This window comes from Eschrichtius robustus, chromosome 20 (assembly GCF_028021215.1).
Source record: "Eschrichtius robustus isolate mEscRob2 chromosome 20, mEscRob2.pri, whole genome shotgun sequence".
Classification (NCBI taxonomy): Eukaryota; Metazoa; Chordata; class Mammalia; order Artiodactyla; family Eschrichtiidae; genus Eschrichtius; species Eschrichtius robustus.
The window spans coordinates 26,587,051-26,647,998 of NC_090843.1; the positions used below are offsets into that span (position 1 = coordinate 26,587,051).

General features: G+C 51.7%; 3 protein-coding genes across 6 annotated transcripts; 1 reads left to right on the forward strand and 2 right to left on the reverse strand.

Annotated features, from left to right (window-relative positions):
- Positions 1 to 26,028: 26,028 nt before the first annotated feature.
- CDK5RAP3 (CDK5 regulatory subunit associated protein 3) lies at positions 26,029 to 35,725 on the reverse strand. 3 transcript variants are annotated; one of them, XM_068530851.1, is made up of 14 exons: positions 35,643 to 35,725; positions 35,356 to 35,401; positions 33,111 to 33,242; positions 32,729 to 32,829; positions 32,317 to 32,365; positions 31,470 to 31,648; positions 31,108 to 31,244; positions 30,800 to 30,944; positions 30,305 to 30,415; positions 29,531 to 29,609; positions 28,866 to 28,954; positions 27,342 to 27,547; positions 26,443 to 26,614; positions 26,029 to 26,352 (listed from the first exon to the last, which is right to left on the reverse strand). In XM_068530851.1, the coding sequence occupies exons 1-14, from the start codon at positions 35,646 to 35,648 to the stop codon at positions 26,287 to 26,289; spliced, it is 1,518 nt and encodes a 505-aa protein (XP_068386952.1). In that variant the 5' UTR covers positions 35,649 to 35,725; the 3' UTR covers positions 26,029 to 26,286. The 3 variants fall into 3 exon arrangements, with proteins under 3 accessions (XP_068386952.1, XP_068386953.1, XP_068386954.1); XM_068530852.1 differs by lacking the exon at positions 35,643 to 35,725 and adding an exon at positions 35,619 to 35,631; XM_068530853.1 differs by lacking the exon at positions 35,356 to 35,401 and having other exon boundaries at positions 35,643 to 35,693.
- Positions 35,726 to 46,222: 10,497 nt separating this feature from the next.
- PRR15L (proline rich 15 like) lies at positions 46,223 to 51,233 on the forward strand. Its single transcript, XM_068530686.1, has 2 exons — positions 46,223 to 46,427; positions 50,081 to 51,233. The coding sequence occupies exon 2, from the start codon at positions 50,110 to 50,112 to the stop codon at positions 50,410 to 50,412; it is 303 nt and encodes a 100-aa protein (XP_068386787.1). The 5' UTR covers positions 46,223 to 46,427; positions 50,081 to 50,109; the 3' UTR covers positions 50,413 to 51,233.
- A 2,090-nt stretch (positions 51,234 to 53,323) lies between these two features.
- Positions 53,324 to 60,197, reverse strand: PNPO (pyridoxamine 5'-phosphate oxidase). Of its 2 annotated transcripts, none has more exons than XM_068530866.1 (7): positions 59,932 to 60,197; positions 58,915 to 59,039; positions 57,723 to 57,822; positions 56,481 to 56,495; positions 56,100 to 56,228; positions 55,706 to 55,776; positions 53,324 to 55,484 (listed from the first exon to the last, which is right to left on the reverse strand). In XM_068530866.1, the coding sequence occupies exons 1-7, from the start codon at positions 60,067 to 60,069 to the stop codon at positions 55,316 to 55,318; spliced, it is 747 nt and encodes a 248-aa protein (XP_068386967.1). In that variant the 5' UTR covers positions 60,070 to 60,197; the 3' UTR covers positions 53,324 to 55,315. The 2 variants fall into 2 exon arrangements, with proteins under 2 accessions (XP_068386967.1, XP_068386966.1); XM_068530865.1 differs by having other exon boundaries at positions 56,481 to 56,534.
- Positions 60,198 to 60,948: the final 751 nt, after the last annotated feature.

Sequence of the window (60,948 nt, forward strand, 5' to 3'; positions counted from 1 at the left end):
AGTTGACTCAGGAGAGACAGCCCAGAGTAGCATTTCTTCTCATTCACTGATACTGCTCAGGACTTCACAGGCAAACACACTGCGGGGAGGCTGGCATTTTGGATGTTGTGGGAGTGTCTAAGCAAGCTTTCCCTGGCTGGGATGGGGACTTCAACACTTCTTATCACTCTGAGGGGTCCCCTCCCTTAAAGCAAAATTATGTTTTCCTCCAACCACCCTGGATTTCCTGGCTTGTGATTTAGCCTGGAATGTGGAATCTGCACCCTGTCCCACATGCTTTGCCCTGCTTCCATGCTGGCCTCACGCCAGCCCCTGTGTCCTCTTTTGCCTGCGGCCTCTGTTATTACCCTGTTTGTCCTGAAGCCAGGGATGTTTGGGAAGGGGGCTATGTTTGGGATCTTGTCATGCAGCCTCAAAGTCTCAGGGAGAGGACCCTCCTCCCCCAACAGAGAGACCTCGAAGTACCCCAAGGCCCTGTGGCCTCACAACCACCCCTCGCTCACTGCCAAGCCTGGAGAAGGCACATGTGCACCACTTGCAAGGCTGCCTGCTGGCAGTGTAGCTGAGAACACCTATAGACCTCTAGATCACCAGGCCTGGAAGCGTGGGGAGCACGCTGTGTATGTGATGCGGAGGGGATTGAAGTAACATGGGCCTAACTCAAGCCAGGCCTGTCTCATTTGAGTAGCAGCCTCTCCATTCCTCCTCGTAGTCTGAGAAACCAGTAGGCTTAACACAGGGACACATGCTCTGATTTCTCCAGAAACCCTCCTCACCTCCAGTCTGTGCAGAAGAAATGATTCCTAGTGCTTGCAGAATCAGAATGGAAGAGCTCTGCCCAGGTGGAGGGGGCCTAGGGTTGCTTGCTTCACCTCTCTCTCGGGGGTCTTCGGTGACCTGCCTCAACATAACCAAGAAGGGGGAGGAGGAGGAGTCCCTAGGGAATAGTACCGGGAGTTGGACCCTGGGAGTCCAGTGCCGCCAAAGATGGCCTCAGGTGCACAGAACCTCTTCCCAAGGGCAGCCAGTCGTTCCTAAACACGGGAGCGCACCGCCTCTCTCCCACTCCGCTCTCCTCCGCACTATTAGGGATGCACCGGCAGTTTTTAATGAGCCTCGAGGATGTGGGAGTTGGAGGGGTAGTGGGCTGGGCAGAGGAGGGTGGGCTCCGCCAGGAGGCAGGGAGGAGGGGGAGGGGATCTGATTAGAATCCGGGCCGTATGGCGAACTCTGCGGAGATGGAGGTAATCACTGAACGGGCGAGACAGCGTGCTCGGCGACAGCAGGCGGCCCGGCCGTCGCCATGGCAACCGCGGCCTCCGGGGCGCGCGGCTCGGCGGTGCTCGGCGTCCGCGGCGGAACATCTGCTTTGCACTGGGCTGCTGGGAGCCCGGGGGCGCGGGCGCGGCTGCTCCCCCCACCCCGCAAAAAAGAAACAAATTAGGCCAACTGTCCAATGAGGGGCCGCAAATGTATTTATTAATGCGAGGGAAAGGTTGTTCCGGAGCGCAGTTTGATTAATGTTTGAGTCTTCAGCTTGTCAGTCTGGTTTTGTCTCCCGCAAAAGGGGAAAGGGAGGGGTGGGGGGAGGGGGGTGGCGGGGCTGGAAGGAGAATGGGAGGAGAGAGACAACAAAGCAGGAGGGAATGTTAATAGCCAAATAGGCTCTTTTTCATGTTTCCCTCAGCCTGCCACCCTTGATGGATGGCTCAGACAGAGACCGGAGCGCATCAGGGAGACGCGAGCCCCTTTGGAGAGCTGGGGGAATGGAGGAGGTGGGGGGCTGCTGGAGCCTGGCTGGGGTCTGTGGGGAGGGAACTCCCGGAGGGCTGCAAGGAAAAGAATGGCCCCAGGAAACGGGCAACTCCTGGAGAAACCGGAGGAAATTTTCACAAACTGTTTACACGTCTCCCCTGTTTGCAACCTCGGGGCCCCGAGACAGCACCGGAGGGTGGAGGGTATATGTCCCCGCTGGATTACAGGGAGGGCAGAGGAGCTTTCACCCGTGGGTTAGGGCTGGGAGAAGGGAATATGGCTCCAAATCCTTCTTTCTCTCCTCCACTGTTCTCTTTGCTCTCACCTCCTCTGCCATATTTGCCATCTTCCCTTTTTGCTCCATCTTCCCTCCCTTTCTCTTTGTCTCTTCCCCTATTGTTTCTTTCCGCCATCTTCCCCTCCTATCTCGGTGACATCAACTGGCTGTGACAGGGTCTGCCTTGCTGAGATGTCTTCTGTGAACACAGTCTGAACACATACAATGCATCCTATTTTGTGTCTTCTTTTCTGGAGAAGGAACCGAGTGCCCCATTGGAACCCCAAACTTGACCTGAATTATGAGAAAACACACCCCTACTCCTTTTCCATCCTCCCCACCAAACCCTCCACAGCCCCAGCCCACTAGGAATGCCGGGTGGAAGCTGAAAATTACAGATTTCTGGCCAGGCCTGGGAGTCAGAAACACAGGAATGGGTCTGTAAATGTAGATCATTCTGAGGTTTGAGGCTTCCTCTTTACTATCCTTTGCCAAAAAACAAAATAAAAAGAAGAAAGTAGACCTTTAAAGCCCAGGCCAAATTTAAATATGACTTTGCAACTCATTTTATCTTCTTTTACAAAAAAGGATTAAATTTATACACCCAAAGAGCTTTGCAAGAGTGAAGTTATTAAACATTAAAAAGCTGTTTGAGGGGCTTCCCTGGTGGCGCAGTGGTTGAGAATCTGCCTGCCAATGCAGGGCACATGGGTTCGAGCCCTGGTCTGGGAAGATCCCACATGCCGCGGAGCAACTGGGCCCGTGAGCCACAATTACTGAGCCTGCGCGTCTGGAGCCTGTGCTCCGCAACAAAGAGAGGCCGCGATGGTGAGAGGCCCGCGCACCGTGATGAAGAGTGGCCCCCGCTTGCCACAACTGGAGAAAGCCCTCGCGTAGAGGCGAAGACCCAACACAGCCATAAAATAAAAAATAAATTAATTAATTAATTTAAAAAAAAATTTAAAAAAAAAAAAAGCTGTTTGAGCAGATCAGAGCCCCACTTTCCTTGGAAAATTTTTATTTATTATCATCAGTGTCACAATTATTATTATCTAAAGTCTTGGGGTGGGAGGATTACCTTTTTCATGGCCATAGCCTGGTGGTTAAGAGCCAGGGCTCTGGAATTAGACCATCTGGATTGAATCCTGGTTTTTCTGTTCACTATCTGGATGACCATGGGCAAATTATTTAGTTTCTCAGAGCCCCAGCTTCCTCATCAGTAAAATGGGGATTATAACTGTCCATAGATCACTGGGTTGTGGAAGGGATAAATTAGATAATCTGCCTGAAGTGTATAACACTGTGTTTGATGGTTATTTTGTGCTCAATACATGTTGGCTGTTATATTATTATTTGGTTATAGACCTTTTTCAAACAAATTTCATGATCACTAACCTAAACATGCACTGTGTTCCAATTATATAAATGGCATTACATCAAATATAAGATGAGAAGAGAGCTAAACATGATGTCTGCTCTTGAAGGGCTTACAGTCTTTCTTAGGAGAAAGAATAGATACATTAAAATTACAAATCATCTAAGGAGTCATGTGCCAAGTGCCAAAAAAGTAGTATAGATGCCAAATGTTTTCAACACTCAGCTCTGAGACAAGGGTTGCAGGGTGTGGAGCTTGGGCCCCCCACCATGGAGCCATGGAGCCTAGGTCTCTAAGGAAGTGACAGATAGAGTGGAGTGGTATGGAGAGGGGAATGAATGGCAAGAGCAAAGGCCACGAAGAAGGCTTGCTCATGGATGAGTGGTTTTGGCTGGATCTAAAATGGAAACTTGAGGAAAGTATTAAACAGAGACACATGGGGAGATGTATATATATGTATATATATATATATTTTTTTTTAAGGGAAGATTAATCTAGTGATAGTACATAGAATATATCAATAGGAGAGAGACTGGAGACCAGGGAGCCAGTAAAGTGGGACCTGGACCAGAATGGAGAGGAAAGAGTAAATGTGAGAAATGTGAAAAAGTTTGATGACCAGATGTTAGGCAGACAGACAAGGAGAAGGAGAACAATTAGGCACTAAGCTCTAAGGCTTTGAACGTGGGTGCAGGGGAGGAAATCTACAGAAGCATTGTTTGGTCATCATTAACTTGAGTTCTGGTTGGAGCCCAATATGCCTTAGTTTAGCAGGTCACTGTACAGCCTGCTGCCACAGGCTTGTTAATGTGCTTTCATATTTATTGGGTGTCCATTATGGATTGAGTAGGTGGGAAGTCAATGTTATCCATCCTCCATCAGTGTGACACGTGTTTTGAGTTGTTGGGAATTGATTACCCTGTACATCTTCGTTTGCCCACCTACCTCCTTCATGCCTGAACTTAGAGGTTAAGGGTTCATCCTATGTGGCAAGTATAAATAGCCCTTTTGGGGAGCAAAACCTGGGGCTCAGCTTGAGCAGCCCAGTACTTTTAACAAATGGGCCCCAGAGAATGTGTCTATAACATAGGCGCTATTCTCCAGGAGCTGAAACTCTAAGATGGTGTGCAGTTTGACTATCAAGTCATGAGGCAAATTTATAAGCAAATGCTCTAGGAGTCATTCCTCTCTTTGAGGAAATTTCCTCCAAATTCATCTCACCAGGTGGCTGCACTTGTTACAAATGCTTCCATTGCTTGAAACATTTGTGAAGGTTTCATGGGAATTAGCTTCAGAGTCTGTAGCACATTTGTTTTGCTCTCCTCAGGGGTAGCAGATTTTCATCCTTGAAAGGTGGGATGCTTTGACTGCTTTTCTTAGGTTGGCATTTTTCCAAAAAGTTTCCAAACTGCTTTTAGCAAAGTGTTGAAGTAAAACCACAGCCTCCTATAAAGAGCTTGACTACTGAATGATCCCAGACTGGCTCCTGGACTGCGGGTGAAGGGAGGTGGGGATGGAAATAGCTGTAAAGGACATTGCTGAGAAAGTTGATGAAATTTGAATGTGGACTGTGAATTACATAATAGTCTTGTGTAATGTTAAAGTTCTGAATTTTGGTAACTATACTGAGGTTGTTTGTATAAGAGAATGACTTTGTTCTTAGGAAATACATACTCACGTATTTAGAGAAAGAGGGACACGAGGTCTCCAACTTACTCTCCAAAAGCTCAGGAAAAATATGCATATGTAAACATGTGAATAGAGAGGAATAAAACAAATGGAGGTAAATGTAAACAGTGGGTGAATCTGGGTAGAGAGCAAATGGGAGTTCATTGTACTGTTTTTGATATTCTCTACTTGAATTTTATCAAAATTAACAGTTATCAAAAAACCAGCTATATCCTCCATTTGAAGGAGAGACTCATTTAGACGTGGATTCTTTCAAAATAGTCCTCTCAGGAGACACGGTATTCGTCAGTGCTTTATAAGGGGTTGGATGAAGATGCAGAAGACGAGCTCATCAGATCTGAGGCTGATACAGAGCTGGTTAATATTTTGGGTGACAGGTTCAGGATCTAAGACATCAGTAGGATGCGAACACTGGCCCAAATCGAACACAGTGAAACACAATAACGCTCTATCGGTGTTAGTTATATTGAATTGAGGTACAATTTTAAAGGGTTAAATTATAAGTTTTATATTTATTTCTAAAAGTATTAACTCAATAGACATGAGGATGACATGGCCTAAGGGTGGCATATACCAAAACAGATCAGTTTAGTTGACTGCAACCTCAGTATGCTGATACGATATAGAGGCTACTATGATCTGTAGTGGCCATAGAAAATTATACAGTCTGAGCTGCATTAATAAAAATACAGTATCCAGAACAAGGGAGGTAATAGTCTTTCTCTGTCTTGTGCCCATTGGACTTTATCTAGAGCTTCAGTTTAGGCCTGTGGCAGTGTTTATAAAGAAAGGCGTTGCTAACGAAAAGGGGCACAGAGAAAGAGAACAGTGAGTTTTTTAAAAAAAATTATTTATTTATGGCTGTGTTGGGTCTTCGTTTCTGTGCGAGGGCTTTCTCCAGTTGCGGCAAGTGGGGGCCACTCTTCATTGCGGTGCGCGGGCCTCTCACTATCGCGGCCTCTCTTGTTGCGGAGCACAGGCTCCAGACACGCAGGCTCAATAGTTGTGGCTCACGGGCCTAGTTGCTCCGCAGCATGTGGGATTTTCCCAGACCAGGGCTCGAACCCGCGTCCCCTGCACTGGCAGGCAGATTCTCAACCACTGCGCCACCAGGGAAGCCCAACAGTGAGATTTTGAAATGAGAGCAGTTGAGGAAGAGCTGAAGGAACTAGGGATGTTTAAATTCTCAAGGGTTCCTATTGATTGCCTTCTAGACATTGGATTGGCATTTGAACTGAGGAGGAAAAGTTTACACATTCTCCATTGCTTCACAAGGTAAAAATAGGACAGAATGATGGGAATTACAGGGAAACTTAATACGAGAAAGAATCTTCTAAACGTTAAAATAGTCTGAAAATGGAAAAGTGTTACCTTGTGAGGTAGTGAGTTCTCTGTCATTGGAAATATTCAAAGAAAGATATTATCAGGGCTACTGTAATAAGAATTCTTGCAGCAGGAAGGACTCTGGGTTAGATAGACCTCTCTAGTCCCTTGACATCTGAAATTCTAGGCAGTCAAGTGTCTGTTTAGAAAAAAACAACCCACCAACCTCATTACTCTGTGGTCTTCATTATATCATGTTTACAAAAACTGCCCACGAGCCCTTTGCTCGTCTAAGGCTTGGGAAGCCTGGACAAGGAGCCTCCACGTTTTGAGTTCTGCTTCTCTGTCCCTGCCTCTGTTCCAGCCCCCCATCTGCGCCTTGGCTGCCTCTGCCCAGACTTTTCATATCTGTCTGCAGAACAGGATCTCCTTTGAGAGATTTGTAATGATGACAGTTTTAGGCGAAGTACCAGTCCCCTACCTAGGCTGACTCTAACCCATGTTTCCAGTTGCTTTCAGAGCACAGTTCCTGCATTTGAGGAATTTAGTTGAGATCCCAGCTCTCCTGCTTCAGGTGGCAGAAAGCGAGGTAGAGGTGTGTGAGTTCTGAACCCAAAGTGGATCTAACCCCTTTGGACAGACTGCAAATCTTAAAACCAAAGGAAGGTAGAAAACAGAGATAAGAAATAGGCTCCCCTTCTCTGCTGTAGTCTCCCCTCAATTCTTTTCTGTTTTAATCACAGGAAGAATGATTAGTCAGCCAAGGAAGGACGGGGTAAGAAAGCAGATGAGTTTTATCTGGCTGGGGTCTGCCTGAACCGCAGCCATGTGACTACCTGGCTGACCTGGGGTCTCCATCATGTCCCTGCCTGTCCACAAGACGGATCAGTCTGCCCTTCTCCCGCCCTCCCCCCTCTTCTCCCCGCCTCATTCCAGGAGAGGGTTGCTAGGATAATTATAGCCTACTTGTTTCTCTCTCTCCTCTCCTACTCCTTGGGGTCCTAGAAATATTTTACTTTCTTAGGGGACTGAAAAACTTCTTCAACACTGTGGCAAATGAGAATCTGGAAGGTTCCCTTCAGCAGAAACAGTGAGGTCAGATTCTCAGAAATCATCACTAATTTTCCCCCAGTGTTAACTGGGAACCTCTTGCTTTGCCCTTCATTTGAGCAACACAGAGCCTTTTCCCCAGTATTCAGGCCTTCTCTGCTATCCACGAAGTTGCTCCCCTCACAGGGGCCATCTCTCTTATCCAGCATTGGAGTAAACAGACCTGGGTTTGAACCCTCGTTCTAACCATTGCGAGCTCTGTGACCTTGGGCAAGATGTAAAATCTCTCAGAGCCTCAATTATTCCACTTGTAAATGGGAATACGTATACCTACTTCACAGAATTTTTGTAAAGATACAACCAAATAGTATACGTAAAGCCCTGAGCCGGTGACTGGCCAAATCCTCTGGCACACATTTGTCTGTGCTAAGTGGACAAAACAAAAGGAGATGGTAATGGTTAGGGAAACAAACCAGGAAGGAGACTCGAAGAAGAGACGTTGAAAGGGATGGATTTGCTTAAATGTGGGAGGGATGGCAGAGAAGGAGGAAGAAGCCCAGAGAAGGAAAGGAAAAGGAGGGCTCCCTGGAGACTGGCCTGCAGAGAAGGAAGGAAAGTTGGAATGGACGGAACAAGACAGAGCCGGGGAAGGAGATGGACAGACAGCAGATAGGGGTAGACAGACAGATGGGAAAGGAAGATGTAATGACAAAGATCAGAGGAAAAACCCAGCTGGCATGAGGCAGACAAGAGATGTTGGAGAAGAGCGACAGAAGGAAAAGAGAAAACAGAGGGGGGTGATCAAAATGAGATGGGGAAGCAGGGGCAGGACAGACAGACTGAAAGCGAATGGGGAAAGCATAAGACGGACAGACAGATGGCAGGGAAGAGAGGGTGCCCTGGGTTGCCTACATTCTGCTGTGTTTACCAGCTAATTGAGTTAAATTGTTGTCAGAGATGTAATTAAAGTGTAGAGAGAGCTCTCTGGCAGGCCCCAAACAGATGGAGGGGGCTTTAATTGGTAATTAAATTCTTCCCTGGCAGCTGAGGAAGGAGCCTTCGCTTCAGCCTCACAAGGCCACGGGTGGCCTTCCCCCCTTTCCTGGCCCCTCTCAGGGGCTCTTTGGGGAGGGGGCTGAGCTTTGCACACCAGCAGCCTGGCGGGCAGGGAGGCCTGGTAACTGCAGGAGAATGCCAAAGCAACCCTGCCTGCCCAGGCTGGCTCAGCTCCCACGGGCTAATCCCAGCAAACCCACCCCCGGGCCTGCCCCTCCTGACCTCTCCACTCCTACCCACCAAACTAACACTGACGGATGAATTCCTTCGTGGCCCCTATCGCTTCACTTGGGATCTCACGGAAGAATAATGGGCTCTGGCCCCGCATGCGGATCGGCTTGGGAAGGGTTAGTTGGTTTAGACAGGGACCCACGCGGACCCATCTGTTGGCATGGCTCCCATGAGCCTCTCAGCATCTGCCCCCTCCCCACTGCCCTCCCTTCCAGGAGGCACTGTGCAAAGATGCTATTCTGCCTGGCACATCGCTGTCTGGTGCTGACTCTGCTCCCATCCATGCCTCCCCCCTCCCCTAGCCAGCAGCAAATAAGACAGGATGGGATCAGCAGCCTTGATGGGCAGATTGGTTAGACTTTCTAAGATGTGAGCATTTAGACTAATCAGCTTTCAACTCCAAATCTCAGTCTGACCTGCATTTCATTGGAGAAGGACCCTTGGGATGGCAGATTTCCCTGAAACCCACATGTTCTCCACGTGTTCCACTTCAAAGAAAGAGATAAGTAAAAAGGGAGCAAAGAGACAAGGCTTTTAAAAAGAAAGCTGAAAGGGAAATTAGGCAGAAATAAAATCCAAGGCAGACAATGTGGAATGATTGTAAAATGCATGGCTGACTGAGTCAGTAATACAGTGCTGCTGTTACGAAAACAAGCTCAGTGCTGGATGCATAAATAAAGAACCTGGGGGTCATTCTCTCATTATAGCTCAGCTGATCAGACAAAAGTTCTTTGTCTTGCTCTGGACTCCATGGAGCCCAGAGAGTCAGGGAGGAGCTTGGAGGGGTTTCTGGGAAGGGCCAAGGAAATGATAGAAAGTTTCAACTGTATGGACTTTCACTGGGTTCCCTGAGGCCTGCTCTACTGTCCTACCTTCAGCCCTACACATGCTGTTCTCTGCCGGGAACTATGATCCCCACACTTGTATCCTCCTTCCAGGACTATCCAAGGCCGTAGCCCCTCTCTCATTTCTTCAGGACGCTATCCCTCACCCCCTCTCCCCAATCCCAATATCTCTCCTATGCCACACCCCAACACTGGTAGTTTAATTCTGACTCCCTCACAAGGCTGTAAGCTCAAAGGCCAAGGATCAAGTCCATTTCACTTATCGCTGTCTCCCCAGCACCAAGCATAGAACCTGGTAGTTAGTAGGTGCTGAATTAATTTTTGTGGAATGAAGAAGTAAACCCAGAACATTCAGCATGCTGGCAAACTCCAAAAGTCATCAGTAAAGTTATTATACAGATGAGAGGGCTAGAAGTGCAGCAGAGATTTAGGTTAGCTGTGGGTAAGAACTTTAAAAAAAATCTTTATTTATTAAGGGAGAATGAGGAAATCTCCTTTAGAAATAGAAAGAGGACAAAGTCTAATTGATGGTCAGCACTGATCGTAGCCTTCCGTCTCCACTGCGGGCAGCCGAGAGAGTAAACCTCTTGAGAGTGGACCAAACACTAGAACCTCTCCCCCAGTTGGAGATTTTTAAATCAGTAAGTCTAGCGGCAGGGGCAAGAAATTGTATTTTTAAAATCTTCCCGGGTAATTCTGATGATTGGCAGATTTAGAAACCACTAGATTAAATACCAGGTTTCTTTCAGCTAGGAACATTTGTTTTTCTTTTCTTTTGCTTGCCCCTGCCTCTCCACCCCCGCAAGAATGAATCAGCTGATTCTAATAGGCCTGAAGAAAGCAAGCTTTGGGGATATTGACTTCTGTATTCTTCACGGAACCTAGGCAAATACAGAAGTGACGCTTGCTTGTCAAGTGGGCCCTTTCACCACAAGCTGAATGAGGTTCTGGTCCCTGCTGACCACCCTCTACTTTCTCCATTGAAAGGACTAAATTTGAAATGAATATGGTTTTAACCCTGGTTGAGCAGCCCCATTCCACAAAATGGTACTGAAATGCGAAAGTCGTCAAGATCAGGGACTGCGGGAGCTTAGGGTTGAGCCCTGCATTTGAATTCTGGTCACTGCCTCTCCTGGTCGGAGGTGTCCCCACCCCATGTCGGTGAAGCCCATTGTGTTCCCCCCAGATGCTCCAGCTCTCTGTGTAACTGAATGCACCCAAGTGGCACATCACTTCCTTTCCTCCAGCAGGTCAGGAGGACTGGGGTGGGGAGGTGAGGCAGGGAGAGGAGATGGGTGACACACCCTCCCCTAAGGCAATCTCATCCTCCAGCCTCCCTTTGAGAAACCTCCTGATGCAAGACTGCTCCAGAGGCCTCCAGAGGCCTGGGACCTGCAGCATTAAGCAATTACCGGAGTTACTTCCTGACTCATCAAAGCCGATTTGCCCACCCAGCCAAGTCTTGATTAGCCAAGTCCAGCTGTAAACCCCAAACCTCTTTATTGTTTTTCCTTCTCCCTCCCGCGTCGCCTCTGTGGCCTGTTACTTAGACTTGGAGAATTTAGAGCTGGAACGAATCTCAGTCTTCTGGTGTGACAGTTTTCAAGTCCTGGCTTGGGGCAAAGTTTGGTGGGGAGGGGCACTTCTGCTTTAACCAAAGCAATTCTGCTTTTCTCTGTTTTAGCACTTAACACATTAACGTTCTGGTCAGTGGTGTGCTGGTAAAAGCTTAACAGCTTGTTCTCTCTGGGGTGGTGATGGAGAAGCTCTGATCTGTAGCATTTGCCAATTTCTGTGGTGTAAATACTCCCACCAAAGCCCATTTCAAGCGACAGACTGGAAGTCACCCAGGGCAAAGTTGGGAAACGCACATAACAGGCTCTTGAGTGTTAGTGCAAGTCAGCAAGTCACAGCACTAGCTCTGGGCCTTCTATTTAAAAAGAAAAAAAAGAAGTGTGAAGACCATTGTATAGCACTACCTTTTAAAGATGAGGCAACTGAGGCCCAGAAAAAGAGTTGCTGAGGGTCGTACAGCTAACCAGGACCAGCATCCAAGCCTCTGATTCTGCACCACAAATCTGCTCAGCTTGAACTAGACAGCGGGGAGGGAAACCAGAAATAACCACAGGCAGTGGCTCTGGGGATGGACAATGTCAAAATAGTGGCTAAAGGGTCTTGCAGCCAACCTTTGCTGGGTACCCAGCAAAGACTAAGCTTCTCCTTAGTCTTCATGGGGGTGAAAAAAAAAAACCCAAATCAAAAGCCCTCAAACTCAAAGAGCCCTATTTTCAACCAATGTCATTCACGTCCTCAGGGAGTGAATTACTCCCCACTCCCAGCCAGGATGACACAGGAAGCACCCTCACCCCCTTTCCCCAAGTCAGCCTAACTCCCAAACCTACTGGAAACCCTTGGGCAATGTGTTGTGTGAATTGAGGGGGGCGGGGGAAGAACTGGGGGAGAACAAGCCCTTTCAGACAAGTCCAGAAATGATTATTTTAGCAGCTGTTTTATGTTCTTACTGGGTAAGAATCAAGGAGAGAGTGTGGTGCGATGCCGAGCAAAGGGGCTTGGGCTTCTAGAACGCTGGATTTTAGCTCTGGCTCCGCTACTCATTTGAGTGGGTCTCTTCCCCTCTCTAGGTGTCAGTTTCCCATCTATACAATGAAAGGCTAGAACTTAATGCTTTCCAGGATCTCTTGCTTTTAAAATTCCATGAATCACTAAGGGAAATGTGTAGGAGGCCACCCAATAATGTTTCTTCTCCCCTCCCCCACCTGTTGTCCCACTCTTTTTCTTGCTTCAAAAGGGCCTTTCCTTGCAACTCTGCAGATGCTCCCCACTCTACAGACAACACCCCACAAAGGCTCCCTCCCTCCGATTTCTCTGTACTTGGATAGGAGACATGAAGTCTCCCAGGACTGCCTTGGGGCTGCCCCAGCCAGGCAGCTGGTCTCCTGTTTCCTAGAGATTCTTTGTGTCTGTGTTTCTTCCCGAGGTGCTGGGGTCATGGTGCCAAGGAGAAGGAATGAGAGGTGAGGGAATCATCCTTTTTTCCCAGCCTCTGCCCATCTCTCCCCCCTCCAGTCTGGTTGCCAGTAGAGGGGAGGGAGGGTGGGGGAAAGTGGCAACAGAATCCCAAGCCTGTCCTGCATCTTCTCACTCCACTGTTCCCTCCACAGAAGGAACACGGGTCACACCCAACAAGGGCCGTTATCGCCAACCTGGCCCTGCTGCTGCCTGATAGAGCCCAGCCCTCCCCCGCCAGATCTCATTAAGGGGTCACTGCTTATGCTTCCCAGCCGCCCCCCATCCATCTTTGGCCACGGTTGACAGACTGGGCCCGGGGGCTGATGTCCGGCAGGTGACAGGGTTAATGGCAGAAGGGGGCGGAGGGCAGAGGCCAGCCAGCTCACAGGGGCGAGAGGGCAGCCTGGGAGGCCCTGGGTCCATTCCAGCTGGGCAGCCCCTCAAATTATGGCACTTGGGTGAGGGATGAGTCCTGGACCCATCCATCCCCAGGGAAGCAAGGTGGGCAGTGTTGGCCATCTTGGGAGCAGATGGTGGGAGGAGAGACTGTTAGCCTGGGAGCAGGAGGAGTAAGAAGCGTAGAAGGGGGAGAGGGGCTGGAAGAAGAGGGAAGAGAATCCCTGTCTATGTGGGCTCGGTGAAAAAATTGCTTCCTGGATCCCTGGATGCTCTTTGGCAAGAAACACTATCTTGCTGATGTGAATGAAGTCAGGTGAGTGTTTTGGAGTGTGTGCCCAGGACCCATCCTGTTTCCCCTCAAAGCTGACGGTTACAGTGGCCCAGCACTGTGGTTAGGAGCAGGGCTCCAGAGTCAAACAGTGTGAGTCCAAGTCTTGTTTACATCCTCCCTGTGTGAGCCAGGGTTAGATACAACCTCTCTGAGCCTGATTTTCTCCCTCTATGCAATGTAGATCTAATAGTACCCAGCTCCTATGAGGATGAAATGCCATGGTGGATGGAAAACACAGCACCTGGCCCACCATGAGTGTTCACTGAGTTTTAGCTGCTCTTGGTAGTAAGAGTATTGTTACAGTATTGGTATCACCTCTGTGGCCTCTCCTCCATCCCTGGGCTTTTCCCAGGCGTTTCTGCCTCGGGACCTCCCCTCATTTGAGCTCCTACATGCCCAGGATCGCCTGTCTGCTCACCCAGGGAGCTGGTGAATGCTGCTTTGGGGGCAGCTGCCCCCCTCACAGCTCCCAGAGGAGAGGCCCCACAGGGGCAAGGGTTCGTCCCTCGGGGCCTTTGAAGCCCAGGGAGGGGAGGGGCTGCCCTGTGCTCCCGACCTGGGGGGGCCCGGCTCAGCCCCCCACCTCCCACCGTGGGAGGAGAGCCGAGAAACAATGGGCAGAGGAGCGCTGGCTTGGAGGACGCCGGCCAGCTGGCAGTCAGGCGAGGGGTGTGGCGGTGGGGGGAGCACGCCCTCCCCACAGCCAGCAGAAAGTCCTCCAGGAGAGCTGGTGGTGGCTGGGGTCTCCCCACAGGGGCCCCAGATGGCAAGGGTATCCTAGGGAGAGGAGGAGAGGGGTTGTTGCAGTGCCATCTCTTGGACTGAAGTCCAGAGTCCTCCCGGAGGAGGTGCCAGGATCCCCTCCCCAGTCCCAGGGGCCCCCTCAAGTGCACGCGGATCCCAGGGTGGGCAGAGGCACCGACTAGCACGTCTCTGCCCTCCTTCCCGAGCCTGGATGGAGTGGCTCCATTAGGCCCTCAATCTTGCGAGGATAATGCATGGCCCAGGCTGGGCTGGGGGAGGAGGCCCTCCGGCAGGGGAGCCAGGAGGCCGGACGCAGGTGCCTGAGTGGAATACCAAGCAGCCAGCCTCAGCCTGAGGCTGCCCCTCCTGGCCAGCAAACCTGGGCCAGGGCAGGAAAGGCATGGAGTTGGGGGATGGGGGGTCCGTCCCCACCTTCCACAGCCCCTGGCCACCTCTGTACCCTCATGCCAGCTCTACCAACTCCCCACTGCGCCTGAACTCCCAGGGCCTAAGGGGGGCTTGTCCTTGGGGACCTCACCTTCTCCAGGCTTGTCAACCCTTTCTGGTACCAGAGTCCTGGGTAGCAGGAAACAGCAGCATCTGCCCCCTCAACTGGACCAGAGCCCTGCTCAGCTCAGAGCCTCTGAGGATGACCAGGCAAGACCAGAATCAAAAACACCTTGAATAAGGGTGGGAAGACTCAGAACATGAGAATAGTCTTCCCTTTCATTGACAAATTAAATCAACTATCACGTGTTCTTCCAAAGGCAGTATTGCTATGGTGTGGCCTGCTCATTGCTAAATTCAGTCCCCTGGGGATGTTGCCAGCTTCCTCTGGTTGTCCATGCCTCTAATCTCAGTTCATCCCACCGCAACCTCTTCTTTTGCCTTCCGTTGGAAAAGCCTTTTATATCACCATGTGTGTGACCACTGTGCACTTGACAGCACCCTTCCACTGCCATGGGCGTGTCTGAGTCTCCCCACCCTGCCAGGTGGGAGGACAGGTGTTACTGTCCCCAGAAGGCAGCGTAGCCTAACAGTGAGGGGCTTGGGCCCTGGAGTCAGACAAATCGAGGTTGCACACCAGCATCCCTGCTTACCAGCTGTGTGACCTCGGGCAAACTTTTGAATTTCTGGGAGCCTGAGTTTCTTTATCTACTAAATGGGGATTAAACCAGCATTATCATACACATTGGTTATGAGAATTTGTTAAATAAGATAATACTGGGAATTCGCTGGTAGTCCAGTGGTTAGGCCTCAGTGCTTTCACTGCTGAGGGCCTGGGTTCAATTCCTGGTTGGAGAATTAAGATCCCACAAGCTGCGTGGCGTGGCCAGAAAGAAAAAACACAATAATAATACTATTAACATAAGGCATTTAGCACAGTGGCTGGCACATTATAAATGCTTAAAAATGGCAAAAAGAAAAAATAATTTTTAATAATCCTTATGTTATAGGTGAAGAAATGAGGCCCTGGAAAGTGAGAGGTTGGGCTGAATCATAGAACTAAAGACGACGCTGAAGTGAGGTCTCCGGACTCTCAGTCAAGTGCTCTCTCCACAACCAAACCTGACAGGTGCCTTCCTGCCCCACCTTGGCTGGTTCTTTCTCACCCTCCTGCCCCACCCCTCACCCAAGTTCTCCTGCTCCCAACTCTGGGACAGCAGGCCCTGCGCCAGCCTCTGAGTTCTCCTTGTGCGTGAAAGGCTGACTCTTCCTTCCTGTCAGGACAGAGTGGATCTGTTTGCAGTAATGGGAGCTGCAATCAGAATTCAAGGCCCATAATTCACCAGTGATCAGATGTAGGAGAGGTGCCAGGACAGTTATATTAATAACTGTGTCATTAAAAACTAGCAAGTGAAGTTCTCCTAAAGCAGGTGCTGGTTGCGATGGTTGGGTTTGTTTATTTATTTATTTTTCCCTGCAGGAGCAAACAGGGCCACCGAGGGAGAACATTTAATTATCTCTTGAAATGATTCTATTAATAAGTTGGGCGGGTTAGGAGAGCTGTCAGCAGCTCCCACCAGACCTCCTTCGACCTTTCTGAACTCCTATCTTTTACTTGGCCTTGTTTTATAAGGGGCCAGTGACTCCCTTCTGGCTTAGCTGTGTCCCTTGTTTAGAGCTGCTGTCTGAAGAGGCAAAATGTGCCTTTTTTTCATCAGCCAAGCAAGTGAGAGTGACTGTATATTATTCCTTGCCAGAAATCAGAATGTGCTGTGTGACATGGAAAAGAGAGGGGACTTCTAGGGACAAAGCCTTTGAATATTTGAAATAAGCATTGTTCTGGAAAATCAGGTCCACAGAGATCCAATAATAATAACATAAATAACCCTCATAACGAACATTTATGAAGCATGGACGACGAGCTAGTTTCCCTCTGGGCACTTTGCATGCGTTAAACCATTTGATTTTCATAATGACCCTGGGCAGTGGGTACTATTATTATCCCATTCTATGAGTGAGCAAAGTGAGGTCTTATAGCTGGTAGGTGGTGGATCTGGGATTGAGTCCCAGCCATTCTGATTTCCCAGTCTGTGTTTTCACCAGCTACACTGCCTTGAATATTCCTCTCCGGGTATGGGAATTCCTGGCCTGAGCTGAGTAGATCATTCCTGAAGTCGGAGAACTCCTTCCTGCCTAATACAGTCACACCTCTGGTACCCTGAGTACCTCCTCTGAGCCAGGCACTAAGCTAAGAAACATGTTATGTGCATGATCTCACTTAGTATGTTACCCACGAGGTTGGTGCTATTAACGTTCCCACTCTGCAACTAAGTATATCAAGGCCCAGAGGGGTCTAAAGGCAGACTGTAACTAGCAAGTACCACAGTCAAAACCAGGGCTGACTCTGCACGCCCAGCTGCCCCATACAGGCAGCTTCTCCCACTTCCCATGCCAAGATTTTTATGATTCTGATACTCCGGGATCAGGTTTGACCAAGCCCCATTGCCAGGAGTTTAACTCATTTCTAAGATGCCCAGATTCCCAAGGGTGGGGTCCTAGGCCAGGCGACCCAGCCAGAGACAGGCACAGACAGGAAGGCACAGGGAGTCTTTTAATTTTACATTAAAAGAGAAGGTTCCCTCCCCCATGCTCCTCCCCCTCCCCCTGCCTCAGCTCCCTTCCAATCACGTTAGAGACCCCAGAGGGGGCTTGACCTCTGTCCTCGGGGGAGGGCAGCCGGGGTGACCCTGCCTGTGTGCAGGATCCCGTGAGAGAGGCCCAGCTGCAGGCCCCGGAGGGCTGGAAGCGCACCCGGAAACGAGCTCGGGGTCACTGGGGGCGGCCGGGCTGAGGGAGGGGCTTCCCTGGCCCTTTGTGAGCTGATGGGCAGGGGGAGATTAGTTCCACAGGCAGCCCCTGTGTCTCCAGAGAAAGGAGCTATTATGGAGCGACTCAAAATACAGGCCACAGCTCGCCCCACCTCCCCTTTTATCGCCATGGAGATGAGGGAGGCGGTGGGGGGAGGGGAGGGGGTTAGGCGAGCAAAGAAGGGAGGGAGAAGGCAAGGCAGGTGAAAACGGGAGGAGGTGGCAGGAGGTGGGAGTAGAAGCCAGCACGAGGAAGAGGGGAGCCGGCCAGAGGGAAGACCGCTGAGCCTTTCTCTACCCAAGTGGCTGGAGGGATCTCTCTCTCATGGCAGCCTCTCCACATCCTGCCCACTGGGTCACAGACACTGCCTGGGGGCTACCAGGGCAAAGAAAGCCTTGCCCACTACCCTGCAGCTGGCCCTGTGACCTCTGAGGGTGAGGGGTCCGACCATCTGGGATTACCTTTCAACATGGCCACGTGGAAGGCAGCTGGTGAACAGCTGCTAAGCCTTGTCCAGCTTCTGGCCATACCAAGTGCCCCCAGTCATTGACTCTCAGAGTCATCTTACCCAATCTCCCATCCTCTGTAGTGTCCCCACCAGATATTGACCCCATGTCAGCCTAAGGTCCTCAGTGATGGTGACTGTCTCACCTGTGTGCGCTCTGAGGCGCACCTTTGGTTGTCATAAGGGGCTTCCTTATATTAGGTAGAAACCTGCCTTCCTCTTACCTCCACACACAGGCCTAGTTCTGCCCTCTGGGGCTGCACAACCGAATAAGGTAGGCATGTAATACATCTTGTAGAAAGAAAGGATAAAAGTCTGACACTCCTTGACATGAACTATTTGGAAAAAGCTGCTGAGAAGGTAATTTTGTTGGGGAAAAAAAAAAACAAAAACCAGTCCATAGTTTACAAAAATATCCAAAGCTAAGTGGAAGTACTGGGATGGGAAGTGATTGCAGCCATCGAACACAACACTGGATGGGCAGAAGATGGGACGTTTCAAGATGCCAGTGTCCTGGGTGCTGCCCTGATGTCAACGCAGGGCCTTTGTATGTTTCCGTAAACTAGGCATTTGGTGAATACCTAGCCCAACGGACAGAGATAGAGCCCAGAGTCGGAATTTGCCAGGGGATTGTGGCTGGTCTTTGGCTCTATGCCTTGGTATCCCTGCAGCAACCTGGAGAAATGTCCTCCATTGCAGATAGGATGTTCTTGAAAAGAGGGGCTAGCTCCTAGCAAGAAGCCAGAGGCCATGTGTTCTTATCAGAGATGTAGAAAGGAAAGGAATGCCCTCTTTGAGAGCCAGAAGTTTCCAGGCAGAAAGATTTGTGATTCCATAGTTTGGAGAGACTCAAGGATTCTGGGCTAGGGAATTCCCTGGCGGTCCAGTGGCTAGGACCACTTGGCAATCTCAACCACTGCTGAGATTGATCCCTGGTCGGGGAACTAAGATTCCACCCCCCACCCCAAAAAAAAGGGTTCAGAGCTGACTGGGGTCCTCCAATTGGGCAAAATTACAAGTTCCAGCCTGTACTCTGGGGAGCCCACCTGGGAAGCCTCTGGCCTAAGGCTCTCCTTCCAAGGTTGGTCAGTCATGAGGCTGCATGGGGCAGGAAGGATAGAAGAGGGACAGAAGGCAAATCCCATCATGGAAGAAGAAGAACTTGGGGCTCTCTCGTTACCTTTTGATTCCTCCCTGCACTGCCCCGTGTCGGGAGGCCTTGGAAGCAGCTGCACAGGCAAACATTTAGAACAGGTGCAGTTTGGGTGCGCTGGGCAGCAGAGATAAGCTGAGGCTTGTGGTCATGCTAACAAAGGCAACATCCTATGCTCGATAACAGTTGTTTCAAAATGCCAGGCTTCAGCAGATGTTGGAGACGGACCTGATTCTTGCATTTGAGAGAAAAAGGAGTGGATTCCAGGGCTCCTTGTTTGAGCCTTGGCTGTCAAGAAAGGCAGACGTCGCTGCTGTTGTCTCTTCCCATTCAGCACTGGGGCTCCTGCCCAAATGCTCGTGTCCAGATTGTATTTATGACTGTTTTAAGAAGGAGTGACAGAGCCTTTTAATATCCCTGACAGCCCGGGATGTTTTAATAGATGGTGGAGCCGGGATGCGGGAGTTAAGAGAAGAGAGCTGAGTTGCTGAGAGAGCTGTCAGGCCTGGTTTCTATGACAGACCTACTGATCCACTCAACGACGACAAAATAAATACGGGGCCATGTCTCTCCTCGGCCCCGTCAAGTTGACAGACAGTCCGTCACCATTGTATGTCATCTTTCACCTCCTAATCACTCGGGCTTAGGGGACCTGCCTTTAACGGGGAGTCCCTACAGGATTTCCACCCAGTCTGCCTCCTGAGCATGAGGCCTCCCTTTCAACCACCGGTGCTCCAGCTGGCGTTCCCCAGTTTTCTCCATTTCAAACAGAACTCTTCTGCCTACAGAGTTCTGCCTCACTTGTTGCTTTTTGTTAGAGGTGATTATAGGTCTGATGGGACAGCTAGATAATCTGCAAAATCAGATGGAATGAGTGGTGGGGATGGTTGCACAATGATGTGAATGCACTTAATGCCACTGAATGGTACCTGCACAAAGGGGTTTTTTTGTGGTTTTTTTTGGCCGCTCCACGTGGCATGTGGGATCCTAGTTCCTGACCAGGGATTGAACCCGTGCTGCCTGCAGTGGAAGCGCAGAGTCTTAACCACTGGACCGCCAGGGAAGTCCCTGCACAAAGGGTTAAAATGGTAAATTTTATGTTCTGAGCTGGGTCAGGTATTTTAACACACACACACACAAACACACACTTGGATGGAGTAAGAGAGAGAGATGCCTTGGACCTTTGATCCCTTCTAACATGGGTGTTCGACCGTGTAAACTTATGACCTGTATAACCTGTAGCAAGACTATTCCCAGGGTCTCTACTCCCATAAAAACAGTCCGCCGCCCTCCTCCTGCTTCTTTGCCTCTTCCTGCCTCCCTGGGCCCAAGGTCATTTTTGGAGTTGAATTTCTGGAGGTTCCTTAGACACATGTTTCCAACCCCAGGTTTGGGGCTAAAGCCACATTGGTCACACCATCAGCAGGTCCTGGCAGGTGAGGCCTAAGGGGCTCTCTCACTTTTTTTTTTTTTTTTTGGTCAGGGAAAAGAAGTGCAGCAAATCCAGGGCCACGACCTTGTTCTTTCTTGAGTGGCTGAAAGAAACCCAAAAGATGGCACGGAGTCCCCCCTTCCCCACGTGTGAAGTTGTGCTGGATCTGCTCCCCGCCACTTGGGGCTCCCCTCTCTCCTACTCCACAACGACGACGATGGTTAAGGGGCAGCCCTTGTGCTGCTCGATCCTGGTCCCCGGGGCTGCAGCTACAGACAAGCGCCTCCCTCCACCCACACCGGCCCAGGGCTCTGCGTTCGAGTCCTCTGCCAGGAGAGAGTTAAGGGCTTGGGTTTAATTTGCCCGTTAATCACAGTTAAAAGAAGTAATGAGCGTCTCCCCAAAGCCTGGGTGTTTCTCTGCAGATTAAGCAGCAATTTGCATAGCCCCTTTATTCATCCCCCGCCTCCCCCTGTGGGGCGCTTGTCCTTTCAGACACAGCCAAGCGCAGCCTGCGGCGAGGGCTTTGACAAATGGCTTTGCTGCGCAAGGTTTGGGCGGGAGGGAGGGAGGGGAAGGCTGGAAGGGAGAGGGCAGCTCCCGACAGTTATGGATAGCTGGGGCGTTAAACAGTGCAGAACTTTTTATTAGACACGCAGGAGAAGTTTAAATATTCAAACTGGTTTTCTTTGGAGCCTGAGGAATGAGAGGAGGGTGGCAGGCAGGATAGGTAAGAGTTTACTCAGGGCCCGATGTACCCAGAGGGGCCCTGCCCACCACCTGAGAGGAAGGGCATCTGGAGGACATGGAGATCTGTGGTCAACTGGCACCCTGGGCTTCTTAGCCCTGGAGCAGGCTTGACACCCTCCTCCTGGGCCCTGGGATCTGCCAGGCAGCCTGGGAGCAGCTCCTGGGGCCTGATTACTCGGGGTGCAGAACAGCTTGTTCAGAGCCCAGCATGTGGGCAGCACTCAGTAAGGGGGGGGGGTGACCCCAGCTTCGGCAGCAGACCTGGGTCTGTGAAGCAATGAGATCTGCAAGAGGATGGGACAGCAGCTCTCCTCTCTAGAAGAGCCCTCAACCAAACAGGGAGAGAAGAGAGGCAGGCCCAGGAGATCCTCAGGGCAGGCACACTCACGAGACAGCTGTGGATCAGATTTTAGTCTGACCATTGGTTCATTTTAAAAGCCTGCTTAAACCCAATTTTCTTCCCAAACTTCTTTATGGGACTTTTCTTTTTTTGCTTAGTTGTGAGCCACGTGAGCATAACATCTTAGAAGGCAAAGTCAATTGAGAGATCATTAAGTCAACTGAAGTTAGGAGAAGCTAAGTTTGAGATTCCAAAGGGGACACAAAAATGAGCAAGACCCAGTCCCTGCTCTTAAGCAGTTCAGTTTTCGGCGCACACCATACGAAGGCACTGTCATATAGTTGATAGGTGCTCCCCGAAGGGCATCTACACACAGCTTCACGGATGCTGCCAAGGAGGGAGGGACTCATTCTGCCTGGGAACTGGCAATGTCCACAGAGATGCGTTTGGGCCTCAACTGAGCTGGGTCAGAAAGGCTAGGAGGGGCCAAGAAGAGGTTTGGGGACACATGTGGGTTTGCTGTTTTGGGTGGATACCCAGGCCGGAAAGTTAGGGGGAGGTCCGAATATCAAGGGTTGGCCTGCTACACTAGGAATTTGGGGAGCTGAGGGGGCATCAGAGTTTGTAAGTAGGGAAATGATTAGGGTGACAAAGCACATGGAAAAGGTGGATTAGAGGTGAGGCGCCAGAGACTGGGAGCCTGTTGATAGAATAGAAATAGCAGATATCAGGGAGGGATGCAGGGTGGGATGGGGATGATAATGGGGTTGGCTTGGGACATGTCAGGATATCTGGGACATACGGAACCAGGACCCGAACACAAGTTTCTAACCTCAGTCCAGGCTATTTGCAGTCCACCACCCCTCACAAGCTGACAGGTGAATCTTCCTGTGCCAGGCACCATCTGGGTGCTGCACATGTTCACCATAGCTACCCACCCTGAGGTTGGTAGTATTGTGTGTCCTCATTTCACTGGTGAAGGAAACGAGGTGCAGAGAGGTCCAGGGACTCACCCAAGATCACACTGGTAGCAAGAGCAGAGCCAGGATTTGACCCAGGCAGTCTAGAACTAGAGAAGATGCTAATCACTACCGCGTTGCTTTGCCTGCTGTCTTCCTGTTACTGTTATTAGATTGTGTGTGTGTGTGTGTGTACGGGAATGGGGAGGAGAGGAAAATAAACAAGTGGCAATTAAAAGATGAAATAGGGGATGGGAATTCCCTAGTGGTCCGGTGGTTAGGACTCGGCGCTCTCACTGCCGAGGGCCCGGCTTCAATCCCTGGTCAGAGAACTAAAATCCCACAAGCTGCACGGCACAGCCAAAAAAAATTTTTTAATTAAAAAAAAAAAAAAAAAAAAGATGAAATAGGGGAATTCCCTGGCGGTCCAGTGGTTAGGACTCTGTGCTTTCACTGCTGAGGGCCCGGGCCCTGGTTGGGGAACCAAGATCCCGCAAGCTGCGCGGTGCAGCTGAAAAAAAAAAAAAAAAAAGATGAAATAGAATTGTAGTAACAGGACAGGCAGGTGTGGATGAAAAGGCAGGAAGAGCCGCAGGATCTGTTTCTAGGGGAGAAACTGTGTAAGCAACACCTGGAGAATTAACGAGGGAGACAGAGAAACACGAGCAAGCAGGATTAGCTCCTGTTCCCCAAGGCCTGGGATCTGCTTTTTTTTTGTTGGTCCTCAGCTCCAGGTGTTCTCTGGAACAGAGCATATGAGTGAGATTTTTGGACTGAACGATGCAGATAATCCCCTGCCCCGCACTGGCATTGGGAAACTAGTTCTAGATGTGTAGGACCCCACATCTCCCTGGCAAGCCCTTAGTGGGCAGCCAGAACCCAGATGAGTAATCATTAGCACTCTACTTAGCCCACATTCATGGTCAACCATCGTGGGCTGCAGTGCAAATGGACCCCACGCTTTGAGAACCAGACTTCGAAAGGACACAGTAGAGTCTATGTAGGAAGAAAGGCTTCATTTGAGCAGAGAGATGGTGAGTAGGCTTGGGCAGTGGCTGGATTTGACTAGGTGAGAGGATTTTGGAAAGGTGGCTCTTTCCTTATCTGAAGCAGGTAATGACTGGACTTAGCTTAAGTAATGAGAGCCTTAAATCTTCTCTGGGAAGAGGCAGCACCAAAGTAATCATAAAAGTAGAATGTGTTCTTGGCAATACAATTCGCATCAAACTAAGGATTCCAAGGGTGTAATCTGGGCCCCTCTCCTCTTTCTCTCTCCCTGAATGTTTTCTGTTTTTTTTTTTTTTTTTTTGGTGTTTTTAAATTTTTATTTATTAATTATTGTGGCCATGCCATGTGGCTTGCGGGATCTTAGTTCCCCGACCAGGGATGGAACCCGGGCCCCTGGTAGTGGAAGCGTGGAGTCCTAACCACTGGACTGCCAGGGAATTCCGTTGTTTGTTTGTTTTGGCAATTCCAGAAACCTGACTGCTCAGAACTTGGTCTTCAAGCTCTACAAGGAGCCTCTCGCCTCCCCCTTCCAAGAAGGAAACAGAATGAAGAGTCCTTAGCATTGTTTCACAAACCCAAAATAAGAGCTCACATTTGTCCAGTGAGCACTTACTCTGTGCCAGGCACTGTTCTAAGAGCTCTGCGCACATTAACTCATTTAATTCTCACAACTTCTGAGGCAACTCTGAGACGAACAAGCAGGAACCTAAATGCAATCAGAGTGATGCTCAGGGAAATCTGGGAGCAGATCGGAAGGACACAGAGCTGCCCTCCTGTGGGGTCAAACAGCCAGGTGGGATCTTCAGTGCCATAGGGTGGTCGGGAAAGTGGGACCCAGGAAGCAAAGCACAGGGTCAAAGCCAAATGGGGCTAAAGATTCTGGAGAATAAACCCAATGTTATGGAGTCAAAGGCTTTTAAGAAACCAGTTACATGAACCTAGGGGTTGAGTGGGCCTTCGTTTCACCAGATAAGCAGTGAAATGAGCCCAATTGCTCTGAGAGAACAGTCCCCTAGCCCCACTGCTTACCAAGGTGTCCAAAATCTGCTGAGAAAACTTTCTATTAAACCCACTTCCTGTCCTGCAAAGATGGCCAAATTTCAGCACATCCGACGTCCCCCATCGGCCCCAGGCAGGGCAGAGAAGGCAAGCAAGGCACTCCTCTGCGAGGGCAGAAGCAAGAGCTTTGGAGGCCTGAACCCAGCCTGCCATGGTCACATGACCACAGGGCTTCTCCCCAAAGCCGGGTGCCAGTGAACAAAGAGCCCATGTAATAGCTGGTGATTGGATGAGGGACATTAGAGTGGGCAAGCGTAGCATGCCTCGGTGAGCTGGTGGCAGCTGCAAGGAGCAGGCCAGAAGGCCAATGGAGCCAGCCGCCGAACAGGTGGGCCAGGAGGTAGTGGACATTCTCTCAGAGAGAAAGGGACTGAGAGACGCAGACAGCGCCCCCCGCCGAAAGCCTTCACAGCAGCTGAGGGCAGGATGCAGCCCGCTCAGGCCCCTCGATGTCCTTCTATTCCAAGGACAGTTTTACCTCGACGTTCCACACCAATATTTTCCCATCTTCAATTCCTAGACTTTCAATCCCCCCAAAAGGAGGGAGGTGAACAGGCAAAGATTGGGGGGAAGCGATGGGCTGACATTAATTGATAGGAGCGGCTTCGAGCAGTTCATGCCGCCTTATCTCTCTCTCCTCTGGATAGCGTGTGTCCGCTGGAGTCCGCGGGGTCGGTGATTAATAGGGGCCATCACTCACTGTCCAGGACGGCTGAAAGGCAGCAGGGAGGGGGCGGCCCTCCCCAGAGCTGAGATAACAAGCAGCAGGAATAATGAGTGGTGTCACTCCACTTTTCATTTTGATGGAAAGTCATTACGGGAGTCAACGCCAGCGACAAAGAGCCATGAATCAACTGCTCTGCTATGAAATTAAAATCGAATTGCTGGCCACCCCCAACCCCTACCCTTCCTGGGAAATGGGGATGGGTAGGTGGCCGGGGAGAAGGGTGCTAGCCTGGGGTGGGCTCTACCCAATCACAGAGCAGCCAGTTATGGGTAGGAAGTGGACAGGCAGCTTGTGAAGGTGACAACTCCTGTCTCCACCTTGTTTATCAGACCCTTCCTCCGCAAACCGCATTTTCCCTCCGCCTAGAGGTAAGCTGTGATTAAAAGGAAAATACAGCTTTGCTGGCTCCAACAAGGCTGCCACTTGACTGCTCCCCTTGGGCTTCTGGCCTGAGTGGGGCAGTCTGGGCCTGGCTATGGAGAGAAAGGGGCCCAGCTGACTCAACTACCCCAGAGCCCCTTGCTGAACCATTTGTAGATACTAATCGGGCCCCCCACCACCCGGCCACCAGAAGCAAAGAGGAAAAGTCCCCAACCTGGCACTCCACAGGATCAAGAACCCCATGCAGCCTCAACCCCAGGCCCGGAGAACGGCACTATCAGTAGTGACACAAGAGTCCCTTCCTCTTTTATTAAGTCCAACTAGATAATGAGAAAGAGCAGAAGCTGTGGTTTGAGGCTGATGGGTCACAGGACCAATTAAGACAGCTTCTTGCAGAGAGTACAGTGAGTGCCAAGGTAACCATCTGGGTGATGGTTCCATCATGGGGCTTTCCGTCCTCCAGTCAGCCTAGTCTCTGGCTGGGAAGGGCCCCTGGCTGTCCCTCCTCCATCCTGAAGGCTGAGAAGACAGGCAGGAAGAACGGGGAGCGTGTCACAGAGAGGTTCCCATCAGGTTCACAGGGCGCCCATTGTACCTTTTCGAAATGTCAGCTTCAATCTGAAAGACAGTGATACAGAGTGGGCAGGAAGCAGAGACAAAGGGACCTCATTCTGCAGCAACTGGGCGGGTTTGCCTTTCCTGTCTCACCAGCTTCTGCAGCTCCTTGGTCTTCTCCAGCAGCAGGTCCAGCTTGGGCTCCAGAGCCGCCTGCTCCCGAAGGGCTTCCTGCTGCTTCTGCAGCATCAGCTCTTTCTTCAAAACCAGCAGCTGGGACTGCTTCAGCTTCTGCTGGAGGAGCTCAGTCACTCGGTCCACATACCTGGGCCGGGCACTCAGGTAAGGGTTCGGTGTTGCTGTGCAACCTGGGTGTCCCCATCCAACTGCTGAGGCTCAGGAAACCAAGTCTCTAATTGACCTCTCAGCCTCCACATCCTTCAATCCTTTCTTGCAAGGAGTACCACTCCCGCTTCCCCATCCTACAGGGGAAGCAGATTCTGCCTGCATACCTCAAACCACCCCATCTTGCCCCAAAGAGAACCGCCATCCCCAGTTGGGATGGTGCAGTTATGGGAGGAAGGGATGAGGTCTAAGCGGTCATGGAGATGAGGAAACAAGGAGTCAGGGCTGGGGCTTCCCTGGTGGCACAGTGGTTAAGAATCTGCCTGCCAATGCAGGCGACACGGGTTCGAGCCCTGGTCTGGGAAGATCCCACATGCCGCGGGGCAACTAAGCCCGTGCACCACAACTACTGAGCCTGAGCTCTAGAGCCCGCGAGCCACAACTACTGAAGCCCACGTGCCTAGAGCCCGTGCTCCGCAACACGAGAAGCCACCGCAATGAGAAGCCCCTGCTTGCCGCCACTAGAGAAAGCCCGTGCGCAGCAATGAAGACCCAACACGGAAGGAAGGAAAAAAGGAAGGGAGGAAGGAAGGAAGGAAGGAAGGAAGAAAATACATTTATAAAAAAAAAAGGAGTCAGGGCTGCCCGAGATGGCAGGGCCCTGCAGCATGCCCTTGAACAGCCCAACAACAAGGGGAAAGCCAGACCTTGGTGAGGCCATGATCATAAACAGGTGTTGCATTCGAAGACTGGTGAGCCGGCCAATCAGATCCTGCAGTACCGACACCATGGTGACCATCTTTGCTTTGGTCTGGCCCTGCAGGATGGCTGGAGCCAGCTGGAACTGGCTCACGGACAGGATGTCTGCCTCCTCACTCATCTCCACTGCTCTCTGGGACAAGAAGATCTCAAGCTGAGGACAGAAGAGGATTTGGTTCAAACCGAGAAAAGAACTCAGAAGCTAGGCCCTCAGGCTGGTCAAAATGAAGAATAAGGTGAGGGTTAGATTCTGGTTGAGGAGCAGTTATTTCCTCTGAACATTTTTATTGCTAAAAACTCACCAACTATAACGTGGGAGTTTGGGGCAGCCTCCACCATCACCCTTCAGTCCCTCATTGCTGTCTCAGGCCTTACCTGGCCCTGGACCCCTCTCCTTCCTCCCAGGCTATGGGGCACATAACTACGATGCAGAGATTCAAAGGGTTCTCTCTGCCCAGTGAAGGTATTTTCTCTCCATGGGAAGAATGAGATTCAGGGAATAGGAATCCATGTTTGAGAAGCCCTGGATTAAGAAAAGGCTGGGAAGAATCTGAGAACCAGCCGCATATCTTGTCACTTTTATTGGACCACGGAAACTTGAACTAGACTGGTGAGGACAAGGCCTTCCATAAGGCCCTCCCCAGCCAGCAGGCCACCAAGAAGTGGACAGACCCAGAGATTAACAAAGACAAGCCCCCCGCTTCCCAGTCCCAGAAAGAAGATCCGAGAACACTGGCTCCTTACTCTAGGTTGCTGGATACTTTAGCCACAGGAATGATACTAAAACACAGATGAGAACATGTCGCTCCAAACCTCCAACAGCTTCCCAGTTCCCTCAGAGTAAAAGCCAAATTTCTGACTCCCTTCAGCTCTCTGGGCTCTTCTACTTCCCCCAGCTCCCCTGCTCAGCCACAGTGGCCTCCTTGTTCATCACACGTGCAGGACACCTCCCACCTCAAAGCTTCTGCGTTGCTCCCCTTGCCTGGAAAGCTCTTCTGCCAGATATCAGCACGGCTCTCTCTGCACCCCCTGCAGGTCTTGACTTACTGGTCACCTTGGCAACAAGACCTTCCCTGACCACCAACATAAAACTGCAGCCCTTCCCAGTAACCCCATCTCCCTCCCCAGCTCTCTTTTTCCGTGGCACTTATGTTAACACCTGACATACTACATATTTTACTTGTTTGTCTTGTTTCTTGTCTGCCTTCCCCACTAGGATATAAGATCCATGAGGTCAAGGACTTTGATTTGTTCGCTGCTCAGCACCTCAGACAGTGCCAGGGGCTTAGGAAGTACATGATAAACACAGTTGAATGAATGGGGGAGCATCCTAATATGTGAGTCCCTGCTCCAGAACAAGGAAAGTGCTCAGCACCCTTACACAAAAAGGAAGGGTCAAGTAAGGTACCTGGAGCGATGCCGCCTATGCTGGTGCCAGGCCTCCCCCCGCATCACCCAGAGGACAAAGGTACCTCCATAAGCTCATCGATGAACTGATTCCGGGTCTCAGGGTATTCAAGAAGTGTCAGAGCATCTGGGCCCCTAGCAACACCTTTGGGAGCTGCCAGGAAGAGAGAGAAGTGATAAAGTTGCTGAGGACTGGAGAACACTCTCAGTTTGAGAAGTCCTGGTGGGTTAATATAGACACAGACACTGCACTAAGGCCACTTCCTGTTCCAACCCAAGTGGGAAGGGTTACCCTTTCCCATTTGTCTCAGCCCTAATCAGGCACTAGTGCCAACCCAAGTCTGTGAGGAGGACCACAGAGCTGAGTTCCAAAGAATGGAAAGTTCCTTCGCTCTAGTGGGCGTGAAGTCTCATCCTGCACTGCCCTCTAGTGGCTCAGATCCCTACTCTCAGCTTGTGGGGTGGGGGTGGGGCCAGGTCAGGCCTCAGAGCCTATCAGCCCTCTCGGAACCTCCCCAGGGAACAGCTGACCCACATCCAGTATCCAGAGAGTTGAGAGTTTCTAGATTTAATTTTAAGAACTTCTCTCTATCCGCCTGCACTCACATCATCAAGATTTTGAAAAAACAGGCAAACGTCCGAGAAGCCCAATCTTGGCAGTGTACTTTTTCTTTGCTTCTGGAGACACGGGGGCAGGCTCTGCCAGGGCTGCAGGGAGGGGTGCACTCACCCTGGGTTCCGGCTTCCAGCACGGTGATCTGCAGAGCAGCAGCATCGTCTCCCCAGTCTACCTCATCACCCCCAGCTTCCTGGGTGGAGAGTAAAGAACCCCAGCAGTGTTGGGAGAACTTTCCCCAGCAAAGGGAGCCGGAATAAACCAAAGCCCTCAAAAGTTCAATGACGGGGCTTCCCTGGTGGCGCAGTGGTTAAGAATCCGCCTGCCAACGCAGGGGACACGGGTTTGAGCCCTGGTCCGGGAAGATCCCACGTGTCGCAGAGCAACTAAGGCCGTGCGCCGCAACTAACTACTGAAGCCCGCGCTCCGCAACAAGAGAAGCCAACACAATGAGAAGCCTGCACATCGCAATGAAGAGTAGCCCCCGCTCACCACAACTAGAGAAAGCCCGCGTGCAGCAACGAAGACCCAACGCAGCCAAAAGTAAATAAATTTAAAAAAAGAAAAAAAAGAAAATTGCTCTAAAAAAAAAAAAAAAATTCAATGACGGCACATTGCAGCCCTGATGGAGGTGGCAAAGATGGCACTATGGGCCCGTGCATGTAGGTACCACCTGCCTATATCCCCATACCTGCCCCGAACACCAGAAGGAAGAGGTCAAACCTCTGATATGTCACTTTGGAAACTCTGCCCCACACTGGACTACACCTGGTCCAAGAACTATGAACTTCATGTGATGTCTTTAAAGACAGAGACAACACTTTTCTTATCACCAAAGCAGCAATCACAGAAAGTCCTCAGAGAGATGGACCGAGAGGGCATCCTAACCTTTGAGTCCGATTCCAGGGAGATGCCCCAGTCAATTCCAGCAGGCTGGGCAGAGATGCCAGAGTCAGCCCCTTCAGACGCCACCTCCACCCCAAAGTCGCCCCAGTCAATCTGGAAGGGGGAAAAAAGTGTTAGCTCGCAGAAGATGGGTGAATAAAGGGGGCTGCCTTCCCCTAGGCCTCAGCTGCTTTCAGTAGGGAGTGCGCTGTTTAAGCATAATGGCCTCCAAGTTCCCAAAGGAGAGCCCATCTTCAGAGAGCTCAGGGGACTGAAAGGGTCCCAGTTCAAAGTTGACCAGCTTGCTGAGCCTCTTCAGAACTCATCTATTCTCTGGTCTCAAGAAAGCCAGAAAAATAAAGGGGTAGGGCCTTCTGGGCCCTTCCACCTACAGTTTCTCTCACAGGAATACACCTTTCTTCCCTCTGGACTCTGAATTCAAGTGGGGTGTGGACGGCGTAGGAGGGGAGGAAGCGGCTCTTACTAGGCCTGTCTTACCGCGTCTTCTTCCACCTGCTCAGGGGGCTCCTCGAGGTGCGGCCGCTCCACCACCGAGGGCTCCGTGCCCGTCCTCCACTCATACACCGTGCAGTTCCCCCGCGTCTGCACAAACCGTAGCATCGGCAGCACCTGCTCTGTGGGGCTGCAACGGAGGAGGCAGCTGACCTTCCCGCTGCCCACTCATGAGGCCAGCATGGGCCCGGCCTCTCAAATGTCACGTGGGGAAAATACAAGTGGAGAAGAGAGCACCGCTGGGGAAGAAGCTAAACTGTCCCCCCCGCTGGGGAGAAACAGGCCCTCGGTACCTTTCACACACAAACCCCACACAGGCCTGGTACAGGTCGATGGCTTCCCCCAGGGACTGGGCCGCCGCCCCAATCTCAGCCAACTGACTCGGCAGGTCCTTCACCAGGGCCAGCAGTTCTCTTTGGACGTTGTCCCCCTAGAGAGGATCCACGAGGTGGGCTTAGACAGAAGTGGTGGGAAGCAGAGTACAACAGATTAAAGAATACGCCTGAAGATTAGAGACAGGCAAGAAAATGGCCTGAGAAGGGCCCAACCAGGCGGAGAGGGAAGCCCTTCCCAGAAGCAAAGGCGTTGGGCCCAGGAAGACAGACAGAGGCCCCAGGTGTCCGTCCTCCTGCCACGGCAAGTACCCGCCGCTCACCGTGATGCCATACTGCTTGCACGAGTGGTAGAACTGCTCCCGCATCTCGGCAGCCCCCGCCTGGCCCTCCTCCTCCTTGCGGCTGTATTCTTGCTGCAGCTGCTGGCACTTGGCGATCTGCTTCTTCAGGGAGGGGATCTCGTAGGTGACGTTCCGAACCAGGAGGCTGGAGAGTTCCACTGAGAAAGAAGGGCCCAGGAAGTTCACCCCAGATCTGCACACCATAAGGCAGGCATGCCCCAAGGACACGCACAAACACACCCTAGTCGGGTGGCGAAGAGCACGGGGTTGGCCTCCCAGCTCTTCCCCTTCCTGGCTGTGGAACCTAAGACAGTCGTTTAACCTCTCTAATCCAATCCTCAGCTACAAAACAGGAGCAATAATAGTTATCATGAAGATCAAGAGAGAGAATCCATATAAAACACAAGTATGATTCCTTGCATTTAGTAGGTGTTCGGTCAATATTAGCTATTATAATTATTTATACTATTAGAAAACACAACCCAAACTACAGTCAGCCCTTTAGTTACTCCCTCAGGCCCCTGATACAGCTCCCAGGACAACCCGTGCCTCTTGTGCTCAGTGGAGCACAGGGGTGCAGAGGGAGTCGGTCACCAGGAGGTGCGGGTGGAAGATCTGCACACACCTGCTTGGCAAATGCCCACGACCTGCCTGGTGGTCATCCTCCTCCCAACACTCTTCGTGGAATTTATTTTCCAACCTCACAGACATCTACACCCCCGCCTCTTCCCCCACGTGAACTGTGCCTCCTAGAAGCCCACTGTCTCAGAACTTGGGGAGTGGACCTCCCCATGGACACTGGGACTCCTGGGCTGGGCCACCTTACCTAGGTAGGTGTTGTCCTTCTCATATAGGGCTACAATCTCCTGCCAATCCTAAGAAAAGAAACAGGAAGTGGGCCTGAACAGCACTCAGCAGCCGCTGAGTGCATCCCAGCTCAGTCCCCCAACCGGGAGGCTCTCCCAGTCTCTGCATCACATCAAACTCCTCGTCCTCCTTCATAATCCTGGCTGGACCACCCACTTTATTTTAAGAGTGTGGTGCCAACAAGCGATCCCCAAAGCAAATGTAAACCCAGGGGTAGGATCTACTTTTGGCATAAACTGTGGGGACGGAGAGAAAGTTGAGGAAATATTCCATGTAGGCGTCTCCACTGGATCCTCGGTGAGACCAGACAGGCTCTGACCCTCTGGACTGGAGGTCTCCAGCTGCGTGTTACCACCGTCGCCCACACTTGCCTTCATTCGCTGTGAAGAGTACCGGCCAAAAATATTTTTTGTGGAGGCTTCAGTGCCTTTGAGAAGCTCCACAATTCTTAGGCAGTGGAAGTAATGAATGTCTGGAAAGCAAGGGAGAACAAAGACTTTGAGAATTACAGTGTCTTCCCCACCCACTGTGGCCACCATGCATGGCTGACTCACGTATATGCTAGTAACTTTAGCAGGCATAGCTCTCCCCTTCATCATTTTGTGTTGAAAGAAACAAGCATCTATACCCCAAATAAAAACCTCTCTTTCTTTAGGGGTCAGCCCTATGGCTATAGAAAAGGGAGCAGCTCAGCTGATATATACCGCCCCAGGAAAGAGGGGGTGTCCAGTAATGTAGCCCCAAAGCACTCACAGGATCCAGAGAGCAGCTGGGCGATCTCTTGGCTCTCTGGCATGTCCTGGATGGCGGCATTGATCTTCTCTCGGATGGTCAACACCAGACTCTGCCATTTCAGGTTGCAGTGCCTTCTGTCCACCAGCCAGTCTACAGGAGAAACACCCAAATCACAGCATTCCCATTCCCATGGCCAAAATTCCATCACTGATTCAAGTGAAATATGCTAAGGCACTGGCTAAAAGTTGTATTCATATTGGTTAAGGTGTGGGGGTCACGGGAAGATGGGAACGAAGACAGGCCCAAAGGGATGCCTGGGGCTAAACAGACTCCGGCAACCTGACTTCATCCACAGTGTGACTTTTATAAAGCGATTGCCTCAACACAGGGATAAAGTAAAACTTTAAATTGGTCCTGACATCAAAGTGCCAATTTGGACCATATTCTCCATGATGTTTTTGCTTCCACGGATAATTATATCTTTCTTACTGACAGCAGACGCTATTCAACTTCCACTTCCTCAGGGCTGGGATTAACCATGACAATGGAAAATACAAGATGGTTATGCCAAATACCAGATGAATGAACAACTGCAAAGCCCCTACTACCTACAGCGCCCTAAGGACTAGATAACACTGGTCTCTTCTTACCAGTGAAGTACCATCCTGCACACATGAATACCCATGTGACTGACCTCCTGGATTCTGGGCCCAGATCTGTGTTTTTAGTAGAGAGTATAGGTGGATAAGAGCCATGTACATTTCCTCAGTCGGAGAGAGCTAAGAGCTAGACTTTGTGGTCAGATGGTCCTGACTTCTAATTATCAACTTTCCTGGGCAAGTCTCTCAACCTCTCTGTGCCTCAGTTTCCCTACATGTAAAATGGGGATGATAAACATACTGAGTACAAGGGGGAATGAAGGTAAAACACTGAGCGCTGTGTCACATGGCAAGGGCTCAATGAATTGTAGTGATCTTCATTTTCATAATGTCAAGCACATAAAACAGCACCTTGTATAGAATAAACCTTCAATAAATGGTTGTTGTTTTATTGGTCCTTTTCATGACATCAAGAGTGTACGTGTGCTGAAGAGCTGAGAAAAATCTGCAATGAAACTAAAGAAGCTCCACTAAGTGGCCACCTTGCCCTTGTTAATAAATCTGCCAGTTGGTCAAACACTGAGGGCCCACATTAGTTATCAGTTATATTCCCTCCACTGTAGTCCTCTAAAATCTTCAGAAAGAAAAATTCTGTAGACGTCACAGTAGTAGAAGCAAAGAGATGAGGCAAACAGATGTCATCTTAATGACAAACCAGCATCAAACAATTAATCCAGGGCTTCCCTGGTGGCGCAGTGGTTAAGAATCCGCCTGCCAATGCAGGGGACACGGGTTCGAGCCCTGGTCCGGGAAGATCCCACATGCCGTGGAGCAACTAAGCCCGTGCGCCACAACTACTGAGCCTGCGCTCTAGAGCCCGTGAGCCACAACTACTGAGCCCACGTGCCACAACTACTGTAGCCCGCGCACCTAGAGCCCGTGCTCCGCAACAAGAGAAGCCCGCGCACCATAACGAGTAGCCCCCACTGGCCGCAACTAGAGAAAGCCCACGCGCAGCAACGAAGACCCAACGCAGCCAAAAATAAATAAATACATTTATATATATATATAAAAAAACAAACCCAAGAGCTGTGCGTGGCCCTGGAGGGGTCAGAATGAAGAGGTCCTTCCCTGGCTCTGAACTGGGGAGGAGGTATATAGATCAGATACAGATGGCAGGGAGATGGCCTGGCCACTAAAAGGTTTTTCTTTCCAACTGGATCTATGTCCCTCTTCCTCCTAAAATCAAGGGGAGATGGAACCTTTTTTTTTTTTAAAAAAGGTTTTTTTGCGGCATAATACAAAAAGCATAGATACTGGAACCTGACAGACTTAGGTTCTGCCTAACTTCAGATCTGCCATTCAGTAGCTTACCATCTTTAAGGTAAGCCCTCACCCTCTCTGTGCCTGAAAGATATGATTGACAACACATGTTATAAATGTTAAAGTAGAAAACACAGGTCAAGTACAGACTCTATGTCTGTTTCCTTCCCGCTCCTCTTAGCGGGGCAATCCGGCCACAGATGGGCGCATAGAACAGGGCGAGTGGTCAGTGCCTCAACAGGGGCCTTGCAAGGACGTCGGGGCTCCAGCTGTTGGTGACAAGGGGCAAAGGGGCCAGGGCTCCCCCTGACAGCTGGCTGAGCGGAGGTGCCCCCTCCTACCGAGCAGTTTGCTGGTCTGGATGTCGATGGGCACGTGCTGATGGTCCTGGCGGGAAACACGGCGGGGAACGGGGCGTGAGTCCTGGGTGCGAACAAGCCACTCGCGCGCTCATTTCACCGACCCAACCGCCACCCTGCGGGGCCAGCACGACGGGCCGGGGAGGGCCGCGCGCCGGAGGGAGCCCAGGAAGCAGGTCAGGGACGGGCGGGCTGAACTCAGTTCAGGGGTCCCAACCCAGCCCCTCACCTCCCCAGCCCCTCACCTCCCCAACTACTGTCCCCCCCACCTGCATCTTTCCTCCACTTCCGCTTCCGGCCGCCGACCCAGGCCCGCCCCGCCTACCACTAATCCAGTGGTGGTGTGGCTGAGCTTCAGTTTAGGTCTCCTCCGGCCACGTCACCGCCTTCCTCAGAGCCAATCGGGGCGCGCGCTCCACCCGGGCTTCAAGCCCCACCCACCCCGGGGCTCCGAGTGGCTGAGCCCGGGAAGGGCGGGAGAAGAGGAGACAGCCAATGGGAGGCGCGAGGCGGGCTCACGGCCGTGGAGGGGCGGGGGCGCCAGGAAAGGGCTGCAGTGGCGACGCGATTGCGGCAGGCGGCGCCCAAGAGCCGATCCCGGCCGCTTCCGGACAGGCAGGAGTAGAGCCCTCTGCTCAAGGATTAACGCGTCTGCGGACAAGGTCCTAGCGCCGCCCTGAACAACCTGGAGGTCGTTAGAAATGCCTTCTCTCGCCTTGCCTTGCTTTACCGTCGATCGATCGATCGTAGTTTGAAGGTCTCTTGTGGCACTTGTCACACATTGCCTTCTCAGTTTATGTAATAGACAAGTGTTGAACACCTGCTATGTGTTGTGTGATTAGGGCAGGGATCGGGAGGGAGGAGGGTCAAGGGAGGCGTCCCAAAGATAACACCTAAACTGAGTGTTAAAAGAAGAGCGGCAGAAAGAGGGTGATGTGGGAGGGGTGCTCTGGGTGGAGGAGACTGTACAAAATTTTGCAGGCCACAAACTGCAAGGGGGTGTAGGGAAAAACAGGCAGGCAGGACTAGCAAAATAATTGGCGGGGTCCAGTGCAAAATTAAAATGCCCTTGTTAAAAAATATGAACTGCAGAGGTCTCACACGCATGAAGCCGGCCCTGCAGGCAGGCCAGCCTCTGTGCCGTGAAAGGTTTGAGGCACAACAGACTGTAGAGGTGGAAGGGTAGTATCGTATCATATCATCTCACGAAGGAACTTGGACTTCACCCCTGCAGACAGAGGGGAACCATTGGAGGGTTTTAAGGGTTTGAGCCTTGAGACAGGAGAGACCTGTGCAGATTGACTGCAAAGAAGATGGATTCGTGGGAGATAAGACTGTCAGGAGGTTATCATGCAGGAGTTAGAGCCTGACCTGGGACAGAGGCATGAGGAGGAAGAGAAGGACTGGATTTCAGAGATGTTTTGGAGGAAAATGGACAGGACTTGGCATTTGATTGGCTGTGTGGTTGGGGGACAGCAGGATGACACCTAGGTGGTTGGATGCGAGTGCCTCCACCTAAGACAGGGATGCAGGATGCTGAGCAGGGGTTGAGGAGGAGGGCGTATCAGCTTTGAATTTGTGGGGTTGGTGGCCCTGGGAGACCCCCAGGTGGCAAGTGTGCAGGAGGCACTTGGGTCTGTAGCTCTGGAGTTCAGGGGACTGGGGATGCAGCTTTGGAGAGCCGTAGGCTGACTGATCTGTGGTCCAGGTGGTGGCTGAAGCTGAGAGAGGGCATGAGATTGGGCAAGAAGTGGGGAGGGTGAGGAGAGAGGGCGGGCTGGGGATCTCACAGGGCTGGGTGTGCCATTTTGCATCCCTCCCCTTCCAGGTTGTTAGCTCCTCAAGGGGGTTCTGCCTGGGTCTTTCTAAATGACCCCCCCCTCCCCCCCCCCTCCCCGCTCTGCCCCGTCTCATCACTTGGGACTTAGTAAATTTTTTATTGAACTGTGTGATGTGATAGGGCAGCAAGAAGACCTAGATTCCTGCCCAGTGAGATCTTGGACCATTTCCATAAGCTCTCTGCCAGCCACGGTTTCCTCAACATGGAGATAACACCTATCCTGACCATCTCAGAGTATTTCTATTTACAAACCTAAACAAATAAACATACTAGATGTACGTAATTCTTTATAGCTTACAACATGCTTTCATAGATTTTTCTCATTATCTGCAAACTGTGTGGGTGTGAGTATGTGTGTGTATGAAACATTAATCATTATTTTTATAGAATGGGTTGAAAGACTTCCGTAAAAATGGTTCATAGGGCAGAACTAAGGGCCTCTTCAGGGCTCTCTCGTGGGAATTTGGCTCCCATCTTAGAGTCCTGACTCAGGCTATAGGAATTGCCGGGGCTCCCCCATGATTAAACAAACACTTACCGGGCTCCAACTATGTGTTCCTGGCTCCCTGGGACATCCCAGGAAACATGGCCCTGCCCTACCCTCAAGGTGCATCTTTCCTCCTTGAACCAACAGGCAGGGCAGGGCAGGAGGAGTCTAGAAGGCCCAGCGCTGGTGGGTTGGTGGAGGCAGAGACCACCAGCACTTCACCTCCCCGCCCCCACAGCACCCCGGGTGGCTCATGTGGGGCAGAAGGATGTTTGAGAACAGCTCTGCCTGGCTGCTGGCCTCAGGGTGCAGCTCTGCCTGGCTGCTGGCCTCAGGGTGGTGGCCCCGGAGAGCGTAGGAGTGTGGATTTTGCACAGTATCTGCACAGTCTGTCCTTTTCTGAGGCCATAGAGAACCTCAGGGCCGATGGGCAGATAAGCACACAAGTGGTCTGGCATTCAGGGCATCGAGGTCTTCGGGACTCCCATCATCTGGAAAGTGGCAGGGAGAGGCTGTGAAAGGCTTCTGGCTGTGAATCTCTCAATTCTCTGCTGATATAGCAGGTGGGGGTGAGGCAGCACATAGGAAGGTGAGGAAGGATAGAGCAGGCCTGTGGCGGCTTTGGACAGGAAAGCACAGAGCCCCAGGGTGGTATGTATGCAGACTGCCTTGTCATCCTTTGTTGTTGTTGTTTGTTTGCTTATTAAGCGATAGTCATGTGCCCTGTGCCAGTGTAGATCTAAATGTTTTACAAGCCTTATCGAATTTGATCCTTCCAAACAAACCTTATAATGTGGGTACTGTTATTAGGCAGATTTTAAAGGCAAGGGAGCCAAAGCTTAGGGAATTAAGTAACTTGTCCAAGATCATAGAGCTGGAGTTGGTGAGGCTGGGATCCAAACCCAGGCCTGTCTGGCTCCCCAGTCCTCATTCTTGTTCTCCGTGGGATGTGGCTTCTCCGGCAGCCCTGCCTGCTCCATTCAAGCACCACAGCTCGGCCACCACAGGCGCAGGCCTCTTCCTCCCTCCTCTTCGGCCTGATTCCCACTTTCTCCCCTGTGGTTGTGTCAGACACTTAGCACCCTCACCCTGGCAGTCCCTGCCCTTTTCCAGAGTTCTTTCTTACCACGCCCCATTCCGGGCAAGAAGGCCCATTACTTATGTTCCTGCAATATCCATAAAAGGAGGGCTTACCCTTGACATTCAGACATTTATCTCCCATAGGTTTATGACTTTATGGTCCATGTCTTGTGTGTGTTTGCTCACAGCCACACTGACTGTGCTGTGTGTGTGTGTGTGTGTGCACGCGTGTGTGTGGTGTATCTGCCTGCTGGGCTGAAAACTCTGGAAACTCAGCCTCCTCAGCTGGGCCTCTTGCTGCTTACAGTGTAGTCTCGGGGTTGGTTTTTTCAGTCTGTCTCCGTAACTAGTCAGTGAGCACCGTGTGGGCAGGGAGTACAGGCCTGTTCATCTCTGTAACCCTAGCACCTGGCATGACACCCCATGTTGAGTGTCAGGTGCTTGATGGATGCTTGTGAAGGAAGGAATGAGAGAAGGTGCCGCTGGTGCAGGAAGGTCTTTAGTGATGAGTGGGGACCATGATCACTTGGTCTGGGGGGCGGGTTGTGCATTCTCCAACTCTATTCCTCACTTCCCCCCTACAGCTCAGGACTTGGAGTCACTTGGAGTGACAGGGAGGAATTTGAGGCGAAGATGTCAGGGCTGGTTGGCTTCACGAGTTAACACAGGCCAGAAGGCCTATGAGGGCCCAGTCAGCTGGGTCGTCCTCTGGGGCCAGTAATTGCCCTATAAACCCTGGCCACTGTGCCCTCCCCATCCCTTCACCTTTGTTAGTCATCTGGGGGAAAACAACTCACTGGGTGGCTTCATGAATTGGGTCCAAGGTTTCATCTTCTAAGGATGCCACTGCATTTCATTATTTCATCATCCCCATCATGGCAGGTAGAGGGAATCTGCTCTTCCAAGGGAAGGAAAACCAAGTCCACTGCCAAACCACTCATCTATCAGCTTCCTTTCCCATGCAGTTCAGTGTTAGTTACCGTCTATTTGTCAAGCACTGTTTGCCAAGGTGCTGGGGACCTTAACATGAAGACATGGTCCCAGCCCTCAAAGAAAGTGATGGTATGATGTGTGAGGGGCCCACCACATTCTAAATCCCGTGACAGCACACCCGGAGCCTAGCCCTGTGTTCATATATAGTAAGAGCTTAAAAAATCCATACAAACAAAATAAGAGGGATGCTCGGAGTGCTAAGGGGACAGAAAGGGGGAGTATCCAACTCAACTGGGGAGTAAAGGCATGGGATGGGGATGGAAAACTATCAGAGCAGGCTCCTGGGAGAGGTAACGCTTGAACTGAGTCTGGTAGGATGGGAATGAATTGTGGTAGAAGGGAGAGGACAGAGGAGCGGTGTATAAGTGATGGGTGTCATTCTAGGAAGGGGGAGTAAATAACATGGATAAAGCACATAGGTAAGAGAGAGCATGACTGTTCCAGAACTTTATTGTGGGAACATGGGATGTTTATAGAGAGAGAAATTAGGTTGAAGAGGTTGGCAAGGTGAGAGCATGAAGAATACTCAGATCCATGACAAAGGGTTGAAATTTAATCCTGTAGATCAGGGTTCCCAACCAATAGGCAGCAGACCCCTGGAAAGCTATAGAATTGTGCAAAGAGTCCAGGAATCCATAAATGCAGTTGTATTATTTTGGTGCATGCTAGAAGGACGACAATCGTATGGGGAGGTGGAGAAGTTTTTCTATGTCGAGAAAGGATGCTTTCAGAGAACAGGATACCCAAATGACCAATACATGTATGAAAAGATGCTCAATCTTACTAGTAACTAGGTGTATAGTTAGCTAGGGCTGCTGTAACAAATTACCACTACCTAGGTGCTTTAAAATAACAGAAATGTATTCTCTCACAGTTCTGGAAGGCAGAAGTCTGCTATCAAGGTGTCAGCAAGGTTGATTCCTTCCAAAGGCTCTGAGGGACAATCTGTTCTGGCTGCTCACCCAGCTTCTGGTGGTTGCAGACAACCCTTGCTGTTCCTTGACTTGCAGCTGCATCACTTCAATCTCTGCTTCTGTCGTCACATGGCATTCTCCCTGTGTGTTTCTGTCTCTCTCCTCCTATAAGGACACGAGTCCTTGGATTTAAAGCCCGCCCTAATCTAGTATGTCCTCAGCTTAACTAATTACGTCTGCAAAGACCCTATTTCCAAATAAGGTCACACTCTGGGGTTCTAGGTGGACATGAGTTTGGGGGACACTATTCAATCCAGTGCACTAGGGAAATGAAAATATATAAGACACAAAAATTACTACTTCACTTCCATCATACTGGCAAATATTATAATGTCTATGACCCAGGTTGTGTTCTCCAGAAGTAGGTGAAGTTTGGGGGGCAAGATGCTTACTAGGGATCACTTCCTGTGAGAGGAACCAGACAGAAGTAGGATTGAGCAGTGGGAGAAATCCAACTGTAATGCGGGCCTGACAAAGCTTCAGTCAATTTGGTGGGGAGCTCTGGAGTGACTATTGCCTCTCCGACTGCCCTTCATGGGGGTGAAATGGCTGGTCCTTATATCCCCAGATTCAGGCTGCCCCAGAAGGGCAGGCTCTTGGGAGAGGTGCTCTCTGCAGCTGCAGCAGGCCCTGAAAGAGCTGACAGCTGGAGGCCAACCTCCAAGGAAGGCAGCAAGCCCTTCCTCACGGGATGGGGGGAGTCTCACTGTCTACCACAGTCTGACAATACAGAGGTGGTCAAAATGAAGAGTGAGGCAGGCCAACAAATGCTTCCCCCGACCCGCAAGATGCCCTCATAAAATCCCTGGAACCTGTGAGTGTGACTTTATTTGGAAAAAGAGTCTTTGCAGATGTGATTAAGTAAGGATCATCCTGGATTATCTGGGTGGACCCTAACTATCCTCCCAAGTGTTCTTGTAAAAGACAGGCAGAGAGAGATTAGACACATGGAAGAGGAGAAGGTGATGTGAGGATGAAGGAGGAGACGGGAGTGATGCGGCCACAAGCCAAGGAATGCCTACCGCCACCAGAAGCAGGAGGAGGCAAGGAACGGACTGTCCCTGGAGCCTCGAGAGGGAAGATGACCCTGCTAACATCTTGGCCTTGGCCAGTGAAGCTGATTTTGGAATTCCAACCTCCAGAACTTGTGAGAGAATACGTTTCTGTTGTTTAAATCCATCAAGTTTGTGGTAGTTTGTTACATTAGCCACAGGGAACTAAAACAAAGAGTAATGGGAAAATTGCTGGTGGGGATGCAAGTTGGGGAACCCCCTCAGAGGTTCTACCTTGGGGTGGCAGTGAGGACCCAGAGCTCTCACACGTAGAGCATTTGGAGCCGTCCCTGGAACACAGTCCCTGTGAATACTGGCTGCTCATATTCCCACTCCCCACTGAGGTCTCCCTGAAGGGCAGCAACGGCAACCCCTCCAATGGCAGCCTCGACACCCACCTCAGACCTGCCCCTGCCCACCTCCCGGCTGCGCCTGGTGTAGCTTCCGGAGGCCAGTCTTTGGCCTTGCCCCACTTATCCCCTCAGCCAGGCTGGCCACCCCCAGGATCTCCCATCTTCTGGCCTTCCAGAGGAGGGGGAGTGCTGAGGAGAATGGCAGCCCCTCTCCTCTCCCTGCTTTGGGAAATCAATATCCCTGGAGCCTAGATCTACTCCCTGGGCAGAGGTCAGTAAGAGAGGAATGATCTGTTGGGCCAGATTAGATCTATAATCCAATAGGGCTGCATGTCCCAACAGGCACCAAGGTCCTTGAGGCTCCCTTAGGTGTATTTTACTTGCTTTACTCAACAAGGACACCTTTCTGAAAACGTGCACATTGCATGTTTGTATTTGGAATATCATACTTGAACCTAGTTTTAGGAAGGTGCATTAAAAGGTGGAAAATTCAGACTTCCCTGGTGGTGCAGTGGTTGGGAATCCGCCTGCCAATGCAGGGGACACGGGTCCGTGCCCGGGTCCAGGAAGATCCCACATGCCGCGGAGCAGCTGGGCCCGTGAGCCACAACTACTGAGCCTGCGCGTCTGGAGCCTGTGCTCCGCAACGGGAGAGGCCGCGACAGTGAGAGGACCGCGTACCGTGATGAAGAGTGGCCCCCGCTCGCTACAACTGGAGAAAGCCCTCGCACAGAAACGAAGACCCAACACAGCCAAAAATAAATAAATAAATAAATTTATTTAAAAAAAAAAAAAAAGGTGGAGAATTCTAGAAAGCAATAAAGCGGCCTTGTGAGGGTGATCTGTTTAAGGGATATTCATAGTTTATAGCCTTATCTCAAACTCCCCTCCCAACCCTGCTCCTCCCAGAAACAAACCTACCAAAGGTCAGGGGTTGGGCCTGACTTCCCAGGCTGGTCCCTCCCAGGAAGGGGAGCTGGGGCGGGCCTCTACCCCTGCACCTGGTCCTGCTGGCATTCTTCGAAGGGCAGGCTACGTGGGTATCCACTGAATCCCACCCACTGGGGCGCATCCTCCAGACTGGAACTGAGAGAACAGAATTCTGCCCTCCTGGGTCCCACACATCAGAAAGCCCTGAGTTTTGGAGCGGGGGCAGTGAGCTCTTCCAGAACAAGCCACTTCCTCCTACAGATGGAACTGCTGTCCTGGCCCTTGGTTACAGTCCTCCAGGCCAGTGCTCATCCCATCATCCTTCCAGTATCTTCCCAACACCTGAGTTAAGTTTTTAGCCTCTTCTGGTGTCTTCTGGACTGGACATCCACTCTCAAAAAGACTAGGCTTTCAGAGAAAGTGACAGATCTAGAAACCTTCCTGGGACGACTGTGTGTACCTCTCATGAGAGGCAGGAGAACTTTACAAAGTAATATCCTCAATTCACATAGACCCCAGGGGAACTGATAACGTATCAGCAAGCCTGGTGCAGCTGAAACCACAAGAAGTGAAATAAATGGGTTTTCTCTCACATTTACCTGCCCCAGGGAGAGTAGGACAAAGGCAAGTGGCTACATTAAGAATTTCTTAAAGACAATACTTCTGTATCTCATTTATATTTTTTAAAATTAAGTAATTAATTAATTTATTTTTGTCTGCGTTGGGTTTTCATTGCTGCGGTGCGGGCTTTTTCTAGTTGCGGCGACAGCGGCTACTCTTTGTTGCAGTCCATGGGCTTCTCATTACGGTGGCTTCTCTTGTTGCAGAACGTGGGCTCTAGGCGTGCAGGCTTCAGTAGTTATGGCACACAGGCTCAGTAGTTGTGGCGCATGGGCTTATTTGCTCCGCAGCATGTGGGATCTTCCCAGACCAGGGATCAAACCGGTGTCCCCTGCATTGGCAGGCGGATTCTTAACCACTGTGCCACCAGGGAAGTCCCTCTTATTTGTATTTTTTTTTTTTAAACACTTCGGCAGTTTCTTTTTTTTTTTAATTAGTTAATTAATTAATTTATTTTTGGCTGTGTTGGGTCTTTGTTTCTGTGCGAGGGCTTTTCTCTAGTTGTGGCAAGCGGGGGCCACTCTTCATCGCTGTGCGCGGGCCTCTCACTATCGCGGGCTCTCTTGTTGGGAGCACAGGCTCCAGACGCGCAGGCTCAGTAGTTGTGGCTCACGGGCCTAGTTGCTCCGCGGCATGTGGGATCTTCCCAGACCAGGGCTTGAACCCGTGTCCCCTGCATTGGCAGGCAGATTCTCAACCACTGCGCCACCAGGGAAGCCCCTCTTATTTGTATTTTAAAGTTTGCATTAAGTACCTGCTATGTATCAGGTCAGTATCAGTTATAGATAACTCTGGGCTCAAGGAGCTAACATTCTATAAGGGAGGCAAATACATGACTAGAGCATTACAATACTATACACGTGGACTTCCCTGGTGGTGCAGTGGTTAAGAATCCACCTGCCAATGCAGGGGACACGGGATCGAGCCCTGGTCCGGGAAGATCCCACGTGCCGCAGAGCAACTCAGCCCGTGTGCCACAACTACTGAGCCTGCACTCCAGAACCCGTGAGCCACAACTACTGAGCCCGCGTGCCTAGAGCCTGTGCTCCACAGCAAGAGAAGCCACCGCAATGAGGGGTCCGTTCACCTCAACGAAGAGTAGCCCCAGCTCGCCGCAACTAGTAAAAGCCCGCAAGCAGCAACGAAGACCCAAAGCAGCCCAAAATAAATAAATGAATAAATAAATTAAAAAATAATACTATATATGTATATATGTGTGAGTGTGTATACACATTTAATCAATCGTGGTATATAGCATGTTAAATAGAAGCATGTGAGTAAGCCCTGTTGGAACAAGAAAATTCCTGGTGGAGCAGGGGGCATAATAATTAATTTAGGCCCTGAGGGATGAATAGGAGTTTGTCTTGGTTTACTCAGGGGGTGGAGAGGCCATTCCTAATCTCGTCCTGTTAGGCAGCTTCTGCACCCAGGAAGGTAGGCAGAGAAAGACCTCATGTGCACATTCAGGGAGTATTGGGAGAGGAGGCTGCAGAGGCCCCTTCCTAGGAGGGCCAGGCCAAGTCTTTTCCACTATGGGCCGTGGGGAGCCTTTGTAGGACTGTCCGCCTGAGGCCTAGGGGCACAAGGGGATATTTAGGATGGAGGCAAACACGAACTCAAGAGGCCATGAGAAGTGGAACCGAGTAGATGCAGGGTTGGAGATGGTAGGGCAGGTCTGAGAGTTGGTTAATTAGAATTTAGAATGTAACCTGGAGGGAGAGCCAGGGATAGGGGGAATCATATGCCTTTTCTCTACCCAGTGCCTCGCTCTGAGCCTGGAACGGGACACGGTGCATGGAGGAAGGTAGGATCTCAAGGTCTTTGAAGCCTACTTCTAAGCGAGGGAGGAGGGGATGAAGATGCCTGAGGCTGGGGTGGGTCTGGAGAACCTGGCCTAAGGAGGGGCTGGTACCGCCCAACCCCACCTCCAGGGAGATCTGGAGGAAGGCCCTTCAGGTCAGGAGGCAGCCACAGCCCCCCAGCCAGCACCCGCCTAAGGCTTGGGGTGGGAGCGGACAGCCTGGGAGGAGAGCCTGGGAACCGGTCTGCCAACCAGTTTAACCAGGGACTGGTTTCGACTCCGGAGTTCAAAGGAGCTGGGTGCACCCCGTCCCTCCCAGCCAATGCGAGCAGCGGCCCTTAACCCTTCCCCAACTGTGCCCGGGGCGATGTCCAGGCGGCAGTTCATTCCGGGGAAGGGTCTGGTCTCTTTGGGGCATGAAATGGGTGGGGGTGACCTTGCTTATGGCTGGGGGGTGCCACCAGGCACCTGAGAGTGGGGAAACTGAGGAGAGAGGCTCCCGTGTTCTCCCCACCTCAGACTTCTCTCAGGATTGCCTCCTCCTGGCTGGGCGGTCCCTGGAGGACCCTGGCTTCTGGGTGGGTGCGGGGGGTGGGGGGTGTTGCTGGGGTTGGATTTCTGGGGTGATGAATATTCATCAGCCAAGCCAGCCTCTGCTTCTGTTTACTTAGCCGGGAAGGGCTGGGTTTCAGGTTCACCTTGACTCCTGGAGCTGCAGCGCCCAGCAGGTACCCGCTCCTGCACCTGTTTCTCTCTCACCTGCCGCACAGCTGCCCCTACTCAGCTCTCCTGGCCTGAGCCTTGCCTGGCGTGGCACCCCGGAGGCACCCCTACCTCCCTCAGTCTGCCTCGGGGCAGCTCCTCCACTCAGCTCCTTCTCTAGGGAAGCTCTCGCCTCCAGCCCGGAGCAGTCGGGATCACAGGTACAGGCAGAGGGTGGGCAGGAGGGGAAACCAAGGCACAGACCTCTGTCAGGGGACCCAGTTCTGCCTCCACAGCTGACAAGCCCAGCTGGGAGGGGGACCCAGGCACGCAGGCCCCCATCTCTCGCTAGGTGGGCAGGCAGAACTCCACTCATCCCACTGGCTTCTTGGAGTCAATCCAGGTCTCCAAGAGAGCTCCTTCTGGGAAAGTTTAACTCCAGAGCAGTGCTCTGTTAACTCTTGCTGAGCTGGAGCCTACCATCTCCTACCCCCCAGCCTGGAGGATGTTTCTGGCTGGCCGGTAGGACCATCTCCCTGTCCTATCCAGGGTCCCCCAGTCTCACGCAGAGTGAAGGAGTACCACAGGGGTCCTGCAGAGAGATGGGGGATGGGGGTTCTGAGTTTTGTCTTGCAACATGGATGCTGACTTGCTCCCTCAATCCCCCTCCACCCTTCCACCTTCACCCCTGTCAATGGTTAACTTGTCCCAGCTGAGAAGGAGCCTAGCCCAGTCTGGGCAAGGCCCTTAGGGGAGCTCACAGAACCCAGCTGGCATGGTGGGGGCTGTCCTGGGGCGCCAAATGCATGCCAGGGTGCTGACCACCATAGGCAGGGGGTGGCAGGCTGTCCCGTGAGGCCCTTTGTGGGTTCCCAAGCTGTGCAAACAGCAGAGGTGTAGCTTACAGCTTCAGGGCTGATTTCTATCATCCCATGGGTGGCAAGGCCCCGGGGCAAGGGTCCTGCCCTCAGCGCGGCCTGCTCAGGGTCCTGCACAAGCAGACGTGTCACCAAATGCTGCGTCTGCTCAAAATCCCAAGTACCTTCCCTCCGCCCATGCCCCCCTAGCCTCCTGTGACTAGGCATGGACATGTGGCTGTAGGCATCTGGCTCTTTGCAACTTTGGATACCTGGGAAGTTTGGCTATTGTGTCACTTTTTTTTTTTTCTAAAGCAAATCAGATTTTACACTACTTTGGGGTAGCTCACTATTTAAAAGAATCTTATAGCCAGGTTATCTTGTAAAACAAAGAATAGTCTACTAATTTATCTGTTCTGCAAGTTCAGATTTCCATAGGTCAGGCTTGCCTAGAGGGCCAAACACCTGCTTACTGGTGCACGCATGTCCTCCTGGACAGAAGGGACAGCAAGGCGTAGCAAAAAGCATCTTGGAGAGACCAGAGTTCAAGGCCAGGAGACAAGGGCACCAGTGCCTTGGTGCCATGGTAGAGGCTCCAGGGCAGGGTCCGAGGGCTATTCTGACCTCTCTCTGTGGTTTTCTGACAAGTTCCTTGTGATCTGTCGCTCCCTTTACGCCAAGGAGAGTTAAGCCCTGTGGATGCCAAGTCCAAATACCTGTTAAAGTGGGTATATTTTAACTGGCACAAGCAGAGGCCACTTCCTCTCATGGAGCTAGGCAGTTTGGTGGTTACTGTCGGTTCAGGAGCTGGATCCTCCACTCCCCACGTTCCTTGGCAGTGGGAGGTGGTGGGGCTGTGGACTTTGCCCCGGACCAGGTGGTGACTGGGGCACCCACAGGCCAAGCAAGCGCCCTGTCCCTCCTTCCCAGCCCTCCCCACAACTCCTTCCAGAAACCCATTCTGGCACACCAAGTTCTGTGCAAGGCTGTGCTCAGCCCAGGTGGGGCAGACTGCCAAAGCAAAGCTCTCAGGCTGTCCCCTTGGTGCGCTCACCTCTCCAGGGTGCCCTGAAGGTAATCTGACTACTCACCCCTCCTTCACTTTCTAACTGGGAGCTGCACTAGATTTCCCTGGGATTCTCTTGCTACTTGAGCTCAGCTCGAGGGACAGAGCTGACAAAGTGGGATCTGCTTCCTGGACAGAGAGGTGGGAAGCAATCCACTGGGCATCTGCTTTGGGCAAGGGGATGGGTATACGGAGGGCCAGGGGATGACCGCAACAAGGGGGCCATGGAGGCAGGCACGCAATTCATTCCAAGCCGAGGTCAGTATCCTGCTTTCATTTTTTCTGAATTTGATATGCTCCCCCTCTAAAGGAAATCCAGACTCATTATGGAAAATCTGGGAATCAAAAATTGGAGAGGAGAAAACATCCCCTATTCCTTCTACATAAAGAAAACCAATATTAATCATTTGTCATATTTCTTTCTGGTCTTTTTAGAAAATGTAAATGTAGTTAAGACCATCAGGGTTTGTTTTTTTTTTTTATCATCAGGGTTTTTTTGTTTGTTTGTTTTTTGGTTTTTTTGGCCACGCCGCACGGCTTGCGGGATCTTAGTTCCCCAACCAGGGACTGAACCCAGGCCCTCGGGCCCTCAGCAGTGAAACCGTGGAGTCCTAACCACTGGACCGCCAGGGAATTCCCAAGACCATCAGTTTGTAAAAGGAGGTGACACGTTTGCCTGGGCTTAGGCCGGCTGACCACCTAGCTTTCTGTACTGTGTACTTTGGCTATCGCACCCTCCTCCTCAGGACTTTCACAGCCCACGCCACGGAGTCCTGAGAACAAGACCACCAACCCCTCCAGGTCCAGAGATGTCTCCATTTCTCATTGCTCTGCCTGCTTTTTCATTGATCTTAATTCCTCCAGCCTACGCTCTCTTCTTCTTGTGCTGTCCAGGCAACTTCATCTGCCAGAAGTTCCACTAGCTCAGGCGGCAACTTTGTGGAAATTAGTAAAAGGCTAGGCCACAGCTGTGTCATGACACATTATGTTGTCAGGGGAGAGGGCTGGATTTCAGCCCCCTTGCCCCACCTCTGGTGGGGCATCCTTAGGGAGGGTCCAGCCTGTGAAGACCAGATCCCACATGTACCTCTTGGCCGCACCAAACTTCCTTCCAAATGTTCAGGTCCCCTTCAAACCCCTGTCCTTGTGGAAGCCGTATGGGGAAGGGGAGCCACCCCTCAATAATGATCACATTAGCATAAATTTTATTGAATACTTTGCAAAGCATGTCTACCTCATGGGCAGGGATTAACGTTAGAGCTAAACGTTAGGGCTGAAAGGGACGGGTGAGGACGCCGAGGTCCAGAGAAGTCACTTGCCAGAGGTCACGAGGCTGGAACAGTCCTCGGGACTTCCCGCTCCCAGCCTGACATTTCTCCCCCTTAGAAAAACCCCGGCTGCTCATTTAGTCGTGGTGGTGACCACTGGGAAGTCCAAATTACTCTGAACATCACAAATCCTATTTAATCTTGTAATGAATTCCAAGTAAAATGCACAGGGTGTTTCTGTCCGTCTGATACCAGCTGACCATCTGTCCATTCCTGGCAGCAGGGCCTGGCGGTATAGCAGGAAGAGCATGGGAATGTGGCAAAGGCCTTGTTGCTGTGTGACTGGGCGAGCTGTTCCCCTTCCTGCAGCCCCAAGGGGCCTGGAGTGTCAAAGCTGCTTGGCAGTGGTGTTTGCTTGTCCCCTTGTCCCCTCCGCCTGGCTCAGATGGCTTCCCCATGGATGTCTTCTTGGCCACCCCTTCCCCAGACCCCTCTCTCTCCTGATATACCCCAAAAGTATTGCATCACCTACCTGAATCCTGGGTTCATTTGGCCCCAGGCTTCAATTCTTTCAAGCCCAGGCTATGAAAAGAGCCCACGTTTGGGAGACTAGAAAGGGCTGCTCCGAGGCCCCCGCCCCTTCTCCCCACTGACCCCTTTCTCTACACCCCCTGCTCCTGCAGAAAGCCCCACCCTCGGGTCTGAGAGCACCATGACCGAAGTTGGTTGGTGGAAGCTGACCTTCCTCCGGAAAAAGAAATCCACTCCCAAGGTGCTGTATGAGATCCCTGACACCTACACCCAAACTGAGGGCGGCGCAGAGCCCCCAAGGCCTGATGGCGGGGGCCCCAACAGCAACTTTAACACCCGCCTGGAGAAGATTGTGGACAAGAACACGAAGGGCAAGCACGTCAAAGTCTCCAATTCGGGCCGCTTCAAGGAGAAGAAAAAAGTCCGAGCCACGCTAGCAGAGAACCCCAACCTCTTTGATGACAGGGAGGGCAAAGGACAGTGAAGGGAGCCAAGGAGGATGCTAGCACCTCCCCACTCCCTGCCATCAGCTGGATCTGAGACAGGAGCTCGCCACGCTGGCCTCTTTGGCCACAGCTGAAGCCTCAGGGGCAGTTGATGCCTGCGGGCAGGAAACGTCTGGTTTTAGGTTTGTATTTATGTGCTCCAGCTTTCTGGAAGGCCTGAGAGATCCCAGGTCCTCCCGCCCTCCCCCACCACACACAAAGGCACTCCAGTTCAAGGATGAAAAGTCCCACTCAGGAAGGACAGCCCTCCTCGAAGAGGTGGAAGCACCAGCAGGGAGGTGGGCGTGGAAGGAATGGAACAGGGAGCTGGACAGACCTCACCCGCTCCTGGGGCACAGGGTCAAGGGTGAGTTTGAATTGCTGCTCCCTCTACTTTCTCTACCTGTGATTATTCTCTGGATCCATTCTGAGAGTGCATTTTCCAGAAGCCACATGATGCGGGGTGGCTTCCTGGAGCTGAGGCAGAGATGCTGAACTTGAGCTCACCTCCTAACTCAGGTGGGAAACTTCCTGGAACTTTGCTCCCAGGTGTGCAGGGGGAGGGCAACCATGGCACTCCCTAGGGGGTGCTGCAGAAGGCCAGATTAGGGACCCCGTGGGTTCCTGCACATACCCTCAAAGGAAAGCTACACTGCCCTGCGGGTCCAAACTCAGAAACGGGGTGGGAGGCTCTGACAGGAGCCCTCCTCCCCCTACTAGTATTTAAGATGGATCAGCCTCAGAGATGAGCCCTGCAGCCTTGAACTTTGTTTAAAAAAATCATCGTAGGTTTCTTTTTGTAATAAACAATGCTGCAAAAGCAGAGAACCTATTTATGCTCTTGTCTTGCATTTACTGAGATGCTGTTTTTCATGCCTTTATTCTTTTTTACTTTGTGTTCAAACTATTCCTTTCAAGCACCAGGAAGTGTCCCCAGGTGTAAAAATGTAATACCTGGGTCACTAACTTCACCACCAAGCCATCTTTAGCATCTGGAGATGAAGAGAGTGAAGGAGGGAGCTGGTTACACCTCAGCAAGAGAGGCTGTCAGGGGCTCCAAGAGAATGGAGTAGAACTTTGGTGACCAATCCCAAAATCTCAGTGGTTTGGTTTGGGATCCAGATTCAAATTCTAGTTCCCCCCTTAGTAGCTGTGTGATTTGGGGGAACATTAAAAAAAAAAAAAAAGCAGCAACAGCAACAATAACAAAAAACACCTCCTCTGAGCCTCAGTTTCCTCTTCTGTAAAACGGACTGTAATAATACCTATTTCACAGGGGGTGGTCAGTATTAAGTGGCCCGTAAGTAGTCCTATAGTAGGTGCCCAGTGAATATCGGTTTCCTTCCCCTTCCTTTATGAAGGAACTCCACCATAGCCCACAGCTACCGTTTAAGGACATGGAGAGAGCTTACTCCCTATGCTGTTAGGTCCAGACCCAGGAGCCGAGCACTGGAAAAAATTGGCCAAATCTCTGGAGCTCATGGTGGGAACAGAGAGAGACCAAGGTGACAACTAAACAATGTGATTCTGTGGCTTCCAGGTCAACTCCTCACAGGCTACTGGGCCACCCCAGGGAGGTTACTCAGGAAATTTACCAAAACAAACAGACCTGTACAAGGGTGCCTTTGTTAGGTGGCCTCACCCAGGCCAGAGGGAACTCTGAGGATGAGTGTGGGAGACCAGGGGCCGGAGGGAGGGAAGGCGGGCTCAGGTGTGCCGCCTTCCCCAAAGCCTCTTCCCCATCCCTCCCCACCACATGGAACTTTCTAGGGTCCCATCAATCACTCAGTCCATAAAGCCTCCCATGGAGGAGCTGACTTTCCCAGGGCTGCAGCTCTGCCTAGGGTTAGCAGCTGACACTCACAGAGGGCTTCTAACAGGCCAGGCCCTGTGACAAGTCCTCCACGAGGGTCCTCCTTTAACTCTCATCACAGGTGCTGTCATTATCGCTGTTTTCCAGTTTTCCAGGTGCATTAGCTGAGGCTTAGAGAGGTCAAGTCACTAGCCCTAGGTCAGGGCTTGCAGTGGCTGAGCTGGGACGGAGGCCAGAGCTGTGCACATGACTGCTGCACCACACAGCCCCTTCCACACTTGATTTTTATCTGCTCAGGGAAGGGAAACTGAGGCTCAGAACAAGGAAAGGAGCACAGTCACCTTCTGCAGAAGGGGAGGTGGGGTTATGCCTGGGCCTCGGGATCCTGGAAGGCGAGCACCATCCGATGGGGCTGCCCAGACTCTGGAACCAGTGAGGGAAAGTCAACCAGCTTCAAGGGTGAGTGTCCCCTGTGACCCCAGACCATAGGGACCTGCCACTTCAGCCATCCTGAGGTTCCCTGAGGCAAGGGGGGGTGAGGTTGGGCCCTGAGCCACTGACCCGTGGTTCTATCTCATGCTGGCAACGCATGCACCACCACCCCTCTTAGGTGAGAGAGTCTGCAGGCCCCCTTGTCCGATGCTTACCACCCCACTCCACGGCCCAAAGTGATGTCCGCGTAATCTTCCAGGGAAACTCCACATATATCCCTAAGCTGGGGGATGGATGAATGGGGGTGGGGGGAGGTACTAAAAGCCAAAGGGAGATCTGGCTGCCCAGGGAGTCGGAGCCAAGGCGGCTGCAAGTTTTCACGAGGCCAGAGGAGGAAGCGAGGGTGCAAATATGTGCGGGAGCTGGGAAAGGCTACGGGTTATCGACCACAGTTTCACTGGGACAAGACCCAGGCGTGGAAAGGGGGAAAGGGGGAGGCAGGGAGGGCCGACCAGAACTGGCCTGCGCCGCCCAGGAGGGGCCAACCCTGGGCTTCGGGCTCCCCCTGCTGGACGCCCAACCTCCCGGAGGGGAGAAGCCAGTTGGGAGGAGTTGTTTAATTCCCCAACTCCCCTCAGTCCTGGGGGGCGGGGACGAGACCGGGCTAGATTGAACATTAATATCATGCTGACGAGCTTTTATTATAGACTTGGCACAGTGATTGTCAGACAGAGGAGAGGAAAGGAACAGCTGAGACCAGGCCCAAAGCAGGGGGGATACACAGCCCCCAACAATGCAAACAGGATACGGTAGGGAAGGGCACCCCAGCACCCTCCCCTGCAGGTGGCCACAGGATTACTGTTGTGCCTTCCTGCACCCAGGCTTAAGGGGGGCCAACACCCAGAGGGCCGCCCTTGGAGGAGGCAGTCAGTAACAGGCACGGAAGCACACGCCCATGCAGTGGAATGAAGCAGTTTACAGGGTGGCAAGCTCAAGGCCAATGTGTACAAATAGTCTGATCCTGGCTTAGTCACAGCAAACATTTGCCCAGCCTGGCTCCTCTCCGCAGCCTGTAGGCCACTCACTCAGGTTGTCCCTGGTCACCAGACTTGGGCTCGAGGAAAGCCAATACTACAGCTCAGCACAGGCCTCAGCCAAGGGTGACTGAAGAATCCAATTGTGAGGGCGGGAGGCGGTTGGTTTAGAAGTTGAGGCTGGGGCATTGGGTCACCTGGGGGTGCGGGTGGTCTTGTTGAAAGCTGAGTGAGATTCAGTGGGTCTGGGCTGGGCTCCCAAGTGATGCTGATGCTGCTGGCCTGTGGACCACACTGCAAGTAGCAAGCATCTACTACCGGGGGGTCTCAACCTCGGCTGCACAGAATTCCCCGAGGACCTTTTAAACTTCCCCAAGTCTGGGCTGCACTCACACTGGTCAAATCATCTCTGAGGGTGGGACCGGGCACCAGGGTTTTTAAAGCTCCTCGGTAATTCCAGTGAGGATGAAAACCAGTGATCTAGGAGTCATCATCAGGTGCGGGGAGGCGGGGGGTGGGGGTGGTAAAAGGATGTGTGAGTGTCAGAAAAGTATAATCTCTGTTATTTAATTTTATACCTGGAAAGTAAAATACATATAAATGTATGTATATATGTATTTCACATACATATAGTTTTTATAACCAAATATGGAAAGTAAATCTTGATGAAAAGCTTCCTGATACATAGGTACCAGCACGAGTTCCTTCTACAAAACTCCTGTCTGACAGTGACAGAGCACTCATTACCTAACCTACACCCTCCTAGGCAGCCCCAATTGTTTGAAATCTCTTCCCATATTGAGATGAAATCTATTTCCGTGCAGCTTCCACCTATGGGTCCTTTGGAGCTACAGAGAATAAATTTAGTCTCTTTTCCACATTGCTATGCTTCGGATAATGGAAGGCAGCTATCAGTTGGGTAAGTGGTATAAAAATATCCTATTAGTAAATGAGTTAGTTAGGGTTCTTTTCGTTGCAAGCAACACAAATAGATAATGGCTAGTCTAAGCAGAAAAAAAAAAATTTTTTTTTTTAAAGAGATAATGGGTTTTCTGAGGTAGGAGGAGGAATTGCACAACCCAGACACGGGAAGGAGGGATCCAGGGACTGCTGAGGGAGCTGCAAGAGCAGCAACCAGAGGCTGTTGCTTCTAGGCGGCCATTATTGACTTGGCTACAAACACTCCTATGCTCTGAGTCCCTCCGTTTCAAATTTCAAATTGGTGACAAGAAAAACCAATTGGCTAGATTGGCTCAGGTGCTTCTGCTGGGACCAATGGGCTTTGGCCGGTATGACTGTCACGTGATAACAGACAAGGCTGCTGTGGGCCCACCCCCTGCCACCAGAAAAGGGAATCACACCAGATGCTACCCCTAGAGGGAGCTATTCCAATAAATCATAGTTAAGGTCAAGAATAATTATGGGATTATTTTACATTTGTGATTGTCCATGCCACTGTTAGACTCCACTAGACCAGCTGACTACAGAGAACTCTCTGAAGGGCCCTGAATGTAAGAGGTGGGAAGGGAAATGCGTTGAGTTTAGAAGGGCCTGGCTCCTGATCCCATACCCTCTCTTAGCACGGATCCCAGCTCCAGTCAGTCAGCGCCAGCAGATTGGGAGTCAGGGTGCAAGTCTCTCATAGAGCCAGTCTTCCTCCCCTCGGTGGGTCATGGGCCCCAAGGGGGAGTCTCCTGTCGGTAGGCCCCGTCGAAAGGCGATCCGGTCATGCAGGCGGTTGGTTTGGCCTTGCCAGAACTCCATTACTTGGGGGTACAGGATGTAGCCACCCCTACAAGGAGAAGCAGAGGCTTCGATGCTCTGTGCGTTTTTCCAGCCAGGCAACCCCACCACCCTCCGCGCCATCCCAGTGCCCCGTGAAGGGAGTTGCTGGCGTACATCAAACAAGGGTTGCCGGGAAGGAGTAGATCTGTAATTCCATGGACAGGGTGGCTTTAAGTAAGCACGAGGGTCCCAGTGTCCCTTTCTAGACGACCACCAGGTATCACTCACCAGTATTTTGGCTTCGGCACCTCTTGTTCCTGGTAGAGTTGCTCCAATTCCTCATTTTTCTTTCTCAGATACTGTCCAGGGGAAGGAGATGGAGGAAGGGCCAGACCCAGTCAGTGATTCATTTAATCACCACTTACTGAGCATGTGCTCTGTGCCAGGTGCTGAGGACACTGGTGAGCAAGGCCGGCCGGCCTCTGTCCTCTAGGGGCACAGTCCAACGGGAGGGTCAGACAGATACAGGAGGCCTGTTCCCTGCTCTCCAAATCCACGTCCCCCAGGGAGACCATCCATTTCACTTTGCTGGAGAGAGAGGGCCCTGGCATCCCCCGGGGACAGCCTCTGGGGCTGAGCCAAAGCACTACCACCCAGAGGACTAAGGAGAAGCCCCATTCACCTCCCGATCGGGGATCACGGAACTCTGGTGACTGACCACAGCCCCAATCTGGCTGCTCTTGGGGCGGGAGTGGAAGTAGCACTCGGCCTCCTCCTCGGGCAGCTTCTTCACGGGACCCTCCACTCGCACCTGCACAGGGATGGTCCTGGTTAGACGTCATTCAATGCCACCTGCCCCCCCAACCAGTACAGGCCCCAGTCCTCTCTGTTCTTCTCTTTATCCGCTGCCCCGTCACACCTGACTCCAGCTAGCCCAGCTAAGTAAGAGCCGTTTGAAAGGCAGGATGTTTGCCCAGCCTGGGGACCCTCACCAGGTTCATTCATAAACTCAGGCCCTTCCCACCCCTGCCCACCCCAGGTTGTCCCAGGAATGCACACTCACCTGACGGTTTAGGGGCTCCCAGTAGAAGACAAGGGAAGCAAAGGGATTAGAGTCCTGGAAATGAAACAGAATCCACAGTCATCAGGACAGGAGTGAGGATGCCTCCAGCATGGGGGGAAGGCAGGGAGTCTGCATCACGCAGGTCCACTGCAGATGCGTTTACTGTCACGTCTCTTTTTTTAAAAAATAAATTTATTTTATTATTTATTTATTTATTTTTGGCTGCGTTGGGTCTTTGTTGCTGTGCACGGGCTTTCTCTAGTTGCAGCGAGTGGGGGCTACTCTTGTGGTGCGCGGGCTTCTCGTTGCAGTGGTTTCACTTGTTGCTTCACGGGCTTCAGTAGTTGTGGCACGTGGGCTCATTAGTTGTGGCTCGCAGGCTCTAGAGCGCAGGCTCAGTAGTTGTGGCGCACGGGCTTAGTTGCTCAGCCGCATGTGGGATCTTCCCGGACCAGGGCTCGAACCCGTGTCCTCCGCATTGGCAGGCGGATTCTTAACCACTGCGCCACCAGGGAAGTCCTGTAACGTCTCATTTTTAAATCCTCAAAGGTAGGCCTACTTTTACAGGTGTGGAGACAGGCTCAGAGAGGTTAAGTAACGTGCCCAGGTTCACATGGTAAATGGGCCAGATGGACTCCAAAGTGAGGCTTGCCATTTCTCTCACCCATAGATTTGCAAATCCTCAGAAATGTATGTTTGGCTGCACTGGACTCAGGGAAGGGTACTCACTTTGGATTCACGAATTGAATGCATACGAAGTGCCAACTCTGTGCTCAACACCAGGAGAGGTGCTGGGGGTATAACAGAGATACCACAGATGCAGCCTCTGACCCCAAGGAGCTTACGGTTTAGCAGAGGACACAAATATTAATCACATAATCCCATAAATACATTCATGGTTAGAAACTAAAAAAATGGCAGAAAGGAAAGTTTCAAGTTATAATGACTGCAAACAGTGCAAGGGGCTGACTCAGCCTGGGAGTCCAGAAGGCTTTCCTGAGGAGGTAACATGGGGACTGGACCCAAAGGAACAGGCGCTACTCAGGTAAACATGGGGAGGTAGGGGTGCCTACAGAGGGCACTCATCCACGGCAGAGAGAAGGGCAAGTGCAAAGGCCCGCAGGCGGGATGGTGCCTGAGCACAGCCGGCAAGTGGGTTGGGGCAGCTATGGTGTGAGAAGGTGACCAATGAGCCAGGGCTGGACCCTGCAGGCCCAGGAAGGATTTACCGTGAACCCTCACCAGCTCTTGTCCCTTTCGACTCTCGAAGTTAGTGAAGAAGCGGAAGCCGTCCTTGCCAAAGCCCTTCAGCAGCACCATGCGGGCGGACGGTTTCCCATCTCTGCGGCAAACAGCAGAGCACTGTGGTCAGAGCCCCTCCCCACAGGATGTCTGAGCACCCCTACACGTGTACCCCCTGATTCTGCACTGTCTGTGCACTCAGGCTGCCCATTCCCGCTTGCCCATGGGAATTTGTCCTGGAGGTGCAGTATGACACCACTGCCTAGGGCTCTGTAATGGACTGAACTGGGTTCCCCTAAAATTCAGTTTTGAAGCCCTAACCCACAATGTGACTATATTTGCAGGTAGGGCCTTTAGGGAGATAATTAAGGTTAAATGAGGCCGTAAGAGTGGGACTCTAATCTAGTAGGACTGGTGTCCTTATAAGAAGAGGAAGAGACACCAGAGACCTCTCTCCCTGCACACACAAAGGGAAGGCCATGTGAGGACACAGCAAAAAAGGTGTCCATCTGTAAGCCAGGAAGAGAGGCCTCACTAGAGACCAACTCTGACAGCACCTTGACCTTGGACTTCTAGCCTCCGGAACTGTGAGAAAATAAATCTCTGTTGTTTAAGCCCCCCCAAGTCTGTGGTACTCTGTTATGGTGGCCCAAGCAAACTAGCTCTGGGGGATATCTGTGGGCACAGTACAAGAGCCCTGCCTTCAAGGCCTTATGCTTTAGTGAGCAGGGGACAAGCAGAGTTGAATAAGAGGCTAATATAAGAGATGTCTCAAGGGGTTTATGACTGATTGTCAAATGAATGACACAAACAAGCACTGTGCTAGATTTCAAGAGAGGAAGAGGGCTTTATGGAGAGGTTCCAGGAGATCTGCCTCTCAAAGAGCAGATGGGAACTGGGGAGACCGGGAGATGCGGGAGACAAAGTTGTGTGTATTGGGGGGTGGGTGCATCAAGGGCAGAGATGAATGAGGCACTACATTTTATCATTGAAATGGAATTGAGTAAAGTCTAATCTTTGGTTTAGAGGTAAGGACACTGAGGTCCAGAGAGGACAAGTTACTTGCCTGAGGCCACACAGCATGTTAATAACACAACTAGAATCATAAAGTTGTCATCCATCAAACTGAGAGCTTCCTAAGTTTCCTACTTCATCTGTACCCACCTTCAGAAGGGCCCACAGCTATGCCTACCTGGTACAGGTAGCAAGACACATGGCATTGGCTTCCCCTATGTCAGGACACTGGACAGCCTCCTCAAACCAGGCAGCAAACTGCTTCATGGGGTTCAGGGAGGTCAGCTGAGTCTCCTCAAACGCCTGGGAAGGGAGAGTTTTATTTCACTTAACAAACACATGTAGTGCATACTGTGTACACGGCTCTGTTCTAGGCACTTTTCAAATATTAACTCATTTAGTCCTCAAAACAACTATCTCGTAACAAAAAACACGAAAAGGTGAATAGGTCCCACACCTACTGATGGACAAATCAGGGTTTCATGTCATGGGTGTCAAACCTATCACCTGGGGAGCCTAAAAAAAAAAGACAGATTCCTGGGCTCCACCCTGTAAATTCTCATTCAGTAGGTCTGAGGTTTAATGAAAACTTGCATGTTTAACATGCATTTCTGGAAATGCTCACATGCAACCAGATTTGGTAACCAGGCCCTGGGCCCCAATTCCAAAATAATTCTCTTGGTTTCTCTCCTGAGGAGGGAAAAGGCAGTAAGAGCCAGAAGCTTTCTCCTCCCCTCCTGTGTAAAATAGTCCTCCTGCCCCACGTGTTACTTCTTTATCAAACATTTATAAGCTAATTATCACTGGTCTAGGCACTTTTCAAATATCAAAGTCCATAATATCCCCGTGAGGTCAGTACTATCACTTCACAGGTGAGGAAACTGAGGCCCAGGGAGGTGAGTAAACCGCCCAAGGGGTGCGCGGAGCGACCTACAGGATTTCATCCAGGCAGACCCCTGAGTGCGCGCCCTGAGCCCCTATGACAAGCTGCCTCTGGAGTCCACCTTCATCCTCGTTTCCCCAGAACACCTTCCCCCTTGATTGTCTTTGAACCCCCTTCTCCCACGGAGGTGACCCCGAGCCCCAAGGGGTGGACCAGAAACCCCAGGTGATCCCTCCCATTCCCCTCCGCCCCGGAGATGACTCGGATCCCCTGTGCCCCCGCCCCGGCGGAGGCCCTGCGGGGCGGCGGCACCTCTCGGTCCCCGCGGTAACCCTTGCGCATCGGTCCCAGGTCCATGACAGCACCGCGACTGCACAGGTGGCGGAGGCAGCGGGGCCACTCGGCGGGTCGCCCGAACGTCACGATGACGCCCCGCAGCCCGAACGTCATGGGGCCGCAGGCCACGTGACCCGGCGTCGCTCCGCGCTGGGTTCCGTTGGGTTCGGAACCAGTTTCTTAGCTCGGGAAGCTACGCCGGCAAGGAAGAATTTGCCAGTTGCCGAGCCAGGGCCACAAGCCCCAAGTCCTCCGAGCCAATGGGAGCCAATAGGAAGCCAGGATTGGTGGGGGGAGCCGGGCGCGGAGATGCCATTGGTCAGAGTTTTCCAAGAGCGAGGACAATTAGAGCAAGAACGGAGGAAACCTGCAGCCAATGGACGGCGCCTCCGGGGGCGGGAGCAGAGAGACAAGGAAATGCTGTCACCGCCGTTAACACGCACGTGGAGTTTGTTAAAGGTATAGGAAATGAAGCGGCCCTGGCCCGGGGCGGGGAATGAGCCGCTGGGGGCTTGAGGGGAGTAGTCAGTACCAAGGGGCCGGCCCCTAGCAGGTGCCTGAAGGCCAGCTTAGTGCAGAAAGTACCCCTCGGGGGAGGCTGGTGCCAGGAAAGGACAAATGGAAAATGGAATTAGGGGCCAGACTCTGAGGCAAGGTGATGTGGAGACACAGAAAGGGGCGATCTGGTGGGGGGGAGAAATTGGCGTTCAAGAGTGGGACAGGTTGCAAATGACTTGTGGATCTCACGGGATAGGTGCTGTATAGTGTGTGAGTATGGGGAGGTGCTCTGGGGTCTGGGGAGGAGCAGTGGGGTCAAGACTATGGTAAGAAAGCAGATGGCTGAATGGGAAAGGGGAAGAGGGAAATTTGGGATCAAGCCATCCCAGACCAGAACCATCTTCCAGCTCTGAATCCCCTCTCTCCAGCCTCATTGCTATAACCTGGGTCAGAGCATGCTGCTCCCTTTCCTCATGGTTTCCCCTTTTGTGGTTG

What these genes read in the sequence shown, in the direction of transcription:
- PNPO (XM_068530865.1), bottom strand. Translation starts at nt 60,069, where the DNA reads ATGACGTTCGGGCTGCGGGGCGTCATCGTGACGTTCGGGCGACCCGCC. An exon ending in GTTACCGCGGGGACCGAGAG is followed by an intron (nt 59,040 to 59,931) that starts GTGCCGCCGCCC and finishes CTCCCTTCCCAG; the next exon opens with GCGTTTGAGGAGACTCAGCT. An exon ending in CCGTGATCCCCGATCGGGAG is followed by an intron (nt 55,777 to 56,099) that starts GTGAATGGGGCT and finishes TCCCCTGGACAG; the next exon opens with TATCTGAGAAAGAAAAATGA.
- CDK5RAP3 (XM_068530851.1), bottom strand. An exon ending in ACTCTTCACAGCGAATGAAG is followed by an intron (nt 32,366 to 32,728) that starts GCAAGTGTGGGC and finishes TTCTTTTCTTAG; the next exon opens with GATTGGCAGGAGATTGTAGC. An exon ending in ATGATCATGGCCTCACCAAG is followed by an intron (nt 26,615 to 27,341) that starts GTCTGGCTTTCC and finishes TGCCCGGCCCAG; the next exon opens with GTATGTGGACCGAGTGACTG.
- PRR15L (XM_068530686.1), top strand. Translation starts at nt 50,110, where the DNA reads ATGACCGAAGTTGGTTGGTGGAAGCTGACCTTCCTCCGGAAAAAGAAA.